Raw genomic sequence first — 72,089 nt, 5'->3', positions numbered from 1 at the left:
TTGCAATCTTCGATCTGCTTCAGTGTAAACACGTGAAAGCCAAATCTCCTATATCTTCGATCTGCTCCTTGTAATAGCAAGGATGCCAAATCATCTTGGATCTACTTCGATGTGAAAACATCCGAATGTTAGATCTGTTATGTCTTCGATCTGCTCTCCGTCGAATATGGAGATGCCAAATCTGTTTCTTCAATTTGTTCTCTGACAATACAGAGATGCCAAATCATCTTCAATCTGCTCCCTGACAATACAGAGATGCCAAATCTGCTATCTTTGATCTGCTCCTTGTAAACGCAAGGATGCCAAATCATCTTAGATCTGCTTTAGCATAAACAGCTGAAGGTCAGATCTGCTATGCTTTAGCCTGTTACCCTATTGCTTAGGGAATTAAGGCACATCAATCTTCATTGTCCCTTGAAGGACATAACCTGTATAATGTGTATGATTTTATGCCTGATGATTAGAATGCTATGAGTCAAATTCTCCTAATTAAACCTGTTATAATGCTTTTTATGAATATGACCCCTATTCCAGACATCACTACTCATTCCTTCGTCGAAGCTCATCCTTATTTCTATCGAAATATCATTCCTACTCAGCATGGGTTTGTACCATTCTTCAAATGCTATGACCCATCGAAAATGTTTGTAAGATGATCCTCTCTTCAGATCGAATCGTTTGATTTGTCTAATCATCATTTTGGACTAAAGAAAGAATTTCCTCGAGTTCTTTCGAACCTTACTTACGTGAATTCTTCGAATAATTGTTCTGTTTTAGTTTCTTGTATTATCTAGAAATTTCTAGAGTAATGAGCAAAACTTCATTTGTGAAAATTATTTAGTTCATCTATCATTATTTTAACGCAACATACTTTAAGAGTAGTGGAAGATAAATTTAATCTTAAGAATAATTAGATTGGAATGAATTTGTCAAAAAATACAAAGGAAATTAATCTGCAAGCCTATTTTTGAGAAGAAAGAGAATCTAAAGATAGCAAACAGGACAAAAGTTAGATGCCCTAGATATCGCTATTTGAGCGTTTATACGCCAGCTCCATGAAGACTTTCTTGAATTCAACATGTGTTTAAAAGATCCAAAGACTTTGTTGATGCCCCGATATACAACGCGCTTCACTCTTCTTTGAATCAGATATAGCAAAATTAATGTGTGCTCTTCAAAATTGGAGCTGCCCTTTTGGGTTTTCAACTCAAAAACCCTTTAGTCACAAGGCGCCTTTTGCGGGTTTTCACCTTTGCCTCTCCATTTTCCCATTTTTTTTTCAAAAACTTAAGGCGTCCTTTGCGGGTTTTCACCCTGGATTCTCCTCTCTTTTAGACAAAGTACTTTTTGACTGAGTCTGAATTCACTGGATTGGGTAAACTCTTCCCATCCATTTCTGTTAAAATCAATGCACCCTTAGAGAAGGCCTTCTTCACGACATACGGCCCTTCCCAATTTGACATCCATTTTCCTCTAAAGTTCTTCTAAATGGGGAGAATCTTTTTCAATACAAGGTCCTCTTCGTGGGATTCTCTTGGACGAACTTTCTTATCATAAGCTCGTATCATTCGCTTCTGATACATCTGACCATGGCGAATAGCTTTTAGCCTCTTTTCTTCGATCAAGTTCAATTGGTCATACCGGGATTGAATCCATTCTGCTTCATCTAGTTTTATCTCTGACAAAATTCAGAGAGAAGGTATTTCTACTTCAATAGGTAACACTGCCTCCATTCCGTATACCAACGAAAAAGAGGTTGCCCCAGTAGAAGTTCTGATGGACGTTCAATAAGCTAAGAGTGCAAATGGTAGTTTCTCATACCAATCTCTATAAGTCTCAGTCATCTTCCCCACTATCCTCTTGATGTTCTTGTTGGCTGCTTCTACTGCCCCATTCATTTTTGGGCGATACGGAGAAAAGTTATGATGCTTAATCTTGAACTGACTGCAAACTTCTACTATTGTTTTGTTGTTCAAGTTCAATGCATTGTCTGATATGATCTTTTTAGGCATCTCGTACCGACAAATGATCTTTTTTTTCAAGAAACGACTTACAGCTGACTTAGTAACATTTGCATAAAAAGCAGCCTCTACCCACTTCGTGAAGTAATCAATGACCACAAAAATAAAACGATGCCCATTTGAAGCTTTTGGTGATATTGGCCCAATAACATCCATGCCCCACATGGAAAAAGGCCATGGAGAAGTCATAACATGTAGAGGTGAAGGTGGTACATGAATCTTGTCTCCATAAACCTGACATTTATGACATTTTTTGGCGTAGTTGATACAATCCCCTTCCATAGTAGACCAATAATATCCAAACCTCATGATTTGTCTAGCCATCGTGAAACCATTAGCGTGCGTCTCACAAACACCCTCGTGAACTTCTTCCAAGATTAACTTAGCCTCCACGGCGTCAACACATCTCAACAGTACTTGGTCCTTTCTTCTTTTGTACAAGATGTCCCAATCCAAAATGTAATCGCAGGTTAATCTCCTTAAAGTACGCTTATCATTTTCAGTTGCCTGTTCTGGATATTTACGATCTCTCACATATCGCAATATATCCTGATACCAAGGATTATCATCCTTTTCTTCTTCCTCAATGTTACAACAGCAAGCTGGAGTCTCAAAGATACTCATCTGAATGGGTCTCATTTTTTCCTCTTTATTCGCTCTAATCATTGAAGCCAAGGTTGCTAGAGCATCTGCCATCTAGTTTTCGTCTCGTGGGATATAATTGAAAGTGATGTCATTGAACTCCTCAAGTAGCCCCAAAACTACCTTTCGATAATTGATCAATTTAGAATCTCTTGTCTCCCATTCACCTTTAAGCTGGTAAATTACCAACGCAGAGTCTCCATATACTTTCAAGATTCTTATTCCTCGCTCTATAGCTGCTCGGAGTCCCATGATGCACGCTTCATACTCAGCCATATTGTTTGTGCAATCAAAGTCCAACTTGCACGTGAATGGATAATAATCACCATTTGGAGATATCAGGACTACCCCAATTCCATTTCCCACTGCATTGGATGCCCCATCAAAGCTCAACTTCCAAGAATAATCCTCTGTAGTTGCTACACACATCAATTCCTCATTTGGGAAATCGAAATTCAACGGCTCATAATCCTCTAGAGCTCTACTAGCCAGAAATTCCGCTATCGCACTTCCTTTTATAGCCTTCTGGCTCACATAGACTATGTCAAACTCTAAAAGTAGAATCTGCCATCTCGCCATTCTCCCATTCAACGCTGTTGATTCCATCATATACTTTAAAGGATCAAGTTTTGAAATAATCCAAGTAGTATGATATAGCATGTACTATCTTAACCTTCGAGTCATCCAGATTAAAGCACAACACAATTTCTCAATTGGCGAATATCTCATCTTACACTCTGTGAATTTCTTGCTGAGGTAGTATATCGCCTTCTCTTTTCTTCCAGACTCGTCATGTTGGCCAAGCACACATCCCATAGAATTACTAAACACTGATAAGTACAAAATTAATGGTCTATCTGGACTAGGCGAAGATAACACTGGAGCATTTAACAAGTATTGCTTAACCTTATCAAAAGCATTCTGGCATTCCTCATTCCAAGTACCTTGGTTGTGTTTTCTAAGGAGGCGAAATATAGGATCACATTTCTCAATTAATTATGAAATAAACTGAGCAATATCATTCAACCTTCCAAGAAAACCCCAAACTTTCTTCTGAGTGCGTGGTGGAGGCAAATCTCGTATGGCTCTAACTTTGTCTGAGTCAACTTCTATTCCCTTTTCGCTAACCACAAAGCCTAGTAATTTCCTCGACCTAGCTCCAAAAGTGCATTTTGCTGGATTAAGTTTTAACTGAAACTTCCGTAATTTCAGGAACAGCTTCCTCAAAACTTCAATATGTTCCTCCTCCGTTCGAGATTTGGCAATCATATCATCAACATACACCTCAATTTCTTTGTGCATCATATCATGGAATAAGTTCACCATAGCCCGTTGGTATGTTGCCCTTGCATTCTTCAATCCAAACGGCATTACTTTGTAACAAAAGGTGTCCCACAATGTTATGAAAGTGGTTTTATCCATGTCTTCTGGATGCATCTTGATCTGGTTGTACCCCGAGAAACCATCCATGAAGGAGAACAACGAATATCCCGCTGTGTTTTCTACCAAAGTGTCTATGTGTGGAAGAGGGAAATTATCTTTTGGGATAGTTTTGTTCAGATCTCTGTAATCAACGCACATTCGTACCTTCCCATCCTTCTTAAGGACTGGCACAATGTTAGTACCCATTCAGAGTACTTCACCTCTTGTAGGAATCCTGCATCGAACTGCTTCTTGACTTCGTCCTTTATCTTCAATATGATATCTGGTCTCATTCTTCGCAACTTCTGTTGGATTGTCCTGTCTTATTGGAAGATGATGCAACACGATATCGGTATTTAACCCTGGCATATCTTGATAGGACCATGCAAAGATATCCTTAAACTCATGTAGCAACTCAGTCAATCCTTGCTTTGTGTCCTCAGCAATATGCGTGCCGATTTTCACCTCTTTTCCTTCCTCTAGGGCTACATTCTCTATTACCTCTTTCTCATGGGTTATAATTTGTTTCTCCTCCTGTTTTACCATCCTTAACAGATCCGAAGACACATCACAATCCTGAACATCTTCAAAATCTTGAGATTCCTCTAAACACACTTCTTGCTCGCGAGAGAAATCAAGATTTGTAATATCAGTGCTCATGTCATTGATATCTAGGGACCTGTGAAGTATAAAGAATATACAAAGAATGAATGAATTTAAGAATGCTTATTTATGTGCTATGAATGAAAGAATAAGAATTGCAAAAGTTTAACGGAATATTGATTGATAAAAATGAAACAATACTCGTTCAAATTGATAAAAGTCATGTTTTATTAAGAAATAATAGATGATCGTAAGCCTATTCCACAAATGTAATCCTATTACTCCTAGGCCCTAGAGTAACAAGAATGTTTTGAAAATTACTCTGAAAAATTCCTAAAGACTACAGGAAGTTCCTCCGCAATCCAATTGTTCAGAGAGCTTCCCGGTTCGTAAGGGAAAATGCCCCCAAGGTTTCCTTGCTCCGATCCTTTGTCGTGTATAGCATTAATCTGATGACTTTCTTCTATAAGTAACCCTCCTGATATAAAAGTTTGGGATAGTGGAGGGAATGTCATCTGCTCTCACTCCACTTCTCTTCCATTAAGGCGCGCCCTTCTTCCCTCTTGGCACTTCTCAACTTCCTTCCTCCTTTGCTTATAGTCTGGCTTGAAGCCCAGACCAAAGCAATCTCTCTTCTCTTTCAGTTCTGGGATTTGAGTCCCTCCTTGCAGGTATTTTCCTAATCATTTTCTTGGTAAAGCTCCCTTTCCCACCATCATTTGTGGAGCCATCCTCGTGGCTTTTGCTATCTTTGGCACCGGTGGCTCACTCCCTTCTGTAATGAAGGTTGCATTCACAAATTCTAAAGAGTGAAAGGAACACGCAATAGACTCTTCGTTCGTCTCGACATAAGGGGCCTTACTAGTGACTGTGGCTATAATGTCCTCCTCCGCATTGATGGTTACTAACCGTCCATCCATCACTAACTTTAATTTTTGGTGCAACGATGAGGGCACCGCTCCCGCTGAATGTATCCATGACCTCCCTAATAAACAATTATAAGAGGGCTTGATATCTATCACCAAGAAGTCTACTTCGTATATACTCGGCCTAATTTCCAAGGGGATGTCAATCCTTCCTATTACCTTCCTTTTTATACCGTCGAAGCCTCTTACCACATTTTGACATGTCTTCATGTGAGAACCGTCAATAGGTAATCTGTTCAATGTAGACAACGGTAGAACATTCAAGGCTGATCCATTATCGACGAGCATGCTTAGGAATGTGTACCCCTTGCATCGAGTGGTGATGTGCAAGGCCTTTGTTGACCCCCTGCCCCCTAGTGGGATTTCATCATCATTAAAGTAGATGAAATTATCCGCACTTATGTTATTCACCAACCGGTCCAGCTTGTTAACAGATATGTCATGGGTGACATATGTTTCATTGAGCACCCTTAGCAATGTATTCCGATGCACCTCAGAGCTCAGAAGTAGAGCCAATACTGATATGCGAGCCGACTGCCTAAGCAACTGCTCGACCACACTATACTCGCTATGCTTAAGGAACTTTAGAAATTCCTTAGCCTCCTCCTCTTTTACTGGCTCCCTAACAGGCACTTCAGCCTCTTTCTCCTTCTCCGCACAACATTCTTTGATTTTGTGGGCTCCTCTTTGACGCCCACTGTATCATACCTCTTCCTACTCCGTGTACGGGAACCCTCAACTTGTACATCTTTAGACGTACTGGCTATATTGTCCTCCTCCGGCACTTTACACTGCAGTCATAACTCTATGGTACCCTATTGCTGTCTTTATAAGGAAAAGGCGTAGGCTTATGGATAATGACCTTAGGTACCGTTTGTGCCCTCACTTCATTATTCCCCAGCGGGGAAATAATAATCCTTGGCCGGCTAGTTCCTTTCTGATCATTCTCTAGCACGCATACTTGTTTTTCACAAGAGCTACCTTCAAAATTTTGTAACTCTTTGTTGTCCATAAAGCCTTGCACCAAGGCCTTGAAATTTTCACAATCTTGAACTTCATGGAACTCACCATAGTTCCTTATTCCTCCTCTCTCATTTTTAGAGGTTAAAATTCCTCTCTTCATCATCTCCTCCCAAATCACTTTCATAGGCATCCTAACCTCAGCAAATCTTCCTTCATTCTCCTCTCACTGGCTTTGCTAATGGCATTCACTCCTTGATTACTGTGATTTGGCAATGGGTTTTCAGTATTAGGGGTATTGTCGAACTTCACTACCCCCATATTAATAAGCCTCTCTACGGCCTTCTTAAAACTGGTACAGTTTTCGATCGAATGCCCCGGTATTCCAGCATGGTATTTGCATCTGGCGTTTGCGTCATACCATTTGGGATGTGGAGGCTACAGTGGTTTCAAGTGAAAAGGAGAAATAGCATGTGCATCGTATAAGCTTTGATAAAGCTCACGACACGTCACGGGGATAGGTGTGAACTGTATCCTTTCAGAATTCTGCCTTGTACCTGATTCCTGCCTTTAAGAACCCTGTTGCTCAACCGCAGCTGTTTTAGGTTGACCAACCATATTGCCTTTGTGTTGAAGATGCTTGTGTTATTTACTTCACTATCCTTTCTCCTTGGAGCCGATCTTTTGGTCGCTTCCCTCTCGATTTTGCCACCTTTTATGTCATTCTCGATCATCTCTCCCGCCATGATTATATCCGCGAAGCTTTTAGTGGTGCTCCCAATCATGTGAGTGATGAATGGAGCCTTTAGAGTGTTGATGAATAACATGGTAGTCTCCTTTTCCAACAACGGTGGTTGAACTTGTATTGCCACCTCTCTCCATCTCTGTGCATATTGCCTAAAATTTTTATTAGGCTTTTTCTCCATGTTTTGTAGCGTAATCCTATCCGGAGTCATGTCAGTCACATGATTGTACTGTTGCATGAAGGCCTGTGCAAGATCCCTCTATGAACTTATTCTGGCCCGGCTCAGTTGATTATACCACTTGGCTGCTGCTCCAATTAAACTATCTTGGAAACAGTGGATCAATAGTTGATCATTATTCACGTACCCAGTCATCCTCCTACAGAACATCTTAATGTGAGCTTCTGGGCAAGTAGTCCCATTGTACTTCTCAAATTCTGGCATCTTGAATTTGTGAGGAAGCACCAAGTCTGGGACCAAGCTTAGATCTTTGGCATCAACTTTATGATACCCATCAGCATTCTCTAAAGCCTTGAATTTTTCCTCCAACCATTTGCAGGTTCTTCTAACTGTCTTGCAGCCTCAGTTCTAAAATCCTCTTTTTCAACCATGTCTAAGTCAGAAATGACAGGATTTGCGGGATTGTCGCCCAAATTAAATCCTGAACGAGTTGGGAAATTTATAGGGATCCCAGTATCGACCAACCCTTGTTGAGGCCTTATAGTAACAGACGACCTCCTAGGAAGTGCCTCGGTTGGTGTAGGCACATGGGGTGAGGTGAAACCTGGAGGATGATCCTCACCATCCTCGCTAGTAATTGTCATGGGAACCTTTCCCTTATCAGTGGCCCCCAGTAGTTGAGCCATCTCAGCCATCATGTTCCTTTGAGCCTCCAACATTTGCTCCCTCATGTCATTTTGCATTTTTGCCAATTGCTCTTGCAATTGGTCCTGCATGTCTTTCTGTAGCTACTCAAATCTTTGGTCCATATTCTTTGACTTAGCGTGTGTACCGTAAGGATATGTTGCTTCCAGATTTTCTTTCTCTTACTCTCTTTCTCCCTAATAATTTTAACTAATTAGGGTCTTTCTATAAACTTGAATGCATATGATGTAATGAGATGCAAATGCATCAATGCAAAAAATGTCGATTCTGGTTCAGTTTCATTTTAGAAAATGTTTTTTGAGGAACAATAATCTTTTCATAAAACGGATTACAAATACGCTTTCGCCCATAGGCCTAGAGTCTTAACCCTATCTAATAACAATGCTAACTCTCGTCCTCTGTCTGACGATGACTCATACATTATACTCATCATTCTAGCTCAGATCATGAAATCTCGCAAGTGTTCAAAGAACCTCTCGAATCTGAACTAAGGCTTCTCCCATGAGATAATGTGACAGCCCTAATGTGACCCTAGTCGGAAAGTGGTTTCGGGACCACAAAACCGAGTCATAAAAATAATTAACCGTCATATTTGATGCTTATTATATGTATATATGCATGTGTGAAAATTTCATGTTTGAATTTTGTTAATTGTAAGTGAATTTTATTAAATAGGACTTATGTGAGAAAATTTAGAAATATGTTAGGCAAATGTTGAAGTGACTTATTAATACATGTTAGAAAATGCTTGTACTTGCATGTCAAATTAGCCAAATTTGACATAGTGGCCGCCATGTTATAGATTAAAGAATATTATAACTATTTTATGCTAATAATTTTATGTTACAAAATGAAATAATGAATAAGGTTAATAAAATACTAGTTAGTGGGAGGAGAAACCAAAGTTAGCCTATGTTTTCTCCTCCATTGCCAGAACTAGAGAAAGAGGAGGAAGAAAAGTCTTTAGGGAAGAAAATTCGCTAAGGTGGATAGCTAAAGTAAGGTAAGTTCAATGTCATTCTTGGAAAAACTTATGCACCATTTGGATGATTAGTTTAAATTCTACCTATTTTATGGTTTGAAGATAGGTTTTGTATGAGTTAAGTTTCGGTTAAGGTGGATTGTTTTGATGTCATTAGCATTCTAAGTGTGAAGCTTTGTAATGATACATGTGATGGTGGATTGATAAATTGGGTTTTATAAGGAAATTATGCCATAGCCGAATGTGTCTTGAAGAAGATGTCATATGTGCTTATTATAAGTATATGTGTATTCGACTAATGAGTTTGAATTGAAGTTTCGATAGGTTGTGGGTTGAGTGGCCGAGTGAACTATAGACTTTGCAAGGATGGAATTTACTTATAAGTTGTGTGTGTATGGCTTTATTTGTTAATGACATTTAACAATATTATATTCTTAGAATTGATGTAGTATAAGTTACCAATGTTCTTGCCGAATGTGTGTTTGATAATAGAGGAGTTTGTTATTGAATGTTTAAATAAATTGGATAATTAAAAATGGTAAGTCAATTGAAGAAGCCATACTTTGTGTGCTTAAATTTCTTAGTGAACATTCGGCTATGTCCTTAGTGAATGGATGAATTGATAAAAATTGTTTATAGAGAATGCTTTGCTATGCTTATGTTAATAATATGAGAAATGAATTAATATGGTCTTAGTGTACCGGTTAGGAGCTAAGAAGTTGAACTAAAGATAGAAGATTTTGAGTAAATGTTTCATAGACATTTTCTTTTGGCATTTAGTTCCTATGAATTCAAGCTTATTAAGTGGCCACCTATTCGGCTCTTAATGATTTTTATGTCATGAATAATGAGTTGATGAAAAGGTTTAATATGACTAAACTTGTTTAACATAGCTCAAGAGCATAGAAGGGCAACATCGGATAGAGGAAAAGCTAAAGTCACGGAATAGCCAAACCGAGACTTGTTCAGAAGGATATAAAGTAAGTTTTGAGTAATCGCCTTTAGTATAAGATTTACGATGCCTTGATATGTATATGCTAGATGAACATTATCTTTTAGTCCTATTTGATCTACTATGTGTGGTAAATAATTTAATTATATGACATTTAGTTGAATGGTTAATTCGGGTTAAATTGGATTGATGAAAGGTAGATGTGATTTGTTTGTATGATCTTCAAAACGAAATGAAAATGATGGTGTATATTTTGCCCTTATATACGAATGGAGCAATTGAATTACCAATGTGATAGGCTATGTGAAAGGTGTTACCATGTGAATATATATATGCGAGAATTATATCCGGACTTCAGGTCCGTAGGCTATAAGCGAGAATTATATCCGGACTTCATGTCCGCAAGCTATATGCGAGAATTATATCCGGACTTTATGTCCGCAGGCTATATGCGAGAATTATATCCAGACTTTAGGTCCGCAGGCTATGTGCTAGACATATATCTGAAATTAAAGTCTTGAAGGCTTTATGCTAGTGACTAGATTTGGGTTCTAACCTAGCAGGCTTAATGTCGATAATTCGAGTAAGGTTATGAATTGAATGTACTATACAGTATGAAAAACAGTACGCATTTCGGTTACATTAAGCGAACCCACTTTTAGATTGAAGTTTCATATATAAGGAATGGAATGTGCATATGTATGTATAGATATACGTATGGATGAATATCGCATCTATGAATATGAAAATAACTACTTCGGACGATGTCTTTATTTATATGAAGGTATACTATTAAATTATTTCTATAATTCATGTTTATGATCGAGGTTCAGGTTATGATCTCTTTGTATGTTAGTGTATATATATATACGTAATTTCGGGCAAAAAGGTATACAGCTGATTCGAGTTTAATATTTTGAATGTTGACTTATATGTCAAATTTTACCTATTTAAAATTACTTAAGACTTACTAAGCATCATTTTGCTTACTCCGTTACCTTGTTTCCTTGTGTTATAGATTTTGTTCGTCAGCTATCGGACTCGGACGTGTCAAAGTCGAAGTCATCCACACTATCTAAGCCACTTTTTGGTACCCTTCAGTTGAACTTGATAATGGCATGTATAGGGCTGACCCTTGTTGTTGAATTAAGTATCTTTTGGTAATGTATATTCGTATAGCCATGCGAAAATGGCTTGTATATTTTGAGTATAACATTATGATCATTTTGTATATATGGTCTTATGATATGGTTATTAAGTGATGTGGAAATGTTTGGTAATGATTAGCCATTGGAATGGCCAATCATGGTCCTATTGGTGCTACGTATGTCATGACTAATCGTGATTATACTTGGAAATAATGTATGTCAAATTACTAGTTGATTCATGGAAAACTATGAAATAGGTAAAATTTACCTTAAAATAGATGCTGGCAGCAGCAGTGATGTGAATTTGAAAAATCACTAAAAATATTAGAAATGGAATTAAATAATTAATAAATTATGTAATCGAATCTTGATGAGTTTATTTTCATATGAAAGAAACAAAACGACCATATGAGCCGTATTTTAAGAGATGTTTAAGTTTTCGTGAAACAGGGCCAGAGCGATTTCTGGATCCCCTGTTCTGACTTTGGAAATTCACCATAAATTAATCAGAGATAATTAGAAGTCATGCTTTATATGTACAGATTCCTTTTTGAGTCTAGTTTCATTAGAAATAAACGAAATAAGAATTGAAGCCCTGTACAGGGAGATATCTAAGTCGTAATGCATGAAGGTCAGAGTAGTTGAACCCTGAAACAGGGGAGACTTTAGCTAATAAACTGTACTAATTGGCCCAACCAAAAATTCTAGAAAAAAATTATTAAATATATGTATGAGTCTAGTTTCAGGAAAAATTTACAGAATTGGATTTTTAGTTTCAGAACTCAAGATATGATTTTTAGAGTGACTGTGATGCAGTTAGCCAGCTCGTCTGGAATTTTTAAAAATGAATTGTATGAACTGTTTAAGTAAGGAATTAAGTCCGTTAGCACCTCGCGTTCGACTCCGGCAACGGTCTCAGGTACGGGGTGTTACAGATAATCCCTATCTCCAACTTGATCCTAAAGATGGCGAAGTTCTCCCTTCCACTGTTCTTCTCTTGCCTCGAGCTGCTCAATCTGTAGCTCACAATCTTGTAGTACTGCTTCCAACCCTCCAATATTGCGCTTCATTTCCTCGATTTTATTCAAGCTTGCCTTTAACTCAATCGCAGAGTTATGACCCCGGTGAAGAGATCGTCCAAGTTCAGCCACCTTAGTTTTTAATCCTTGATTTTCCTTCTCTAGGGCCTGATTACGCGACTGCATCTCTTGAAACTTCTTCTCCCAATACTCGACCTTGGCTCTTTCTTCTTGAATCTCTTGCTGCCACTGCTCTGAAGATCTCCCTAATCTAACCCTTTTCAACGTTACTTGGGCCTTCTTGTAGTGCATTTTTAAATCATCTCGATCTTCCTCAATCTTTCTCTTTTCCTTTTTCACCTTCTCTACCTCCATCTTTTGAACATCGACATCGAGACTTAAACACATTTTCTCCTCTTCGAGCTTCTCAATCTTCTTTTCAAGCTCTGAATTCTTTATCTCGAACTCTTGCTCCATAACCTCCAACTCTGATGGAATCACTCGTAAGCTCTCCTCTAATGATGGAACCATTCCCAAAATCATCCTAGGGACATTATCGTTGACTCTCCTACTAAACCATCCTTTATACTCAAGGGTTGACGTCGAGCCTTCGGTCAAGATCTTCATACAGAAAGGCTTCTTCCAAGCCTTAGAAATCTCTCGTATCCTCTTCTTATAGTGATCTCCTTTATAAGAGAAATCACTCTAAGCCAAACCCTGTGTAGCTGGTATAAACTGCCTCACCCGATATTGCCTTAGAGCAAGCAATGGTGCATATCCAACTACTCCCCAAATTCCTGGCAGAGGAACCCAATCAAAACTGCCACAGCGGTAAAGGACTTCACTAGGAACCAACCAAGGAGCTTTCCACATAACATCTTGCTCTCGAAGATTCTGAAGAATGTCTATCCACCTCTCCTCTGAAATGTCATCTCTCCTAGGCATGTCTACTGCTTCATTTAAGGGAGAATAACCCTCAAAGAATATTCGACAAGGAACCTTATCAAGCTTCCAGAAGTGGCTATGGAACCAGACTAGTAGCAATTGCATACATCCAATAAATCTACCCTCGCCGGCCCTCCGACATGCACTCAAAGATCTAAATGTCTCAACTAGGATTACTGGTACCGGTGTATTCTTCTTACTGACACGATCGAACAAATCCGCAACTGCCTCATCTATGTGCCCCAACGCCTTTGGGAAAATCACCATGCTGTAAATACTCAAAGCTAGGACATCGACCCTTTTCTTTACGTCTGGATGTGTCGATATCAAATCCCTCAAAATGGCCCATGGAACTCACTTACATTACCCTTTTGCTGCACACGAGCTACAGCCCACTGCTCACTCATCCCAGTAATCATCACCAACTTCTTTACAAAAGTTGGAAGATTAGCAGGCCTAACATAAGCCTTGTGACCACAATCCTCTGCAACGCAAAGAAAGTCGATACTCCTCCAGAGTAGGTACAAGATCAACATCACCAAATGTAAAGCAACTATAAGTAGGGTTCCAGAACTGTACCATAGCTCGAAACAAGTGCCTATCCACTTTGACGTTTAGCAAATAGGGAAGGTCTCTATAATTCTGATAGAAAAGCTGCTTAGCCTCGTCATCCCATTGGGCCCAAATGTCTCTTAACTCTTGAAACTCATTCTGCGTCGAATTAATACGGATGAAGTCCCATAACTCTGATGTATGCCCCTCAATGACACTATCTCCTTTCTCTAATTGGGTTTTGTCTGACCAGGCACAGATAGAGGCATTGTCCTCCACTTTATCAAGATATTCGTTCCCCATTACAAAACTTTCTAACTCAGAAATCGAACTGTGAATCGATATCTTTGAATGTTGAATGACATGCAATGATAGAAAAATAAAATAGGTCGGTATCATATATATAAGAAATGATAAACAAGTATTTATAAGGGTAGCTACTAAAGACTATCACTATTTTCCCTAGGGTAAGCACTTAAAGTTCATTATATGAAGTTCGGTTCTAAAGAAAAAGGTACCCAAACCAGTAGATTCCTCGATCCTCACCCATTATAGGCTCATATGAACCGAGTTCGGTTTAGGGGGATTCATTTCCCTATGACCATGCGGAGAGAAAATCTCACGAAGTCTATAGGTACAGATGTTTCCCGAAAGCAATCCACTAACTCATGCGGAGGTGAAAACCTCATGAAAGCTTAGTTTCTTACTCCCACTTAAAGGTGTGACCAACGGCCATGCAAATGCAATGTGTGCAAATAATATAACAAACATATGCAGCAAACACATGTAAAAAGGATCAAATTTTAAATTTTACAAACTTCCAACATTAAGACAAAAACAATCAATTTTTTGGCTCGACTCTCTTATTTCCCCAGCGGAGTCGCCAAGCTGTTGAAACCTCTTTTAAAAATGGGGAGGGTATTTTGAAAACGGGAGTCACCACTAACCTTTTAAGGTGTGATTGGGTCACTTTATAAAGCATTTTGGTCTATGAAATTACGAGAAAATAGGTTCAGGAATCAGTTACGTACAAAGAAGGATTAGCACCCTCGTAACACCCAAAATTGGTACCAAATTGAATAGTTTTGTCTTAATGTCAAAAGTTTGAAAGAATTTAGAAATAAGATCTCCTTAAAACCGTAATAGTTTGAGTTAAAAAAGAATCAAGATTCTTCGGCTTCGAAAGAATGTAAACATCATATCCAGCATGATTGGGCATGATATTTTAAACTTTCGTAACTAAAATCATCTTGTGATTTTCAAAACTTATTTAGAAGGATATTTTAAGTATTTAGACAAACGGGAAATCGCAACCCAGCATGTTAGGGCACTACCTCCAGAATTCCTAAATACCAAAAACATTGCCTTATTTAAAAATCTTTTTGGATTGAATGGAATATAAAAAATCTTTAAAGTGATAATGCATTTAACGTGTTACAAAGGATCAATATTAACCTACATGATACCTATTTTAACATTCGATGCAAATATAATAAAGATGATGAGTAATAGCATAAATTACACAATATACGCCATCATTTTATGCATATGTGATCATAGATAATATAAAATATACATGCATTATCGTATATATTAAATATAACATAGAGCATAATGAATACAACAATATAAATTGCAATATATATGATAATATTTTATGCAAATGTAACTTAAATTTACATAAATAATTAATTTCATTCGAATATGTAAAAATGAAAACAAATAATATATAAAATTTAACCTACTAAACAATATCAAAATAAAAGAAAACCAAAAATAAATAAACAAATAATAATATATAAAATATAAATCAAATGAAATAAAAATAAAGATATTTAGAAATATTTAGAATAATATAAAATAATAAAGGAGAACCCTTTTTAAAAAAATGGTACATGTACAAATCATATTATAAAGTTTAAAAACTTAATATACTAAGAAATAATGTACAATGTACAATGTAAGACCCAATTTGTGCCCGGACTTACAAAAAAACTAAAAAAAACAAATCAAAATATAAAAATAATAATAATAAATAATAATAATAATAATAATAATAATAATAATCGAATGTCCAGTTCTTACATAGCCCAGCAACCAAAATAACGGGCTCAAATTATTAAACTTAACCCAACTAGCCTAAATAACCCAAAATACCCCAAGCCCAAAATACCTATGGAATTTTCGGCAGAAAACCTAGAAGCTTCAGCCACCGATTCTTCCACTCGTGCCATGCTCCACGAACGACTCCTCCACGCCATACACACCTGCAATAGAAAATAACCACAAGCAATGGACAGCAAATGACAAGTGATGAAATTTGTATTTTTTATTTATTTATTTTCGCTTTTACTATAAAACCAAGGAAAATGATGTAAATAGGGATCTAGGGTTTTTCCTTTTATTTTATTTTTATTTTATAACATAGAGCATAATGAATACAACAATATAAATTGCAATATATATCATAATATTTTATGCAAATGTAACTTAAATTTACATAAATAATTAATTTCATTCAATATGTAAAACGAAAACAAATAATATATAAAATTTAACCTACTAAACAATATCAAAATAAAAGAAAACCAAAATAAATAAACAAATTATAATATATAAAATCTAAATCAAATGAAATAAAAATAAAGATATTTAGAAATATTTAGAATAATATAAAATAATAAAGGAGAATCCTTTTTTTAAAAATGGTACATATACAAATCATATTATAAAGTTTAAAAACTTAATATACTAAGAAATAATGTACTAAATAATGATATTACATATATTTATATAATAATAAAAATTTAAAACGTATATAATTTATAATAAAATAGTAGTAATGTAAGGAATAATTTATGGTAAGATATATGATATATAATAAAATTTATAAACCAAATACATGTATAATGATATAAACTATATGATAGATAAAATATAAAAATAATAAAAATAATATAATAAGTAAAAATAAATAATATATAGTAAAAATATATAACATATAATAAAATATAAATATAATAGAATAAATAATATATATATTAAAAATATATAACATATAATAAAATTTATAAAAATGTTTATAATATTATAGGTAATATATATTAATTTTCATAAAATAAATGTTTATAAAAATAAATAATGCATATATTATTTTAAAATAAATTAAATATGTAAAACAAAAACTAAAATCGAATTTAATTTAAAAATCTAGGGTTAATTACAAATAAATGAAAAATTTCGGGCTTAATTGAAAGGCGTGTTAAATTCGAAGGGACTCCTTGGGCAATTAGCCCTAATCCCCAAAACGGCACCGTTTAAAAAAATCTTACTATAACAACTGGGATTAAATTGAAACTAATATAAAAGGTTGGGGCAAAATCACAATATAAAAAAAATTTAAAAATAAACGAAATTAAATAAATAAAAAAAGGAAGGGCTTAAATAGCAATTTGCCCATTTATCAAAAACACGCGGATCCTTCCCGAGTCTCGGGTCAACACGCAGATCCTCAAGTTTAAAACTGTGCTGTTGTGAAGTTTATCATTTTAAACCAAACGACATCATTTTCGTAAGGCTTTATAAGCCTAAGTTTCAGTTTTAAAATCATTTTAACCCCGGGACAAAAAAAAACTAAAAATCCTCTGAAAGAGGATTGGGGAGGGTGACTCTCGGAGCTTCGTCGGGCTTCCATTCCTGGGCACCCATGTACTCACACGCCCACGCGCCGCCAATGACTCCGCCACATATGGCGGTCGTAAGCCGAAGAGTCTTAGTTTTCCAGTGAGATTTCAACGGTAAATCTCCTTTTAGTTTATTTTGATAATACTTGCATGTATTTAAAGAAAGGAAAAAAAATAAAAGGTAAAGGTATATCACCTCTGTTCCTTCGATAAGATGCTGATTTTTTATTGTATATGTGTATGTATAAAACGTGTTCTTTTCGAAAAAAATATGAAAAAATATACCCATTACAAATCTGAAGGAAGGCTTTATAGCCTTTAGACTATGCATGTTTAGGTACCAAAAATCCAGCGGAGTTCATGTTGTTGATGCGAATCTTGCCTGGTGACCACAGGACGGCCTCTGCTGCGAAGATTTCGGCACCGATGGAGGCGCAAAGGTCAACGGTGAGGCCTGAGATCACGGCGTACTGATGTGAGGCAAACGGCGGTGACGTTCGGAGTGCCCAAAGGCTGTGGTCAATGCTTTGATGGGACCTCATGACCATCGATCAGACCAACATTGATGAGGGCCAGCTGGGGTGACGTTAGGGGACAGGGCTATTAATGGCCTTTGCTTTGGGAGTTAGAACGGTTCTGACGTGGCGAAGCTTCTGGACCTGCTCTTCCGGCGCTGAGGTTCCAAGGAAACCCTAGGGTTTCCTACTGGTGTTTTAAGTCATTGGGCCTTTTGGGCCTGAGTGACTTGGGTCTGTAGTAGATCGGTTTAGGTAGTGGGTCTTGGGTGTAAATGGGTATTGGGCTTTTGGGCTAACCGGGTTTTGGACTGGAAACAGACAGTTTAAAAAACCTTATTTAATGGACTGGTTTTTAGTTCAGCAAACTTTGTTTATTGATTTTATGGGCCCAGGCAGAAATGGGTTACTACACACGAGCAAGGACAAGGGCAAGCAGGTGGTATAGGCTCATCATGAATTGTGAACCACAGGTGAGTGCCTTTGTTTATCGCATTTAAACACGAGTTCGCATGACTTGGAAAGTCAGGTAAGGCATGTGAACCCTCCTATTTAACATGCGAACCCTGTTAAATTGTAAAGCTTAATTATTAGTTTTGTACATTAAGGACCAAATTGAATAAATTGAAAAACTATCAGGAATTACTGGTAGGCATAGAAAATAGAGGGTCTCTAATGAGATTTGGTGAAATTAGATTTTAATCTGAGGCTTTAAATTGAAAGTTATGCTTATCCCGATTTTAGGGACTAAATTGAATAATTTTAAAAAATTTTAAAAATTGGTATTTGATTCTTTTTTTATTGAGATTTGATAATATGATCTATTTTATTATTATTCATAGGTAACGACAACATTGAATCATCGAGAGGGAGAGGAAAAACAAATGTGATCGATGAGTAGCCGAAAATTTTGGTTTGTACATTTATAATTTAAAGTCATATAAATTGCTTGTATTTTCATATTACATGCATACAAGAGTAAAGAGGTAAGTATATACTAATGGTAAAAGCTATTGGGTCGGTCTTGAATGTGAATTCTCATAATAGAGGACTAAATTGAATAAAATATAAAATAGTATGAACCACTTAACATATGAATTTTGCTATGGAATTGAGTGAGAATATGTATTGATTGATATGAAATACATACATTATTTTAATGAATTGATTTACTATAGTGTATATGATTGAAATTTTGATGTGTACTAAATTGTAAATGGAATTGAAATTTGATACCCTATTAATTATTCATGCTGAGTAGGATATAGTTGGCATGCCATATGAACGAATTGTGAATGGGTTTATACGCTTATGCTCCAAGATGCACCTCTTGTACCAAGATGCACTTCATGTGCCATATATGCACTTGGTGCATTAAGATGCACTTTGTGTGCTAAGATGTGCTTTGTGCACCAGTGTGTACTTTATGTGCTACTTTACCCTACTTTAGGTTATCTAGTGATGCACTTCAGTGCCAGTTTGGTGTGTTGGAAGGATGATCCGAGTATCCATTCGAGTCCAAGTCAAGTTAATAAGGATTTTAAAATGTAACTTGGTGAATGATGCGAATGTGAATAAATCGATAGCATTGAATGAATCATAGTTAATTGTGAAAGAAATGTTGAAATCACATTGTTGAGTATACAAATCAAATGAACCAGCCCTGGGAGCCTAAACGGGTATGAATGAAGATTCTAGAATTTAGTGAATAATGTGATATTAAGAAGTGAATTATGTGTTATTAGATGTAAGTTATTTGTGGAAAATATTTATATTGAATGCTTAATGTTGTAATTGGATTGGATTGAATAAAGATTTGGTTTTATGCATACTTACGTATAAGTTAAAGTACGGTAACCAAATTGAAAGTTAGTATAGTGTTATATGTATATAAATATACATGTATGGAATTGAAATGTTTTACTACTTATGTTTTAAGCTATGATTTATAAATGTACCACTAAGCCTATAGCTCAGGGTACGGTTTGTTTTCTCCGCGTATAGGTTCAAATGATTCTCGAATCCTCAGGAATTGAAGCAAACATCCAGATGATTGTTTCTAACTCAACAAAGTTTGTAATGTACCACTTTCGATTGTAAATGGCAAGTACCTAGGGTTTAAGTCAGTTTTGTATAAAAAAAATGGTCAAACTTGGAACTTAGTTGCTTAATGTCATTTCAAAGTATTGTTTTGGTATGTTCTACCTTATATACTATTGTAAAAGTGTTGTTTGGTTGTGATTGGGATTATACAAGTTAACACAAGTCTTTTGAACTTGTTTCAAAATGGTCATTTTTTAAAATAGTGAGCCATGTTGCGACGTGGAATCTCTGATGTCGCAACGAGGAACAAAGCAAAATTCTAAGTGGTGACATCGTTGCTCGAGGTCAAGACGAGCACTGAACAGAGGGTTGCGTCACGGAGAAGAACCCCTAACGTCACGACGTCAACCCAAAACTTCAAAATTTTTACAATTTGTTTTATTTCGATCTTAGGCTAGTGAAAGAGCTTTCGTGAGCTTGTATAAGACCAGAAATTAATTGTGTATTATTTTAGTTACATTTATAAGTTAAATGATAATAATTAAAAGCAGTCTGATCATAGTTGCTTCGACAACTGTAAGCTGAAAAATATATAGGATTTTTCCTATATAATTTGTCACCTTTTTACTTAAATTTGTTGTTAAAACCAAGTATATATAAAAATATGAAATTGGGACATAGAAATTATTAAAATGTGATTTTATGTTTTATTATATAGTTTTCATGCGTAAAATGGCTTCTTTTATATTAATTTGAGCATATTATGTTTTCAAGCTAAAAAGTGGGTCATGCATGATTAAATTAAATAATAAAATATAGAGTTATATTAAATAATTTATTTTAATATATTTCATTCATAAATTGGGTTTTAATTAATTAAGTAAATCGATTAATTAAAGTGGCTAAATTATATTCTTTGGTCCTCTAAATTATCTACTATTGCCGGACAGGTCTGAGAGCTTTATGTTGATTACAAAACCATCCAAATAGAGGACCAAGTCAACCAAAAATTTGGCTGCATATGGATGTTCATAAATAAAATTTTGGTTTAATTACACAAGGTCCTTGAAGAGTTGAAGAAATCAGAGATTTACCCGGAGATTTGCAATTGACCGAGTCTTGATCTAGATGATGTTGTGGCACTTAAATCAAGCAAAAAATCAGCCACACTCCCACATATCATGGCTAGCCACTCTTGGATGAATTTTCAAATGATGGACACTCCTATTTTTATCAAACTAGCTCCCTTGCCTCACCTATAAATAAGACCCCATTTCTCACTTGTCCATCATCCCTCACTCATTCATCATTCTCTCCTCTGTTAACTCTCTTAGCTTTCTTTCCCCCTCACACCTATCATCATCTTTCCATAAGGATTTTTAGCAAATTAGCCTCTTAAAGAACCCTTAGTCTGCCACCTTGGAGAGCCATCAGCAAATAAGCGAAGCGAAGGAACGAAGGAACCCTCGTCAGTTAGAGTCTTGGGAGACAACCACGTGATTGAAATGCACCTGAATTAGCTAAGTGATTCTAACCAGACGACGGCTAATGGACGCATAATTGAAATGTGCATGCTCAATTTAGATCCAAACCCGGTTAAATTTTAGGTTGCATAACAACCCTAACCAGGCTCTGTTATCTGCATAGTTTTTAGATTTGTGTGATTAAATTGTTTCAAACCTAACACATCCCTGTTACCTCACACGAATACTAAGAAACCCTTAGTAAATAAGGATCAGTAAAATGCGTATTTACTAAGTAAAGGATTCCGAAATGACCTAATATGGTTTCCAAACTCATGAAAGATAGAGCTGCCATGGAATGTTTTTTCGAATATTGATAAGTATGTTGCTAATAATTTGAGTTTAATTAAAGTAATTGTCCTAGCTTATTTATGTTATAATTGTTGTTTATTATGTTAATTCTGCTAAAATCTATTTCATTCATATAGTTTGCATACTTAGGATAAATTGCATTAGGGATCATTGCATTTAGTTTCATATACTTAATTTTTCATCACTTCTCAATTATATTGTTTTTATTTATCAAATTGTTAATATAATTTTACAAATTAAGTGACTTAGCACAAATACAATCCCTGTGGAGATGAAAACTCGATACTTACTTATTACTTGATAATGACTGTGTACACTTGCACAAACTCGAGCGTTATACGTTTTTGGCGCTGTTGCCGAGGATTGTCAACTGTTGCCATAGTTATTCTTCGTGAAATTATTTATTTTCAATTTGGTTATTTCTAACAATACTAACTTATTCTTTTTAATTTTTTTGATTTTCTTCTCAGGTGTTTATAAGCATAGATCGGATTATCGATTTACTCCCAGTAGACCTTGAAATTGAGCGAACTTTCAGACAAAGAAGATGTGAACGAACAGCTCAAAGACAAGTTGAGATGGACCTTGGGAATCAGAATCAAAACCAAAGTAATGAAACTGATCATGTACAAAATCCCATCCTCATTGCCGGTGATAGGGATTGATGCATCAAACAATATGCTGTGCCGTTTTTCAATGAGTTAAATCCAGGAATTAGAAAGCCAGATATTGAGGCAACCCAATTCAAATTGAAACTAGTGATGTTTCGAATGCTACAAACAGTGGGTCAATTTAGTGGTATGCCCATAGGAAAACCACATCTCCACCTTCGATTATTTATAAAGGTGAGTGATTCATTCAAGATAGTCGATTTGACTAAAGACGTACTGAGGTTGAAGTTGTTTCCGCAGTCGCTGCGAGATCAAGCACGAGCATGGCTCAATTCATTGCCACCAAGTTCCATATCTACATGGCAAGAATTAGCAGAGAGATTTTTGGTTAAGTATTTCCTATCTAGCAAGAATGCTAAGTTAAGGAATGAGATCACAACTTTCCAACAATTAGATGACGAGTCTTTGTATGAGGCTTGGGAGTGATTCAAAGAGTTACTTCACAAGTGTCCTCATCATGGGATTCCTCATTGTATCCAGTTGGAGACATTCTATAATGGTCTCAATGCACATACAAGATTGATGGCAGATGCTTCTGCAAATGGTGCAATTTTGTCTAACTCTTATAATGAGGCTTATAAGATCATCGAGAAGATCGCGAGCAACAACTATCAATGGCTAACAAATCAAACAGCTTCAGGAAGACGTATAGCTGGAGTTCATGAAGTTGATGCTCTCACTTCGTTATCAGCATAGGTATCGTCTATTTCCTCTATTACCGCTAATAGTGTTAATAATTTTGCAGCTTAGCCACTAAGTCCGTTTGAAGTAGTTTCCTGTGTGTACTATGGGAAAGGTCATTTTTTTGAGAATTGTCCATCAAATCCCGAGTCTGTGTACTATGTGGGGAACCAATATCAAAATAGGAGTGGATAAGGACCCTAGTCCAACTTCTACAATCCTTCATGGCGTAACCATCCTAACTTTTCTTGGAGTAACCAAGGAAATGGACCGAACCACAACTTCTTGCAGCATAAACCCAACCAATCTCAAGGATTTAATCAGCAAGCTCTAAAACCACCTCAAGCTGAGGCATCAAATAGTTTCGAGAACTTGTTGAAAGCGTACATGGTAAAGAATGACTCTTTGATCTAAAGCCAAGCAGTCATACTAAAAAATTTGGAAAACCAAATGGGTCTGTTAGCTACAGAGCTTCGTAATAGATTGCAAGGAACCTTGCCAAGTGATACTGAGAATCCAAAAAATTTAGGTAAAGAACATATCAAGGTAGTGGCATTGTGAAGTGGTAAAATTTTGGAACCCCTATTAATTGATGTTGAAGATAAGCCCATTGAGGAGAATTAACCAGTTGTTGAAATTCTTACACCAAAGGAATCAGAATCTGCCAAGACTGGCAAGGTAAATCTTAACTTAGTGAATTCAGATACTTTAACATCTTCTTTGGATGCAGATTTACCTACTTAGAAGAGTTGGCCGATTCAACCAAAAGTTTCACACCTCTATATCCGCAAAGATTGTAGCAACACAAGCAGAAACAGGAGGTGCAATTCAAGAAGTTTTTGGATGTTATGAAGCAATTACACATCAATATTTCATTGGTGGAGGCTTTAGAACAAATGCCAAATTATGTGAAGTTTTTGAAGGATGTACTATCCAAGAAGAAATGACTGAGTGAGTATGAGACTGTTGCCTTGACAAAAGAGTGCAGTGTGTTCCTGCAGAACAAGCTGACACCGAAGTTGAAGGATCCAGGAAGCCTTATGATACCTTGTAACATTGGTGAATCTTACTGTGGTAAAGCTTTGTGTGACTTAGGAGTAAGTATCAACTTGCTGCCTAAGTCTATTTTCAAGATGCTAGGGATAGGAGAAGTAAGACCTACAACTGTGAAGCTCCAGCTAGTGGATCGATCTTTAGCATACCCTGAAGGAAAGATCGAGGATGTTTTGGTAAGAGTCGATAAATTTATTTTTCCTACTGATTTCATTATTCTAGATTTTGAAGCAAATAAGGAAGTGTCAATTATCCTTGGGAGACCTTTCCTAGCCACGAGAACAACGTTAATTGATGTGCGAAAGGTGAAATCACTATGCGAGTTCAAGATGATCAGGTAACTTTTAACATTCTTAAAGCGATGAAATTTCCTGATTCGACAGAAGAGTGTTCAGTTATGGAAAAGATAGAAACCTTGATTTCTATGGAAAGTAATTTTGAGGAAGATCTATTGGAGAAAGCCCTACAGTTTGACCCTTTGGAGGATGAAGAAAGTGAAGAAAACATGGTTCTGGTGGAAGCCAATCTAAGAAATTTTATTCAATCCACATGGTTTGAACCATTGGAGTTGGAAATCAGAGAACTTGTACAACCCAAATTGTCAATCGAAGAACCACCTACACTCGAACTAAAGGTACTTCTTTCCCATTTGAAATATGTTTATTTAGGTGACTGTTCTACTTTGCCTATGATTATTTCAGTAAAACTGATGAAAGATCAAGAGGAGCAACTAATTGTTGTTCTAAAGAAATTTAAGAAGGCAACTGGTTGGACCATAGTTGATATTCGAGGTATAAGCCCTTCATTTGGCATGCACAAAATTATTCAAGAGGAAGGTGAAAAAGCTCGAATTGATGGGAAAAGGAGGCTCAATCTTATTATGAAGGAAGTTGTGAGAAAGGAAGTGATCAAATGGCTAGATGCAGGAATCATATATCCTATTCCAGATAGTTTGTGGGTAAGTCCGGTGCAATATGTGCCGAAGAAAGTGGAATTACGATTGTTGAGAATAAGCTTAACGAATTGATCCCAACAAAAACTATTACTGGTTGGAGAATTTGTGTTGACTACAGAAAGCTAAATAAAGTCAGTCAGAATGACCATTTTTCGTTACCTTTTATGGATCAGATGTTAGACTGACTGGCAGGTAATGAATTCTATTATTTTTTAGATAGTTATTCGGGATATAACCAAAAATTTATAGCTCCAGAAGACCAACATAAAACAACCTTTACTTGTCCGTACAGTACGTTTTCTTTTAGGCGAATGCCTTTTGATTTATGCAATACACCTATAACCTTTCAACGATGGATGATGGCAATATTCATTGATATGGTTGAAAATTTTGTTGGGGTTTTCATGGATGATTTTTCTGTTTTTGGTAACACTTATGATATTTGTTTAAGTAATTTGGCTAAGGTACTGAAGAGATGCGAAGAAATGAATCTTGTCCTTAACTGTGAGAAATGCCATTTTATGGTTAAGTAAGGGATTGTCTTAGGGCATAGAATTTCAAACAAAGGAGTTGAAGTCGACAAAGTAAAGGTGGACATAATTGAAAGATTACCGACCCCAATGAATGTAAAAGGAGTCAGAAGTTTCTTAGGCCATGCCGGTTTTTACCGCAGGTTTATCAAAGATTTTTCAAAAATTTCTAAATCGTTGTGTTTGTTGTTAGAGAAAGATGCAGTGTTTGGTTTTAACAAAGCATGTTTAGAAGCTTTTGAAGAGCTAAAAAGGGGTTAATCTCAGCCCCAATAATCATTACACTTGATTGGAGCACAACTTTTGAGTCGATGTGCGATACAAGTGATTATGCTGTTGGAGCTACGATGAGTCAAAGAAAAAATAAAGTGTTCCACCCCATTTACTATGCAAGTAGAACCTTGACATTAGCCCAACTCAACTACACAATAACTGAAAAATAACTATTTGCCATAGTTTTTTCTTTTGAAAAATTCCGCTCATATATTACAGGTACCAAAGTTACAGCATTTACTGACCATGTGGCTATTAAATACTTGCTCACGAAGAAAGATATGTAATCGAGGCTAATTCGTTGGATACTTTTACTCCAAGAATTTGATCTTGAGATCCAAGATAGAAAATGCGTTGAAAATCAATTAGCTGATCATCTGTCAAGGTTGAAGCAAGATGAGGTAACTCGACCACATGTTCCTATCAACAAGAATTTCCCAGATGAGCACTTATTTGAGGTGAGTCAAATTCATGAAACACCTTGGTTTGCTAATTTTTCCAATTATCTTGCATGTGGAATAATTCATCAAGAAATGACATACTAACAAAGGAAGAAATTCCTTCATGATAGTCAGAATTATTTCTGGGAGGACCCGTTCTTGTTTAAACAGTGTGCAGATAATATAATTCGAAAGTGTGCATCCGAAAGTGAGACTGCTGAGATCTTATATCATTGCCATTCATCTCCAAGTGAGGGACACTTTGGTGGTGCACATACTGCAGCAAAGATTTTGCAAGCAGGTTTCTTTTGGCCTACACTATTTAAAGATTCTTATGTTTATGTGAAGAACTGCGATAATTGTCAAAGAACCAAAAATATATCACAGAGGAATGAAATGCCCTTAACAAATATTTTGGAGATTGAATTATTCGATGTATGGGGCATTGACTTCTTAGGACCTTTTCCTTCTTTGTATGGGAACAAATACATCTTAGTTGTTGTGGATTATGTGTCCAAATGGGTTGAAGCTTAAGCATACCTTACAAATGATGCTAAGGTAGTCATACGATTCCTATATAAGCATGTGTTTACACGATTTGTGACACCAATAACTATTATTAGTGATGAAGGTTCTCACTTTGTGAACAAATGGCTTAAGTGGTTGCTTGACAAATATGATGTGAAGCATAAGATTGCTACTGCCTATCACCCTCAGTCTAATGGGCGAGTTGAAAGAGTGAACCGTGAAATCAAAGGTATCCTTAAAAAGGTAGTACGCCCTAGCAGAAAAGATTGGTCTTGAACACTCGATGATGCATTATGGGCCTATCGAATAGCATTTAAGACACCATTAGGAATGACTCCTTATCGGTTGGTTTTTGGGAAGGCATGTCATTTGCCATTAGAGTTGGAGAATAGAGCTCACTAGGCTTTGAAGAAGTTGAATTTTGATCTTAAGCAAGCCGATAAGAGAAGGATGTTACAAATGGATGAGTTGGAAGAGTTGAGGTTGTTTTCCTATGAGAATGCCAAAATGTGTAAAGAAAGATAAAAAAGATGGCATGATAGTTATATACAACCTCGCGAGTTTAAAAATAGGCTAGAAGGTTTTGTTGTTTAATTCAAGGCTGAAGTTATTTCCTAGGAAGCTGAAATCCTGATGGAAAGGACCTTATACCATCTATCGAGTTTATCCTTATGGAGCTATTGAATTATACAACAATTACGGAGGTACGTTTAAAGTTAATGGCCAATGTCTCAAGCATTATTGTGATGGTGACGTTAAGCGAGTTGAATCCTCGTTCAAATTAACAGACCAGTGATTTTTTATGAACTCATTTTGTAAATAAATAAATAATCAAAATTTGTTTTCTTAATTTAGTACATTTAATTAATTCTGTCTAAGGAGATTGGAACTTAAGCGAGACCGCTGTGACCCCTCCAACCTTTCTTGGGAATTAATTTAATGTAATTTGTTAAGAAGAAATTTTCTAATTAAGATTTAAAATATTTTTTTTCTTTCTAGTTTAATTTATTTTGTTTAATTTAAAATGTTTATATTAATAAAGGGGGTCAAATTTGGCCCAAGTACTAATCAGTTTCTCTTTGTTGAATAAGTTTGTAAATATAGTCTGAATTTGAGGCCCAAGACAGCAGATAGGAGGGAAAAATCCCCACCTATTGCCGCCACTTCCATTGCTTCCCGCCCAAGTAACCTTAACTAAATTTTTGCTGCATGTTGCCCTGTTTTTCTCTATATAAACCCTTCTTTGTTCTACTAATTTTTATATCCCTTAAAGCAATTTGCTTAACCCTAAAATCCCTGAACTTCTTTTTTTCACTGCTAGCCTCAAATCCTGAAAGAAACCCCAGTCTATTTCTTGTCTTTTACTGAAACCACCTAGTGTCGCCGCAAGAGAATCGTCAGAGCATTAACATCACCGCCGCACACCATTATTGATGCCGCACGTTGCCTTCACTACCGTAACCTCTTCGACGTCACAAGGTTTGCCAAAGCAAATCCTACCCATTTACCAATTTCACTTCTTCCCCTGTAAGCAGAACTTTGCCGAATTTTTAGGAAAATACCATGTCTTGCAAAAGAACTAGATCGTCGAAGACTACTTCTAAAAACCCGATTATGATCAATGAAGAAGTAAAAGAGAGATTTGATTCAATTTTCAAGCATCAACCTATGATGCCAGAAAAAGGTTTTAATTTGAAGAGTAATGATTTGATGGTTGTCCCTGTGCCAATTAGAAAGACAATCAATGCTCTCAAGTGGGAACGATTTTGTGATGCTCGTTCACTTCCCGATGATGAACTAGTCCAAGAGTTCTATGCAAGTTTGACCACACAAGATGCTACTGAGGTCATCGTTTAGAAGAAAAAGGTACTTCTTACTTCTAAGTCCATCAATGATTTGTTTAACTTACCTGATGTTGAAGAAGATGAGTACTACCCTATGATGAACAACATAAATTGGGATTTTCTTCAACAAGTACTTGATGTTGTGACAAATCCGGGATCCCAATGGATTATAAGAAAGTATGGAAGCCATTCTTGCTGAAAGGAATACCTAAAACTAGTAGCAAAGGTATGGTTTTATTTTTTTCGCTACAATTTTATGCCTATCTCACATAGTTTCACCATCTCGATGGATCGAGTGCTCTTGTTATATACAATCTTGATAGAAAAGTCCAGTTATGTTGGGAAAATTATTCTCAAGGAGATTTTTGACTGTGCTAAAAAGAAGACAGGAAGTGTTTATTTCCCATCATTAATCACTTCACTTTGCTTAAGGGCCCGTGTTAAAACACAAGCGAATTTGAAGGGGAAATTTTTCCTAGGGTGCATTACAAGTCACGATCTTGAAAGGTTAGTAGAGAAGGTGCATGAGCTGAATCAAGGTGAGCAAGAAGAACCAACTGAGCCAAAAACTAAGGAGTCAACAAATGAAACTGAAACTGAATCAGTTACAGACACTGAAGAAAAAGAATCTGATAAGGAACCAAACAATCCTAAACTAGTTGAAGGATCTGAAAACCCTGAACTAAGGGTTGAGCCAGAAGAAGAACCAGTCAAGCTAAGTGTTGAACCTGAATATACAACACCCATGCCAACTTCTACAAGTACTTCAAGGAAATCGAAGTTGTCAATTTTGATGGATATGTACAAGTTCATGCACAATCAACAACAAACTTACTGGAAATATGCCAAAATTAGAGATGACTCAATTCAAAATTCTTTTAAGAATATCTCTAATACTTTTGTTCCTGAATTCCTAGATGCTATCTTTGAGACATGGATGGGAGATATTAACGATGCAAGTGGAGATGGAGCTGAAAAAGACAAGGGGAATGAGTTAGAAAAATAAAAAGAGGGATTCTTGTCTTTTTATTTATTTATTTTAGGTCTTTAGGAATTTGTTTCTTTTAGTAAAAAAGATTTAATTTCTGCAAAATAAAACATAGCAAGCATGAATAAATGCTTCTTTAAAAAGAAAAAGACTAAGTGATATGGTAGTGGGAATGAACATGTATAGGATTGGATTATCAGGAAAGACTTGGTATTTAAGTAGTCTTGATGACTCACCTTTCTTTCTTTTTAACCCTACCTGGTATTCAGTTTTCATTCATTACTTTGTTCTTGCAATGAGGACATTGCTTCTTTTTAAAGGGGGTAAGGCAAATAATTGCTCAAAATCTTTAAAATTTTCAAGTATGTTTCAAATCATTTTTTTCATGAGTATGTTTTAATAAATGAATGTTTAGAGAAATTCTTTGTTAATGAGATAGCTTGTATGCAAGCTGAATGATGATTTAATCTGAGTGATTGTATGTTATCATGAAGAATGGAATGATTGCATGATCTTAGTCTTAGGTAATGTTTGCCATGAAAACTTAGTTTCTTTTAAGATTAGACATGCATGATTGTTTATATCTTTAGAATTGACTTAGTAACTTTCTTGAGGCGAAATCCTAGGAGACATAAAAATCTAAGATGATATAGGCACCATTTTTTTTGGATCGTTTAAGCCTTTTCAAGCCCACCTCATGATATTAGACTGTTAAAACTATAATTTTTAGCTTAAAGGGCCTGTTTATTGCAATGAACCTACATTACAAGCCATATCTCGATCTTTTTAAGTTATCCTAATTTTGTGCACCCGTCTTAACTAAAGTTGTCTTGGTAAATGGCATTTGAGAAAATTTTTAGAGGATGTACGTGCTCATACTTATAAATAAATAAATAAATAAAAGAGCGAAGAAAAGTTTCCTCAGTTTCCACAAAGAAAAATGTATGAGCATGAGTTCAAAATAAGTTTGGGGGTATTCCAAAGGATCACTTAAAGAAAAAGGTGGAATTTCAAGAAATCCAAGACAAAGTTAAAGATTAAGATTTTGAAATCGAAATGTCCCATCTCTTAAAACCTTACCTCTAACCGAGCCCCATTACAACCTTATAAAAGACCTATGGATTTGATGATTATGTCGCCTACATTAGTGGAGAGAAAGTACTAAGCTCAACATATGAAGATCATAAATAAGCCTTATGATTTTTTTGCTTGATTGAGGAGAAATTATGTTGAATGAAGAATGTTATCTAGGGTTGTGACATATATACATACTATGATTCATGTTGGCAAATCTTGAAACTTAGTATAAAATTTTCAAAATGTTTTCATATGATTTACTTGTTAATAAAGAAGATCTATGAGCATGGATTTATTAATACATGATTATGGGGCAAGGATTGATGCTGCTTACACTTTTAGCAATTTTGCTTTAGCAAGACCTTGTGCTATGCATGAACATTACTCGGGACGAGCAATGATTTAAGTTTGGGGGTGTGTAAACTAAAAAATATATAGGATTTTTCCTATATAATCTGTCACCTTTTACTTAAATTTGTTGTTAAAACCAAGTAATTGTTTAATAAGTTAATGAAATATATGAAAATATGAAATTGGGACATAGAAATTATTAAAATGTGATTTTATGCTTTATTATATTGTTTTCATGCAAAAATGTGGTTTCTTTATTATATTTTCAAGCTATAAAGTGGGCCATGCATGATTAAATTAAAAATAAAATATAAAGTTATATTAAATAATTTATTTTAATATATTTCATTCATAAATTGGGTTTTAATTAATTAAGTAAATTGATTAATTAAAGTGATTAAATTATATTCTTTGGTCCTCTAAATTATCTACTATTGTTGGACAGGTCTAAAAGCTTTATGTTGATTACAAAACCATCCAAATGGAGGACCAAGTCAACCCAAACTTCAGCTGCATATGGGTGTTCATAAATCAAATTTTGGTTTAATTACACAAGGTCCTTGAAGAGTTGAAGAAATCGGAGATTTACACGAAGATTTGCAATTCACCGAGTCTTGATCCTAATGATGTTGTGGCACTTAAATCAAGCAAAAATCAGCCACACTCCTACAAATCATGGCTGGCCACTCTTGGATGAAGTTTCAAATGATGGACACTCCTATTTTTAGCAAACTAGCTCCCTTGCCTCACCTATAAATAAGACCCCATTTCTCACTTATCCATCATCCCTCACTCATTCATCATTCTCTCCTCTCTTAACAATCTTAGCTTTCTTTCCTCCTCACGCCTATCATCATCTTTGCATAAGTATTTTTAGCAAATTAGCCTCTTAAAAAACCCTTGGTCGGCCACCTTGGAGAGCCATCAGCAAAGGAGTGAAGCGAAGGAACGAAGGAGCCCTCGTCAATCAGGGTCTTAGGAGACAACCACTTTGATTTGGGTTTAATCTTTCTTTTCTTTAACTTAATTAAAGAATGTTTGCTAAGTGTTTACTGTTCTTGTTTACAACAATGATAGTGTAACACCCCAAACTCGGCCCAGACATTATGGCCGAATCTGGCGCATCACATTGAAGTGTTTTAGCGAAAACCTTATTTTCATTGAAAACCCTTCCTTGAAAAAAAATATGACTTAATAAACTTATTAAAATCTCTTTTCAATCACAAAAACCTGTTTATAACATATATTTTATGAAAACCTATGAAAACCTGTCATTTCAAAATTTAGTTGCTAAAACGTAGAAAACATACTATGATTTGGGAAGTCTATGTTCAATTTCTCATAATTACAATGCAAAAAAATAATAATCTAGATAATAACAAAATGGAAGCCTTATTACATTCCGGTCTGAAAAGTACTTAATAAAATAGAAACTTTTAAAAACAAGCCAAAGTTGTCTTGCTAGCTGGCCAACCAGAGTCCCTCCAAACATCGAACCTTCTACTGAGCATCACTTGAAAATAAAATAAAAGAGGGGGTGAGTTTTCACAAACTCAGTGTGTACAACCCTCGACGAGTAACAAGCATTCAATAATCACCATACATCAAACATGCAATGCAATGCAGTGCAATCCTATCCCAATAATCCATCCGCTACACACCAACTCTGTCCCCCGATACACATCATGTAGTGATATAAATATCGACCCACCCAACCGATACACATCCATGGTAGCCCGATTGCGGAACTACCTTCATTTATACATTGGGCTTAAAAGCCGTCGGTAGATCCACGATTGTCAAGCAACCTTGCGATCCTCATATACTTCCTCCATTCCATATTTCCCAACCCATATGCAACCTAAGCAGAATATCATATGTATGCAGCAGATATGCATGTCATATCCCTAAAACTTACATTCAACACATAGGGGTATTTTGGGCATCTTCGCCCATAGGGGCATTTCGGTAATTTTCCCATTATTACGGTTTTCACTTTTCCTTGGTCGGTTAACAAATCCCGTGAGCTAATATGAACGAATACTATACACCAGGTAGGATTCCAGAGAAGAGGAGGTGAGTCATTAAGACCACTTAAGTACTAAGCTCTCCCTAGATCCAATCCTAGACATGCATATACCCGTTGCCACACCTTAACCCTATGACTTGTCCATGGTGGCATTAAATTAATTAAGTTTTATGTAGTCATCATATACTAAACCCAAATCCCCTTACAAAGGCCAGACAAATTCACATACCTGTATATGACCCACTAGACCCAATTATATTCACATGGCCCATTAGGCCCAAATCACATTTATATGGCCCTTTAGGCCAAATCACATTTATGTGGCCCATTCGGCCCAAATCACATTATATTCATGCTCATATACGAATTTCTATCACATAGCATCAATGATCAATTTTTGTCCTATTATGGGCCCAACAACCCATCGGGCCCATTAAGCCTATTCTGACCCGGTTAGCTAGCCCAAGTCCATGGAGTCGCCCATGGGCCATAGATAACCTATCAGTTTTCTCCTCACGAGTGTTCACGCACTCGCAAGACTACCGTAGCCAAACTTTTGACTTTTCGGCATTTCGGCTTTTGTCGTTCTACTTGTGTGTGCAGTGTATGTACACACCTGGTAATAAAGCGTGCTGCAATTTCCTTAGCCTGAAACCTACAATCGATATCACCTTTCAATTAATCGCATGCTTAATACATATTTTACCCAAAAATCGAAACCTCACCTTAACCTTACCTTGAACACCAATCCCTAATAGCTTTTTCTTGATCACGTACTCCCTAGATCTGCATTAATCTTACTCATTAAAACCAAATACTAGGTGACTAGCATCCAACATAATTCACCCTCTTATCTCACTTAAGACCATTTGGCCAACCTTAGCCAATAAGAGAGGAATACTTACCAAAACCGCAAAACACCTAAGGAGCAATTCGGCAAAGAGCTAAAATCCAAGATCCGATACTAATTCCCTACCAAGTTGATTAAAAAGAGTGAGGGAGGGGAGTAATCGGTATTAACAATACTAGCCGAAAAAGAGATAAGGTACTTACCCCAAAAGAGTAATCGGCTGAAGGGAGATTCGACTTTTCGGTTTTCAAACTAATATGGTGAATAAGGTTTATTTGGCACAAATTAAAGAAGAAGGGTAGAAGAAGGAATCAGCTAACCCAAAGGGTAAATCAAAAAAGATCTGAGGAGAGAAAGAATGGCAAAAGAATCAGCTAGCAAAGATGGAAAAGCCAATCGGCACTAAAAAAAATGAAGAATTTGGCATTAGCCTAGGATCCCAAACTCAGCACATATTTATAGCCTCTAGCCAAATTGTCTGACCTTTAATTCCCAATTCAGCTCCATCACTTCCCCCTTCTCATCTCCTCGTTTTTCTCCCTGATAACTTCCCAATCTATTTCCTAAATTTTCTTTTCTGAACACTCCCCTTAGAGTCCATCTTCACGCCACTTCCAACCTTCTAGAGGGCCAAAATTAAACTCCTAAAAATACTAAGCTAGGATTCGAACCTCGGATCTCCTTGCTAGCCACTAACGCCACCTCCCTACACCCTAAGTGGCGTCAGTTAGCCCCTCCTCCACAAGTCTTTTTGATGCCATTTTCCGCCCTATCTTTATTTAAAAACCCATCTACTCCCAACCCTGATTCTTTTAATAATTTAATAAAAATTCCTTCACCACAAAACTCAAACCCAGAACTTCTCCAACACACCTAGACACTTCAAATTCCTTAAACCCTTAAAGCCAACATGTCACTTGTCATTTTCTTACTCACTTAAAAATTTTATGAAACCCAAAGCCCAAAGCCCAATTCATCAAGGCCCAAAATTTGGGGCATTACAGATAGCTTAATTTTATTTAAGTTAGGATGATTGCTTTGATTAAATAATAATTATTTGATTCATGCTTATAATGTTTGTGCCTCAATCGATCATGTTTTCAATTAAAATCAAGTCTGTATTTCATTCATACGTGATTGAAATACACCTAAATTAGCTGAGCGATCCTAACCAGACGACGAGTAATGGAGGCATAATTGAAATGTGCATGCTCAGTTTAGATCCTAACCCGATTAAATTGCAACTTACATAACAACCCTAACCGGCTCTGTTATCTGCATAGTTTTTAGATTTGTGTGATTAAACTGTTTCAGACCGAACATGTCCCTGTTACCTCGTACTAATACTAAGAAACCCTTAGTAAATAAGGATCAGTAAAATACATATTTACTAAATAAAGGATTTCGAAAGAACCTAATGTGGTTTCCAAACTCATGAAAGATCGAGTTGCCATGGAATATTTTTTTGAATATTGATAAGCATGTTGATAATAATTTGAGTTTAATTAAAGTAATTGTCCTAGCTTATTTATGTTATAATTGTTGCTTATTGTGTTAATTCTGCTAAAATCTATTTCATTCATATAGTTTGCATACTTAGCATAAACTGCATTAGAGATCATTGCATTAGTTTCTTATACTTAATTTTTCATCACTTCTCAATTATATTGTTTTTATTTATCAAATTGTTAATATAATTTTACAAATTAATTGACTTAGCACAAATACAATCCCTGTGGAGACGATAACTCGATACTTACTTATTACTTGATAATGACTGTGTACACTTGCACAAACTGGAGAGTTACAATAACAAATGTGACACCTTGTAGCTCGGGTCCGACAATCAGGTTGGGTATCTGGGCGTTACAGTCTAAAATCGAATTCATCTTTAATTTCATAAATATTATTATTAAATATTTACAAGCTCGGTTTACGAAAATGGGATCCTAAACTCACCTTTCTCGACACCACTAGAAACTGGGCCATTACACTTCCTAGACTTTTAACCCAATACTTTATAATTCAATCCAACTCGATATTTTTTTTATTTCCTAAATAGCATCTTTAATTTTTTTTAATTAAATAATTTTCTCAACCCAATTCTAATTTTGTTAAAATCATAATGACTTTACAGTAAAAGAATCTATGAGAAAATATATTTAGTATTTCTATATTCAACGGATTCACTATGACTAAATAATTTATTTCCCTTTTCGAACTTAATTTAATTCAAAAACCATAACTTCATTTCCAGGTCATTTTCATTTTGGAGAAAACCCCATTCATTTCCAAATGTTTCTCATTTCTCCAACTTTATCATTTATGTTCATTTAATTCAACATACGATTAGAACTCAAATGATTTATAATTAAGTTTCAGCTTTTCAGCTATTAATTATAAACTCATTTAGTCACAAAGTCATTCCACCATAGTATTGTGACTAAGCTTTCCCCAATAGCGTGCCATTACAAATGTAACTCGATCAGTGTTCATCCAATGACCTTGTCATAAGTGTGTTACACTTATAAGATATACTTAATCTCTTTGGGATAAATCTGCTCTCCCTATATTATCCTATTTTATGTCATGGTAACCATTAAATCTTCATGAAAAATCAATTACTATCAAATAGCAATCAAGTCATTCATCACAAAGACGAATGACCCGTGGTCATGTTCACTTTTCATCAACCATGTAATGGCAATAAGAGGATATCATTTACTCATATCTCAGGCTATAAAATCCACTATTGTAATTGATGCTACATACTACAGAATTCGTAGACACAATGCACCAGCTTTCGATTCTTTATCTATTTGAACTTAAGTTTTTACTTACAACAAAGTATACAAGTCATACTATTGGTGTAACACCCTAAACCCGGCCTAGAAGTTTAGACCAAATCCCGGGGTTATATTGATCACCAAAGTGATCGTAGGAAAATTTTATAAAACATATTGTCTCAACTCCCACTACCGCATTTTAAGTCTGATAAACCGAAAATAATTTAGCGTTGGCTTCCAAACAAAAGAATTACAGTTAAACCTAATATATAAATGAGATAAAATGTATGAGCGGTAATTTCCAAACAAAACTTGTACCGCAGTTAAAATCCTACAGATCAAAATGGTAAACCAAACAAAAGCTGAAAAGCTAAGCGATAATTTATTTTCAACAAAGACTGTCTGAAACCTCCGCATACCGATTCCAGCTACCGAAACCAAGCGTACCTGTAAGGGAAACCACTAAGGGGGTGAGCTACACGAGCTTAGTGTGAGTTTAAAACAAGACTTAAAATAAAATTACCAAACTCAATTCCCGAGTGCAACAGACTTACAAACACTCATAGAGCCAGAAAGCATACTTGGAACCAAACGTTCCAAGAGAACATAACAACTCAAGCACACCACGTCACACCCAGTCAGACAAGATACAGTCAGATAATTTTGCAACCAGAAACACTCAAACAGATGCGTATGAAATGTAGTCAAGTAATAAAACCCACTCGTCTAGCCAACACACCTCTCCGTCCCCTGATCATACTGCATAAGAGTTGATTCAGCTCATCCAACTGAAACACACCACATAGGACCTCGAAAGGCCCATCCAACCCTACACACCATGTATGTGGACTAAGCCACTCAGATATCAATACATAGCAGAGCTGACATATATGCAAAACAATGCAATGGGGTAATCCACTATACAGTCATGATGTAGTTTAAACTGCCAGTTCAGATAATGGTACGCAGTAAAGTTGATGTACGTGTGGTACAGTACGATAAACTGCTATATAAATAAGCTTGCAATTAAACTGCCAGATCAGAACAGCATCAGTCTTCCTTCTCTTCACAACCAATCTCAAAATACTTTATGCAAGTACATGGATGTATTCAATCCTACAGAAACAATGAACACGTCAATTGACAATTAGACAGTAGCAGATATGCACATACACCCAACAAATCAAATTCAGAATCAAACATCTCACACAACACTCACAGATATCACATAAGCCGAAGCCCAATCAGAATTTTTAGCCACCCTATCTAAAGATCAGCCAAGGCCGAAACACATAGACATATTCTCAGATCAAAAACACACACAGAACCAAAATAAGTGACTTAGAGCTACACGGCCGTGTGCTCCAACTGTGTGGAAAAACCTAGGCCGTGTGGGAGTCAAAACTCCCGTGTGGAGGGAGGCACACGGCCGTGTGGCTGAGGTACACACCCATGTGAAACAGGGACACGGCCCTGTGAATAGACCGTGCAACTCACTATCCAAAATAAATGCTAAAATAGAGTACAGGGCAGACACGATTGTATGAAAGTCTCACGCACTCGTGTGCCCACTAGACATAGTTGTGTCCAAAACACACACCCATGTGGGATCCCTAAATTCCCAAATTAGCCACACGACCGTGTGGCACCAAATCACTAAATCCCTAACTCCCAATCACACACGCCCGTGTACCCAAGGGACACGGGCGTGTAAAAATAGTCAAAAATCCCCAAATGTACCACAAGGCCATGTGGCCAGGCCGCATGGCGCCCAAATCAGCCTAGAAGTCCTAATTCCCAAAAGCACGCGGCCGTGTGAAATGGCACATGCTAGTGTGGCCATCCGTGTGGTCACAAAACCACTCTAAAATAACCTCGAAAAACGTGCTCTCTTCCACAAAGCACTATCCAGCCCTCGATAGTTCAAAATTACACCAAATTATAAAAATTATAAACATAAGATAGTGATACCACATCATAAATAATTGATTTGCCAACACATGCATAAAATGCTGACTTTCACAAAGTTGATTCGAGAATTTGCAAATAAATAAGGAAGGATGCAGAACCCATACCTGATTCGCAATCAGAGATGCCCTAACACTGACTTGACGACGGAGGAGCGAAACTCTCCAATATCCACTAGTAAGAATCGTTTTCAAAGGAAAATAAAGAAAAAGCAAAAAGAATAGAAGCAAAAGAAAAAAACAGAAGCAAAGGAAAAAAATAACCGTTTTATAAATTAACTTAAAAAAAACCCGCTACTCAAAACAAAATGCAATAAAATGTTTCTCCAAAATACACACACAAGACTCGGACCTAGAAACCAGAGGTTGACTAACACTCACTCAACCACCAGGCCAGCAGGCCCATTCTGTCACTTAAACACGCAACTAAACACAATAGCACAACCTACTCATTGACCATAACCAAAACCCTTAAAACTTCTAGACCAAAATTCAGGGTGTTATAGTTGGGAAATGTGTCCATATTGTAGTAAACGTGTAATTGTTTTCTATGTATTTGAACTATGAATGAAAAAATTTCACATTTCATATTATGTCTTTTGCATTTTTGTCTTTCATATTTTACAAGTATAGCGAAATTGTGACAAACAAATATTAGTTAATTAATTGTCTAAGTTTAAATTAATGATAAGTGGCACTGTAAAAACGTTTACATTGCGAGAAAGATAGCATACTTTAATAGATAATCTAAATGAGTTTGTAATCCTATAAAAGAATCAAAGTAAGCATTTGATTCAAATAGTGAAAATAATTATTATGTCGTCTACAATTCCAATTAAGAAGATTACTAGTCTTGGCTATCGAAGCAATTGACTCCACGGGTAGAGACATAGATGTATTTATTGACAGAATGATACATTGCACTGGACTCAAAATAAATTAATTCTGAATTCATTTTTGAATTAATTCACTTGCGACATTCATGGTGTGATTTACCTAAATCTTGAGTTAGTCAATAACCATGTGTATGTAACTCATGTGCTTTGATATAAGTGGAGGCTTATGGTCTAAAAATGATTGGGTCAATAGCCAGTATATTGGGTACATAACTTGTGTATGCCACTACTTTACTAGTAATAGTGGAATTCATAGCTCAATTAAAAATTTAACTATATTCTCTCATTATCATTGTGTGGATTGATAAATATAGAACGTGGTCACATGTTATTTGTTCTAAAACGAACAATTTATCACAGTCATTTATTGACAGTGATCATATTAATCATTAAGAAGACACAATGGTGACAATAAGATAAAATAAGATTGTATTGAGTGAACGGATTGAACTCAAAGGAATTAAGGATATTATATGAGGGTAACACACACATGACGAGGTCATTGGGCAAAGTAATTGGATGAATTGCTTTGTAAAGAGTATATAGTAAGGAGTTTTCAATCATGGTACTTCTTATGGATTGACTTCATGATTAAGTAATTGTGAATTATCTAACGATGCTTCTGAACATAATTGCAATTACTAGAGCCTAAATGTATGTAACAGCCCGTTTTTAGGTCAAATCGAAACAGTGGTTTTGGGACCACAAATCCGAAGTCAAAATATTTATTTTATTATTTTAATAAGGTCTATAGCATGATAGACTAATTATGTGAAAGTTTCGTTAAGAAATTTTACTGTTTAGATGCTTAATTCGGTAAAAAAGATTAAATCGTGTAACGCATAAGAGTTGAGTTCTATTGTTTAAAAGTATTAAATAGCTATGGTTTATTAATATGGAATTCCTTAACATGTAATTAGTCCATTTATAATGTAAGTGGACATTCTTGGACATTGTTTAAATGATGTTTAAGTAATAAGGTTATTTAGGTAATTTAGAAATTAAAGGTTAATAAAATAAAAAACAAATTAAAGTCTTATTCTCATCTACATGCACCGAAAATTTGAGGAAGAAGAAGCTAAACATAGGGTTTTACATTTGATATTGATAAATTCTTCAATTAGGTACGGTTTTTGCTCGATTTTTTAATGATTTTTATGTTTTTGAGATCGTTGCTTCGTATTCTAGCTAGCTCGTACCTTAATTTTTGAATTTGTTCATGATTTTGTAAAGTGTCATTGTTGAATACTTGAGTTCTTTGATGTTTAATGATAGATTATGGAAGTTTGATGATAGTTTTATATGTTTTGTAAAGTGATTTTTGACAAAAATGTCAAATAGGGATTTAATTGAGAAAATGTAAAATTATGTGGTTAAAAGTATGAAATAATGAAAATATGGGCTGCTAGGAGTCTCTATGAAATTCAATTATCATGGGTTATGGCCTAATTATACAATTTTTCATTTTTATGTGTTAAGTACTAAATATAGTCAAAAGTCTAGGGGTAAAATTGTAAATTAGCCAAAATGAATATTTTAGGCTAAATTGAATTGAATGAAAGTTTGAATGAGTTAATTTGATATTATATAGATCAAGATAAGCAAATACCGGAACTAGATCAAGGAAAACGAAAAGTGGACGAATAGCCGATAGTTTTATCCGAGGATACGAGGTAAGTTCGTATAATTAGAATTGAACTTCTATATATTCGAAAATATTTGAAATGAATATTTGTGATTGAGTAATTGATATATTTGAAATACAAATGCCTTATTGATATGTTATACTTGTTACCGAGCCCCGTTTAAACTGTATGAATTTATAGGATACGAGTGACATGTCACTAGGGTTACCAATTTGGTTGAGCTCCTGCATTTGTTGCAGACTCACCACAGCTCATATGAACTTATCGATATATCAGCTCGTAAGAGCTTACTGTTTTTAGCTCATTGGAGCTTACTGATTTAGCTCGTATGAGCTTACTGTTCAGCTTGATAGAGTTTACTGTTTTAGCTCAATAAAGCTTACTATTCATCAGCTCAGTAGGAGCTTACCGATCATGGCACGAAAAAGCATCAATGATAATGAATTGATGGATTATTGATGTTATTCACCTGAGTACCCTTTGAATTTCTAATAGGTTCAACGGGCACAAATACTGTTTATACGGATGAGTTACGGTTTATAAATGCTACTAATGTTATATATATATGATTTATGAATTTGGATTGATGCAAAGTATTGTATTAATGGATGATTTCATGTATTTTTAAATGACTAACATGTAATGAATACTTGTGATTAGGTATTTGTTAATTGAATTGGTTGCACTTTATGTATTGCTTTGATTATGTATAAATGGTAAGTTTAATTCTAAATTATATGGGCTTACTAAGCTATAAAGCTTACTCTGTTTCTTTTTCTATGTTTTATAGAGGTTCGTTAGCTCGTTTGTTTCGAACAAGTCAGAGTTGCACATCACACTATCCAATTTCAGATTGGTACTTTTGATCTTGTGGATATATGTAAATATGACATGTATAGGGTAGTTAAAAGATGATAGTTATGTTAATTGATATCATGACTTTGGTATGTTTTTGTGTATAAGTTAATTCATGTGATTTGGCTTATTTTGGTATTATGTTTTGGTTGAATTAAGTGTTGAATTATGGTATGTTTTGGCAAGGTAATGATGGAATGAAATTATGCAAGTGAAGTTTTGATATGTAGTTGTTAAATGAATGGATTATGCATGTTGTTAAATAGGTATTTGAGTATGTAATTGTTAGGTTTTGATATGGAAAATAATGTGTATTGAAATGGTTATCTTGGCTGCCTGTTGAGTTGTAAAAATGTGTTCATTTATTCTTGTAAATGATTGTGTTTATAGGGTGGCAAAATGGCTTTACGAATGGCCTATTTTTGTCTACACGGGCAGAGACACGGGCGTGTGTCTCAGCCGTGTGCGACACGCGGTCATGTTGTACGGCTGTGTGTCCTCTAGGGTACCCTTTTGAATTAAGTCAGTATACCCTACAAGTTTGGCATGGCATAGACATACGGGCGTGTCTACTGGCCGTGTGTGACACAGGGGCTGGCACATAGGGCGTATGGTCGACCGTGTGACCCAAGTCAGTAACCTCTCTAGTTTTCCCACAGCCATAGCACACGGGCGTGTCCTCAGTCATGTGACACAAGTCAGTATGTATGCCTTGTTTCCACACGGTCTAAGACATGGGCGTGTCTATTGGCTGTGTGCCTGTTCACACAGGCGTGTGACACTTAAAGTGTTAAAATTTTTCTAAGTTTCCAAAATTTTAATATGTTATCGATTTAGTCCCGAGTGCATGATTAAAGCTTTGTATGCTCGATTTAAATACATATTGAATGTGAATGAATGATATTTACTGAAATGATATGACATTTGATTAATGATTGTTCTGAATTGAGTTACAAGTCCAGTAATGCCTCTTAACCTATTCCGGCAACGGTTATGGGTTAGGGGTGTTACAATGTATATGTCTGATTGGTCCCTCCGCTAGCTCAACAAAAACTCGATCAAACTGCATTTGAATTAGAAGAAAATTCTATGACTTTAGAAATAATTTAATTGAGTCGATTTATTCGATGTGGAATTAAATTAGGCGGTCGTAAGAATTGTTCAACTAGAGAATTTGATTAAAGAAATTTCTTGAAAATTTAATTTGAAAAATCTAAGTGATTTTTGGGAAAATTAATTTTGATCAAGTAAAATTTAATTAATCAAATTAATTAAAATTAATATGGTACTTTTAGAAATTAATTTCAAGTCAAACAAATGGCCCAATGGGCAATTGACCTTGAAAATTTGACCTGAGATCAGAAATTAGGCTAAGAGCCCAAAACCGATACCAAAACCCAAAAATTGGTCAAATAGGACCGATCAGGCCGTCACTAGAATCGGACCGAACCAGTAAAAATCGAACCAGCTTGGTGTGCCAGCGACTACGACGGTGACATTTCGATGACCAATAAATGGTCGGAAACGGTGGGTCTTCAGTGGTTAAGTTGCGGAAGAATTACACTCCTACTGGGACTCTATTAAAGAATTTGATTTCATATTAATTAATTAAAAAAATAATATTATTTTAATAGATTTAATATTAAATTTATTTTAATACTTATCTTAATAATATTTTATTAATTTAATATTAAAGTGGTTATTTTAATATTAAATTTAATTTAATGTTTATCTTGTAGATAAATATTATATTTGTTTAATAAGATTTAATCATAGTTGAACTCTCTAAACTCTTCCTATATAAAGAGAGCCTTGGGTCACTATTTATACGCACTTGAATTTAAGAAAAAGTTGTAGAGAGAAAATTCTCTAAAGAAATTATTTCAAAAAAAATTTAGAGATATTCTTCTTATTTATAACCTGGCCCAAAAGTTTAGAGAAATTGCAAAATTACTCCACTGGCAATTTTTGTGAAAAAATTTCTAATTTGAAGCGAACCCACACTCGGCAAATGTGAGCTTGAGGATAGCAGAGAAGATTTCATCTTATACAAATCGAAAAAGTACAATTTTAATTAAGCGTTTAGTACTTTAGATATCACAACCAAGTTCTTGTTTTGAAAAAAAAATTTAAAACTTTTGTTTTTCCCTAAATTTATTTTCCGTTGCGTTTTCTAAACCTGATTTTCCGACACACACATACATACTCCGCCATCCACTCAAGATTAAGGTATGCCACACTTTAAACTTCACAAGTTAAAAATTCATAAACGGATTCAAGATCTATTCTTCTTGAGTCCAGTCCGGTGTACTGTCAGTCCAGTCAGTCATTTCTATATCTCTATCTTCTGGAAGTCATCTGCTTCGATGCCCAAGACAAGGCATCTCCCTAATTAGGCTTAATAGATGTCATATTAATCTTTCAATCAACTTGCTTATTTTTTATTAGACTAAGGACATATTTAGGTTTGTATACTAATATAAGTTGTCTTTTTGTATTACGATCAGACCATATAATACCTTTTAATATTAGTTTAAACATTAGACAACTAGTAAGCCAATATTTTCTTTTGTTTTGATTTGCATGCAAAAAACACATAAGGACATTATACGTCATCCATGAATTGTTTCATTAACCAATCTATTCGAAAAAAATTACAAGTTTACAAACATATATACTACACTCAAAGCACCAAATCCAACACAACCCCCTTCAAATGACTCTAATTTTTTTCTCCAAGAAAGAAAACTTGGAAAAAAAAATTTGAAGATTATCCCCACAATCTAAAAAGCTTGTTAAAATTCTTCTAAAAGAAAACTCGAGAAATTTCTGAAAAGAAAAACTCAAAGAGAATTTTATTAACTCAAAAGAAAAAAGTTGCTAAATGAATTGATGAATTTTGTACGATGAAGAGGCCTTTATATAGGCTAGCAAAGTACACCTAAATAAAACTCTCAAGTTCACTGAAACTCTAATTAATCTAAACAAGAAGCAGTTTTAAACTAAACTTTCTTATTGACATAAACTCCTAAAAAAATCCAAAATCCGAAATAAGTAAATAATAAAATAATAACTTAATAAATACAATATTGGGCTCATATATAATAAAAATTAAGCCTAAAAATTAAACCCAATATGATTTAAACTTGAATTAAAAGCCCGGAAGTCATAATTCCGTAATAATTTCGTCCAAAAATTTTGCTTATATAGTCTTCACTAAAACAGTTATAACTTGAGTTCTTGAACTTGAAATCAAGTGATTTAAAGTGCATTGTGAAGCTAAGAGGCAGGTCTTCAATTAATATGAGACATATTGGCCCAGAAATGCCTAGGTCCCTTCTAAAGATGCACCACAAGTCAAGTGATTATAACATGGCTAGGTGTGTGGGCTTGATTGGGTCCTTGAAGTGTAACACCTAAGCTTGTTAACATCTTCCACATGGACTTGTCATCATGGATTGAGATTTAAGTCCACGAACAAAATCCTCGCTTCGTATTGAACTCCAGAATCCGTTGGCTTAGATCTTCAAATTTTCTTCTCAAAATTTATTTATGATAAAGTCTTGAACAAATAAGTTGAATTTTGACTTCAACTGCTTGAATTTGGATCTTGTGATTGGGCTTTGAGGGAAACTAAGCCCATCATTATTATTTTCACATCTTACTCACTAAAAATCCAATTAATGGATTAATGACTATCACTTGTGTCAAGATTGAAATTTCAAAAAATAAAAAAATATAGACTTAAAATGATCCAATTGTAGAATAAATACTAAAATCTATAATTGTACTATAGTACAGGAGTAATAATTGAATATAACCAAACCATTTTAATTGTTAATATTTGGGTCGAGACAAGAATCGACAAACTCAAAAAGGATAAGGACTAAATTGACTAATTTGAAAAATACAAAAACTGAATTGATCGAACTAAAATACAACAAAATTCACAACTTTCATATAGTACTAAGATGAGCAACAGAATTTAACCTAAAGTAATTAAAAAAGGCACTTGGCATCGCATCCTAAACTTACTTATAGAGGTTTTTTACTTGAATGGGGTGAATTAAATAATTGTCCTAAGTATAATATTTTTATTAATAATTAATAATGATATGTATTATTATTAATAATTAATATTACTTATTGTTAGTAGGTTGTATCCAACTTAGTTCAATTATATAGTTGAAATAAATAGAGACTATATATAAAAGAATATAAAATTATATTTTTTAATTTCATTTTATAATATAATAAAAAATAAAAGATATTTTATTATTTGAAATTTTTATTTAATGATAAAAAATCTCTTAGTAAATTTTTAAAAAATTAATTAAAACCTTAAAAAGACATATACTATTAAAACTTTAATGAAAAACAATCAATTAAGTTTTTTTATTAATAAAAATTATCAGTTGATTGATTTGACTGTTAAGTATGCTGATGTGGAAAATGATGTTAGTGTGGCATGTTAACATGGAACTGAGATGTTCTATACTTTGAAAAACAAAAATGAATGGTACTAGTATATTGCATGCTTCATAACTTCATTTGTAAGTGGAATCGAGATGATTTATACTTCGAAAAAATATACGGTAATAATACAGATTCAGATTCAAATGATGAAAAATATGATCAAAGACCAACAAATGATGATAAATAGTATATGTTAACTTTTAAAGGGAATAGTCCAACAAATATAAATGCTAGAGCAATTAGATAAAATTTTATATAATTTTCATTTTTCTTATTATTTTTATTAATAATCGTATTATTAACTATTTTCTTAGACTAATATATTACATATGATGATTTGATTTTAACTTTTATTACTTGTTTATAAATTTTTATCATACAAGAATGTTTTATAATAATTAATATTTTAAAAAATAAATTATGTAACTATGTAACATGATATAAAAATTACAATATAATTACACTCTATTAGTCAAACAAATTTAAAAATTATTATTTTTATTTCATAATTATATTTTTATTCAAATAGTTTGTACTATCGATGCAAATGCCAAAGAGACAATGGGTAACAAAATTCTTAATAGTATTAGGCCACATAACAATGTTGATCACACTGAAAATGCAAAGGACATGTTTTAAAATCTATATTAATTTATTAAAATTTAAATATTATTTAATATGTTTGTGACAGCAAACCAAAAGTAGTAGTTTAACCAAAGTAGTTTTAAGTATTTCATAGTTTTAAGTATTATATGAAATGATGAAATTCACAATGATGTAGACATACAGTAACTACCATAACCATAACCTTAAGAGTATCTTAACCAAATCACACATCATAGGTTCATAATTACATTGCTAATCCACATATTAAAACAAGAAACAAAAACTCACAAAAATGGCAAAACCCGAAACCTCAACACTCAATTCCTCCATAGTTCTCACAAAATACACATAAAAATAGTACAAACCCAAAGCATCCTCTAAAAAGAAAAACAAAAAAGAAAACCTCATCTCCTGCAGCGGGTAATCCTGGAGCATCCTCTAGAGTAAGGGTGGACTGGTCCATGTGCCTTGAAACAGTTGTTGGTATAATAAGACCTTCCTGATCTTGGGGGACATGGGATTCTATTAGCAGAAAGCGCCGCGTACGAAATGTAATACCTCATTCTCGTCCAAAACAAAGATCTACGACTATGCCCAGTTTCCTCTTCACCATCTACCTCTTCTTCACCTTCATTGTCGTTTAAGTCACTGTAAAGTGACACAGAAAGCGGCCATTCCAAAGCATCTCTCATCAGCTTCAAGCTTGTCTCTTCAACTTGGGCATCCACTTTCGAGCTCCACAACACAATGTAAGATATGAAAAGGAGCAAAAGGAGCTTGCTGAGAAGTGAAGAAGAAGCCATTCTCAGTAGCAAGTTGCTTGCAAGGAGAGTTTTGGATGCAGAAGGGAATAATTGAAGTGGTTTTGGTTTGGGGGTTTGGTTTAAGGGGACAAATGGGGTCACAATGAGCACAGAGATGATTGATTTACAGCTGTGCTTTCAATCGATGCCCTCCATTAACGCGTGCTTCGGTTCTTGAACCAATCAAATGGAATTGATCATGTTCTGTGTGGTAGAGTTCCATGGTTTTAGATTGGCTTTTGCCGTTGATTTTGTGATGTTTGTGGGTACATTATTGATTCAATCAAGGTCGTTGATGTATTATGTTTATGATAGGGGGACATGGTGCACATGCGATGGAGGTGATGATGGAGATGGACGCGGCTGGCCGCTAGCCTGACGTGGTCGAACTACATTGGGCCCCTTGATTTTCTTTACAATTTTTTCTCAAAATGTAATTTTGTTGCAATTAAGACGGCTAAATTAGCCCCTTTTTTTTAATTGAGCTTAAAAGCTTTTTTTTTTTTTTAATTAGCTAGGTTATTTTTATAAGATAGAGATAGAAAGTATGTTTAGTTGGTCGCATTTTTTCTCAATGGTCAAATCTAATGGCTCTTTAAACATTGGTCGTGTAATGATAAAAAATTTAAAAGGGGGCAACAATCATTTTCTTTACCTATAAATACGCCCCAAATTTATTTATTTTTCACTCAGATCATATTCTCTCAATTCTTTTTAATTTCTTAACTCTCTCAATTTTCTCAAGTTTTTTTTCTAAATTTTTCAGTATTCTCATTTAAAAATCTTATTTTTTTTAATTATTGTGTATTTTATTCGTTCGGATTAAATTTTCACGAATGGCAACCTTTCTAATTCGTTTCAACGACAATCACATTTCTGCCGCTTAAGCAATAATGGTAAGATAAAAATTTAATTTTCGTTATTTTCGATTAAGTTAAATTTAAATTATTTTTTTAATTAAAATATTTTTTATCATTATAAATAAGCGGATGATCGTGTTTTGGAGGCGTTCATACATAATTTGACAAAGCCTCCGATCACCGAAATTTTTGGTTACTTGTAAGAGGCAAGATTCTTGCATACGTCTCGTATGCTTAGGGGCTACAAACTCGATCCTAGACTCATCAGCACATTGGTGGAAAGATAGAGGCCCGGGACACACATTTTTGCATTTTTCATATGGCGAGTGTACAATCACACTAGAGGACGTGGCATTACAACTCGGTCTACTGATGGATGGGTCGGTCGTCACTGGAGCAACGATAGTTCCCGATAAAGAGGATCTCTGGACTGCATTATTGGGGAAGGTCCTGAACAAGTTTGATGGTGGCCGGATATCGATGAATTAGTTGGCGAAAAATTTTGATAAGTTTCCTCTGCACGCGACTGAGGTCGTCAAAGAACAATACGCCCAAGCATTCATCCTTTAATTAATCAAGGGCATTTTAATGCCCGAAAAATCTTGAAATTTGGTACACATAAGGTGGCTACTACACCTAGTAAACTTCAAAGAATGCGGACAACTGAGTTGGGGATTAGCCGTGTTGGGCACATTATACCGAGAGTTGTGTCGGGCCATAAAACCAGATAAGATGTAAATCAGTGGTTGCTTGCTCCTACTACAGTCGTGGGCCTGGTGGCGGTTATCATTTCTACGTCCCCGAGTGAACGACCCACACATGTTTCCATTGATGAAAAGGGAAAAATCACTTATTAATAAATGCATAGTTTGTACAGTAAATGTTTTTATTTATTATATGTTTAAACTAAAATATTATTTTTACAGGTGAAACTATGAGCCAAGTTACGTGGGACTACCCAAGGGACTGGAAGATATTAGGCTGCTCTTAGATCAACACTCGGAAGCCGAGGTTAATTACTTATTCTTTCGAAACTATATTAATTACGCAATGATTTGTAAAAATAAAATTTTGTACATAATGAAATTTACAATTGTGCATTTTAGTTTGAAAGGATACCATACACAGACACAGATATCATATTTTGCATCCCATCAGGAGTGTTGGGCAATCAGGGGATGTGGAACACAAAGGCGCCGTTAACAATGTACACGACAATGGAAATGCATGAATCGGACTGGGTGATGCGGTAGTTCGAGTATCGGCAACAAATTCTGCCGACACCGCAAGACTTAAAGGAGCTACATAAGGTGGACATGCAGGGGAAGAATGATGAGGATTGGCGAAAGCTTCACAAGGATTATATCGAGGCTTGGGATCATAAGGTAGAATTCTTACCCATTCGTAAACTTTTTTCTCAGCGAACATGGCGGCCTGTTTGGAATACTTGTCATGGTTCAGAGTTGTTGGCAAGCCATATTTAATATCGGTAGAATAATTTCAGAAATCCTAGGAGGGGAATCTTGGGATTCGCCTTCACCGTTGGTAGAATAATGTCAGAAATCATGTCAGAGTCTAGCCTGGGATGATCCTGACTTGTACTTGTCGCAACACAAGTTTGTGGACAGAAAAACTTCTTTATCGTCCACAGCCCAGTCTTCTTTCGTAAATATGTCATGATTTTTCGCTTGCACCTCTTGTCGCGAATTACGCATTTTCCACTCCACCTGGGCGTACTATCTCTAACCTTTTTCTTCAAAATTACGTGTCCGTCCAAATTTTCAACTATTTTTAAACACATTTTGAATATATTCCTAGAAGATGGCAGTCTTGCAGCACGTTGTCGACTACGAGAAGTTTCTACTTTACAATCCAACCCTTCCCTTATGCCTATAAAAGGGGTCTTCTACTCCATGCTTTATTGTCTCTCAAACATCATCTCCCACAACCTTTCCATCCCTCCTCTATAGAACACTTTTCCGTGTTAAAAAATTCTGTTGCTAAAATTTTTTAATTGATGTTCGAGGTATTATTGAGTCATGGGTGATGCGATATCGCTTCGAGCCGCGCACATTTCATTTATCTTACCGAGATAGGACCATTATCTTCGAAGCATATCCTTTCGGGCTAACATCACTTGCCATTATTAAACAACCCATTAATAATTACAACTGTTGTCACGCTGACCAGAGTTTGACCTCTACTTTCGTTGAACATTTGCTCTCCCCCTGAGAGTCTTCTTGTGTCCACCTCGGTGTCAGCCTTCGGATAATAATAAAATGCTAAAGATACAGATTGCATGGAATTAGAGAAAAAAATTACGTTGTTTACACCAAAAATCCCTCCGCTTTTCCCTATGATTATGGCATCAATCTTATGTATGGTATATATAAGGCATCATTTGCGGGGCATCCAAAAAGCTTGAACTCATGACCGCGTAACTATTGTCAACTAGCCCCTGGTTATACTCGAACCTGTGACTACATCACGGTCATCAACTGGGACCTCCACTTAGACTTCGACCCTTGATTTTATCAAGCAAAATCACCCTGAAACCAGATTTCCTCAAAATGAGTTTTTGAGGTGATGGTTGATTTGCGACGGAATGTGCAAGTGTACACAATCATTATCAAGTAAGAAGTAAGTAAAAGAGTTATCGTCTCCATAGAGACTATATTTAAATTGATAGTTTTAAAATTAAGAATTAGTTAAAAAACACAATATTTTGAAGTGATGAATCAAATTAATTTAATTAACTAAATGCAAATGAATTAACCTAAATGCAATGAAATAATTTTAGCAGCAATTTCACAAGTTTTAACAATAATAACATGTATAAGCTAGAACAATTACAATACTTGAATCAATTCATTTATCATCATGTTTAACAATGTTCCAAAAAAATTCCATAGCAACTCGATCTTTCATTAACTTGGAATCTCATATAAGTTTTTTCGAAGTCTTATACTTAAAAAAAACATGTATATTTCTATGTCCATAATTTACCAAGGATTCCTTAGAATTTATGTGAAGTAACAAGGATGGATTAGGTTTGAAACAATTTATTCACATAAACCTAAAGTTATGTAAGGTAATAGTGCTCTCTCGAGTTATTACAAACCTTTGATTTAATCGAATTAGGATCTAAATTAAGATGCACCTTCAAATTATTGCGTCCATTAATCGCCATATGGTTAGGATTGATCAACTAATTCTAATGCATCAAAACATATTTTTATGCATGAATAACATGAATGATTTTAATTGGAAGCATGAACGACTGAGGCACAGAACATCGTAAGCATGAATCAAAATGAATTTTATCAAACTATTGCAATCATTCTAGCTAAAACAAAATTAAGTCACCGTCATTAATGGAAAAATATTAAAAAATTTACAAACATATTTTAATAACTAAGAATAAAAATAAAGAATAAGGAAGAAGGAACTCTCAATGATTTTAGTGATTCTCTAAAGACTGATTGTGGTGATTTCTTCCAATTCTCATGATTTCTCCTTCGCAAACTGCTCCTCAATGTAGCCGGCCAAGAGAGTTTTCCTAAAGGAAATTCTAGCTAAAGGGAAGTGGGGAAATGGATGGCTTATGCTTGGAAGGGAGAAAGATGAGAGAAAGATAAATAGAAAGGTGAATTGAAAGATGAATGAAATGAGAGACGGAGGTGCTATTTATACTAGATGAATGACTTGGGAGTTTAGTAAAACTAGCATGGAGATCCCTTGGATTTCTCCTTTGCTTAGCCGGCCATAAGTTGTGAGTGAGGGTTGAGTGGTTGCTTGATTTTATGCATGAGTCATGCAAAGGGTTGGACGATTTTCAAAGGTTTATTTAGAGGTTGATTTCTAATTTTTTTCACACATGCAAGGACCTTCAATTAAAATATTTCAAACCAAATTTGGGCTGATTTTCATGCCTTGGCCGAATTGGGTTTTTCTCCCCTTTGTTGGACAGTTTTGACAACCCAACTAGTTAGCAAACTAGCCCTTCTCAGCAACAACTTTCAATTGGGTCAAAGCAATATTTCTGAGCCCAATTTATCTTCTTTATCATCCAAAGTATTGGATAATCAACTCACTTATATGTTTCTTCAATTGCTCCCAACATTGAGTAATTTTAATGTTCTATATTGCAACAATTTAACAAAGAAATTATCATATAGCATAGTTCAATGAAACTATGTAAAATTACAAACTTCACTTAAATTATACCCAATGTCTCAATATGAACCAAAATTACATAATTAGCTATCCAAATGCTCAAATTTTGCATGAATTCTAATTAAAAAGGTATTATAAAAGTCTATATAATTTAGACTTATCAACGGTCCTATCCCACCACGACATATAAAATGTATGTGTTATGAGGTGCATTATCACATCCCCGACTCCTCAAAACTACCTTTGAAATTTCCTAGTTTTTGTCGAAAATCCTAAACCCAAAAACCCTGAACCTAAAAATATTAAAAACCTTAACTTGGGAGAGAGAAAGGAAAAACATCCAGCTGGGAGCGCTTCCCGTTTCTCTCTCCAAAAATGGCCTATTTTCCTAAATTTAAAAGAAAATATGACTTATAAGCCTAACTAAAGAAAAACCCAACATATGTGGCTAATTTAGCCAATTAAGAGAGGTTTTTATTTCAATATTGCATCTTTTTTTTTTCAAGATGTGGTTGTTTTGAGATTAATATTTGAAATGAGTTGCAAATCAAAATTCTTCATGCGTCATTAATGTTAATTTTTAATTAAATTATTTATAAATCAAGAAATTACTTTTTTATAATTTTTATAAAATTATATTATGTTTAATTATTTAAATTAATATGAGTTAAATAATAAATAAGAAAGTTTATTCCTTGTAAACCATTCATATGATAATGTTGTATTCTAAGACAACTTTATTTTTCTTAAATTGGTACCAAACCATTCAACATAACTTTAGAAGTCTAGAAGTCTGGAAATTTGCAACTAGTCTAGAGAGAAGGTTTTAAAGATTAGAAATTTTCTTCAAAATCTCAAAAAAAAATTTGAAAACATAAAAAGTTTGAAGATTAGAAACTTAAAAAAAAAAAAAAAAAAGAAAGCCGAATTCGTTATAAAGAAAGCTACTTTTGGATCTTGTCTGATCTAGAGAAATAAGGTTAAAATCATTCTCCAAGATCAAGTCCAAAAAAGCTCTTAAAGTGGAATCATTCATTCAAGATCAAGTCCCATAAACCCTTAAATCAAAGCTCTTCACGTTTCGGTTGCATCGACACAAAGGAGATAAAATTTATTTTTAAAGTTAAGTCTCGACAATCTTTAAAGTAGACTCAGCCATCCAAGATCAAGTCTCAAAAACCTTTTGATCCAAACTCTCTCAAAACTAGTGTTCAAGATAAAGTCTCGACAACCTTGAAGTGAACTTCATTTATTCAAGATTAAATGCTTGTTTGTTTCACTTTTTTTATTTTACGAAAAATATTTTCATCATTTTTCCTTATTTGGCTTAGTAAAATGAGTAGGGGTGTAGCCAGGGGGGTTGGCATGGGCCTGGCCCCCCTAAAATGGAAAATTGCATTTTAGGACTTTGAAATTTTTTAAAAATTTTAAATTAGTAAAAGTAAAATTGCACTTTGGCCCCCCCTAAAATTATAAAAATTCAATTTAATCCTTTACAAATTATAAAAATATAAACTATAAAAAATTAAAATTTCATCCGGCCCTCCCTAAAAAAATTTTCTGCCTTCTCCCCTGAAAATGAGCTAAGTTAATATAAAGGTAAATCGAGAAAACTTGTTTTATGTAAAATGACTTGTCCTTTTATTTTTTGGAAGATATTTTACTATCCTTGATAAGGACGCACACGAAACAAAATCGTAAATTTGTTCAGGTTGCGGATTTGGCCTAAGGCTCTAGACGAATGAAGTAGAACTTGGAGTTTGATTCAATTTGAAACACAAACAAATCTAAGTCAGATTTAAGAATTAAAAGAGAAACAATTAAAACAAGTAATAAAATATAGAAAAAGAACATAACACAATATCAAATCAATAAAACAAGATAGATGGAAAAGATTGAAAGTGGCATGTAAAAGTCTTAAGGAGTCTTGGAAGCCAAATAAATTCACAATCCCCTTTAAATGACTCTAATTTTCTCTCAAAGAAAGAAAACTTAGTAAGAAAAAACTTGAAGATGATCTCCACAATCTGATAAGATTGTTAAAACTCTTCTAAAAGAAAACTCAAGAGAAATCATTGAGGAGAAAACTCAAAGTAAATTTTTTTAGTTGAAAGTGAATAATGAATGAATTCATCAATTGTGTATAATGAAGAGACATTTATATAGGCTAGCTAAGTACATATATTATTTAAACTAAACTTTCTTGTTGACATAAAACTCCTAAAAAATCCAAAATTCGGAATAAATAAATAATAAAATTTAATAAATATAATATTGAGCTCATATATATAAATAAGTCTAAAAATTGAACCCAATATTATTTAAACTCAAATTAAAAGCCTGAAACTTGTAATTTTCGTATTAATCCCATCTAGAAATTCTGCTCGCATAGTCTTCACTAAAACAATCATAACTTGAGTTCCCGAACTCGAAATCGAGTAGTTCAAAGTGCATTGCAAATCTAAGAGACAGATCTTCGATTAATATGAGACATATTGAGCCAAAAATGCCTATATCCCTTCCAAAAATGCCTAGATTCCTTTTAAAAATGCACCACAAGCTAACTGATTATAACATGGCTAGACATTACGTGACATACTATTTGGCGACATCACGATGTGGAGAAAATCTCGTAACGATGTTGGCTTTGTACTTTTCAAACTTTGTAATTTGGCCCTTGTTTGATCCCAGGTTAACTTTAGAGCTCACGTAAGTTCGTATTAAGCTCAGGAAAGGTTTAAATTTGTTCTGAATGACTTATAAAATTATAGATAATGATTTTCGACTTGAATTATCTGTTAAAGGTTTGTAACTGTTCTGTTTGTAGTGTAGCACTCTGTAACTTAGTCTTGGTGATCGAGATGGGTTAGGGGTGTTACACCTTTAATCAATAATACTAAGTTAATAACACTCTTCATCACAAGTTTAATCAAAATTCAATCATATTTAGTAACAAGAATTTAATTGTTAAATATTTAATTATTCAAATATCATGTAAAATATATCTAAATAAGAAAAAAAACTAATGTAAAGAAATCTTAAAATAATAATAAAATTTCTTTGTAAAGAAATATAAGAACGATTTTACCTAAAGTAAAAAATAGTGAAAAAAAAAACATAACAAATATGGTGTATATAAATTTCTTGTCATTTAAGATTGAAAAATCTGGTAAAAAGCTTTAGAATTACCAAAGAACTTGAGTTGAAGTCTTGTTATAAGTAAATTTAACTTTCTTTTCGGAGAGGATTAATTTTATAATTTTATTGACAAAAAATATTGAAACTCTTTGTCTAACCGAATGGTTGAGGAAGAGAGGTTGTACATGACTTTGATTCCCTTCAACAATATCTGCTTTTATTTCTTTTTACATCAAAATGACCAAATCCAAATCAGATGAGTATGGTTATGGAATTGTAAAAGTGCAATGAGATAACATTTTATGAAGTAAATAATAAATAGAATAAAGAAGAAAACAAATAAAAGAACGATCTTTTTCAAAGTCTATATTTATAAATATAACACTACAGCAAAACAGGTTTTTAGCGGCGTTTTTTTAGGCCTATAGCGGCGCTTATAAGCGCCACTAAAACAATTTGCGGCGTTTTTATAAATACCGCAAAAATCGCCGCTATAGATAACGCCGCTAAAACGCAGAAATCGCCGCTATAGATAATGCCGCTAAAGGTCATGACTTTTAGCGGCGCTTTCCCAAAAACGCCTCTAAAAGTCATGACCTTTAGCTGCGCTTTCCCAAAAAATGCCGCTAAAGATCATGACCTTTAGCGGCGCTTTCCCCAAAAACGCCGCTAAAGATCATGACCTTTAGCAACGTTATCCCCAAAAACGCCGCTAAAGACATGACCTTTAGCGACGTTTTCCCAAAAAACACCGCTAAAGACATGATCTTTAGCGACGCTTTCCCCAAAAACGCCACTAAAGACCATATATATTTCAACTTCCTTTTTAATCATTTCATATTCATTCTTACCTTAAATGATCATACAAAATTTAAATAACCTAACAATGGACACATTTTAAATTGTTTTTGAGTTCAAAAACATTAACAAGAGGACTTTTCATTTAATTAAAATGTTCATAATCAATCTTTGAAAACCCAATCTAAAGACTACAATACACTTTCTTCTAAAAAGTAAAATTTTTGAAACTTCTACCGAATAAACAACATGATGTTCACTATAAGAAACTTTAACTACAAGCAAACTACAATTACTTGTCAGTTTAATTCCAGCAGAGCTTCTTGATTGACTTACTCCAGACCTGCACAAGTACTTTTCAGTTGAAGCTGCTGCACCCATGACCATACCTAAAATTGCAAAAACATAGAATCAATGAACTCATATAGAGTATAACAAATCATCTGTGAGCTTTGAAGTTCTTACAATGCTACACAAAGAACTTACATAATTTATACATATTTATTTCTCTCTTTTTTTTCCTGGCTTTAGATTTTTCAAAATAATCAATAAAATTATAATAAATTCCACTTTTAGCATAAATTCAAGGGCTTATGCAACCAAAAAATCTTAAAATTTACCCTTAAATAAATCCATAGATCCCTATATTACTCCTATTAAATCCTTAACCTTTAATTTACATTCAAGTAAGTTTTAACTCTGGAAGAAAAACACACCTGGAACTCTGCATTACGATCTTCAACCAACAATGGAAGCTGAGAAAGGCAAATTTCAACAGCCATGTCCTATGAATCCTTGGAATGTGCAAAAGAAAATTTTAAAATAAACAACTGAGAAACAAGTTGTAAAGTAAGTCAATATCCCTTGCAGTACCACATATGGTGCTGATGGGTGACCAAAGAATCATACGACTTACATTTATAATCATTGGAATTAAGACAGTAGAAATAATTGCACAAAGTACTACAATCTAAGCAATAATTTGACAGATACAGTTTTTAGTTACTTTTAAACCAAATAAGGAAAAAATGAACATTAAAGCCAATACAAATCACATTTGTAACTGAAAGACTCACTGAAGACTTATATGTAAGAAGAGCAAGAAAAAAAGGGAAAAAGAACAAAACCAAACCAAAACCAACATCCAAGCATTCCATTTTATACTGGTGAAAGATTTTTCAAAAGAAACAGAAAAACCTGAACTTGAACTCACCTAACAATTTTTGTCCTCTATTACAATTCCAGATGCCAAGAACAAGGCAAGAACTCATGTCAGAATCAAACTAGTAATGGATAAACTCGGGACTCATCAAGATAAAAAATAAAAAAGAACCTACCTCGTGCTATTACATCCTCTTTCCTTCTCAATTCCTGCAAAATATAAAGTTAACATTCAGTTACTACAAGGACAAATTAATCTAAAAGCAAAATGAATAGCAAAACCACCTTACATACAACACAATTACATATTGCATCCGAACATATAAGAATCAAGTCATTGCATAATTTTAGCATTTTCATAATAGAAAGACTACAGAACATAAAGATATTTTACAAGCATTCAGACAGAAAAACTAAACTAAAATATGAATAGGAAATTCAGATTCAAAAACTATGGTTTTGATTTTTTTGTGCCAAGATAGTAATATTTAAATTACTTCAAAAATCTGTATAATTTGTAATTGCAATGCGAAAGGAACAACTTATCATAATTGATATCGAATACCGCAAAAATAAATCGGAAGCACCACACTTATTATTCAAGGGCCAGCCTTACTCGAGTGTAAACAGCCAACAACAAATTACCCCTTCACGTTTGCCTCTTTTGCTTTAAGTTCCTTCTCTCTTGCTTTTAGATCCTAGATTTGATAAGACAAAAACATCAAAAGAAGTCTATGATTTTAATCATATATATTTTAATCATTTTGTGACCAAAGAATGGATGTTGGATAGAAAATATGATTGAAAACTTATTTTGTACAAGTGCAGCACTAGGATTCCAACTTTTTCCTCCTTGGCAACCAATAAAGCAAGGCCAGTACAACGGTTGTATACCTCAAACTTTGGCCAGTACAAAATATCATATGATGAGTACAACATGAAACAAGTGCCGACATATCTAAAGCTGGTAGCTCCACTAAATCTTGGCTAATCTCAAACCGAAAGACTTAATCTATAACTTTTTTTTAATAAGTGAAACAAAAATATTGATGAGACTTGAATTTCGACATTAAATTTGTAACATTTTATTTATGTTTATATCTAGGAATTTCAAGCTCCTAAAGAGTGATGATTTCATGTAAAATGGTGAATTCTATAACAATCTAAGGCTCATCCTCAATAAGGTTTCAACAGGATGACAAATGATCCTTCTAAAACTTTAGAATATCTCTAGAAAGCCATGTGCAAGATCAGTCCTGAGCTTATTAGATGTTCTTTGTCAAATGGTTGTATAAATACTAATAACAATAAAAGAAAAAGGTAAGAAAACAGGACACTAGGCCACTAGGCCACATTCATATGGGCATTTGGAAATAAATCAAAGTCAGGATAACTATATAGAAAATCCCTAACTACTAGATACACAGAAATGAGAAAACTTCATTCAGAAGCCAATATTAACCAAATATTAAATTTGTACTACAAGAAATGAACCCAAATTAATCTGCAATTAGAATATCTTATCTTGTACTCTTTTAAAGCAAGAAATATTACTATCAAAATCATATCCCTTTAAACTTTAATTACCGTCAATAGAAGTTTTAAAATTTCAACGCTTTATCTTAACACTGACCAACACAACCACAAATAACCGTTAGTTTCACATATCTATCTTTCTAAGCAAACGTAATTAGGAAATGGACTTAGTCCAATGATGAGAAAGCAAGGTAAAAGGAGGAGCTTAATCGAAAACCATCTAGCCAGACAAATAATTGCAAAATTATTTCATGCTATCAATAAAATAAAATAATGCATAGAAAAATGTAAAAGCAAAGAATCAGTTGAAGAAGCAAGTAAAAAATAGCTTAAGAGTCAGGACTAACCTCACAAAGCTCGAGACTGCACGAGGCTGCTTCCATTATTATAAAATTTAGTTCCCCTGCTCCTTTAAAGATAAGAACAGTAAATAAAGATCTGGAAATGATAACTTTTGTAATATAAAATGAAATGCAGGGGGGCGAAATCACCTTTTCCTCTTTGCTTTGGTTCCACACCTGCAGAGATAATATATATATTTTTAAAAAAAAAACCCAACAAGAATACAATTACATGAGAATACAAAAATGAACCTGAAATGAAAGAAAGAATAAGAGGCACCAACGAAAAATAATATATATATTTTACTTTGTTCTTTACTATTTTTATAACAAACATTATTCATATTAGTAAAAATCAAATCAACCCTTACATAAAAAACTGAAGGGGATTCAAACAGTTAAATCATATATCATAGTGTATTTGATTTTCCAATAACCCAAATGGGAAAAAAAGTAAAAAAAAAAAAAGAGTCCAAAATTTATTGTTCATCTTCAATTGCTGAAGCCAAACCAGTAAGATCCTATCCCCAAATTCGAAGATAAATTTTTTTCAAGGATTTATATTAGAAATGAAACGATTGATTATGATGATGAAAAAAAAAACCTATTGAACAGTAAATAAGGGGGAAAAAATGAAGAAAACCCAAAGAGCTTATACTTACCAACATGGGATTTTCCATCAAGTCCAACATTTTCTCAGGAAAATGAAACGAAGAGGTGGAATTAAGACTTTATAGAGTGTCAACGATTGCGTATCAATTGGGTAACTCTTCAAATCAAACACGAATAAAATATTTTCTTAGAAACCAAACAAATCTCGTGATTTATACACAAAAGAAGACTGATGTTTTTTAAAATCAAAATCTTGTATTTTGGTATAAAAGTTAAAGCTTTAACTGATATATGTTGCAGAGAGATAGAGATTTAAAATAAAAAAACACATAAAAATCAATGAAGGAAGGAAATTTGAAACGGGTTAAGATGAAGGGAAAAAAAATGATTTTAGGGGGAAAAATTAGGGGTTTAATGGGGGAAAATTTTGGGGATAAAACGTGTGATTTTTTAAGGAAAATATTTTTTGAGGCGTTTTCATATAAAAACGCCACTATTATTTACTTTTTGCTGCGTTTTTGATAAAAACGCCCAAAAAATTATTTTATTTTGAACAAAACGACGCCGTTTTGTTCTGCTAAAAATCTTTTATTTTCTTTGCTAAAAATTATTAGTTACATGATTTTATAAAACATTTATAATTACTATTTTTATAAATTAGATTTTTATAAAAAAATCAAGTACTCTCAAAATAAATATCATATATTTTAATAAGAAAACAAATATCAAATGGCTATAATTAATTATTAAGTTAGAATTATCCAATGTAAGCAATCCATCTCTCACATATCAAATTTCTATTAAAGATTGAGATGTTAATCATTATTTTATATTATTATTTTCCAATCTAATCTCTATTTTATTAGAGATATTTCTTTCAAACTAAAATATAACTATTTTGCTAGATGTTCGATGTGGAATGATTTTAGTTTTGTATTTCATTTTATTTGTTATAATTTGGTCCTATCCAAAATAGATAGTTACCTATCCGATCGATCTCATTACTTTATTTTATTTATTTATCAATTTTTTAAATCTAATATTTAAATATATCAAATGGTTTAGATTAAATATTTTTAAATATAGAAGCATTAATTGATTATATAAAATTTCATCATTTAACAAATCTCAAGTAAACCTTAAATCCTAAACCATTTAATATATATAAAGTTTATCTATTATCTTTTAAGTAATTTAAACTATAATCATAATTTTAATATATTAAAATTAATTTTATCTCTTTTACAATTATATAAGAAATAATTTAATATATAAATTAAAAACACATTAATCTAAACCTTAAATCGCTAACCCTTATCCCTTAAACCCTAAATCATAGAACATAACTCATAAAACCCTAAAGCCCTAACCCCTAAACCTTAAACCCAAGCCTTTAAACCATAAACCATAATCTCTAACCCCATAATCCATAAACCTTAAAATAGTAACTCTCTTAAATGTTAAACCCTAAACCATATACAATAAACCCTAACTATAATGATAATTAATTTTTCATTTTAACAAATATTTTCTATGTTTTACTTTCAAATTTTTCTACGTGTCGTTATTTTTCTGAAGAATTTAAATATTCAATTAAAAATAAATTGTATTTTAATTAATATAAATAAACCAGTTAAATAATAAATAGACAAATAAAATATTTGATTTAATCATACACATTTTAAAAATAAATACATCAATATATTTTTATATTGGATAAATATAAATATTTATGTATGCAATATATAAATATAAAATGATGTTATATCAATAATTGTGTTAATAATTTACAAGAACCGGATCAAATTAAAGTTCATGTATACAATTGCACACTAAACCATTGTTAGAAAAAGAAAAATTTACCAGGGATTTTGGATTTCGAATTGGGGAAAAATGGGTGATTATTTTAAGGATTCGGATTAGGGAAAAGGGGGAAATTATCTCTTACATAACTATAAACCATAATCCCTAAACCTTAAACCCTTAATTATAGTCTCCAAACCCTAAATCATAAAACATAAACCATCAACCTTAAAAGAATAAAGAAACACTCTATAAAACAAGTTGGAACTAAAACAACACTTAGTTAAAAACAAAAACAAAAAAAACAAAAAAAGAGTTGCAACTTTTTAATAAGAAGATTGATTTACGAATAAAGGAAATTTCACTGTTTTAAAAAGAAAACGAGTTACAATTAAAAAACGTGGAGACACAAATGAGTGCAGAGGATTTTCGTTCAGATAAATAAATATATATTTTAATTAATCAGTATAGATAAATATTAAAATAGTATAAACAAAAACTATTAATAAAATTTAAAGGTAAACTTATCATTTAAAACGTTTTCCACAAAATATCCCTCAATCCATTAAACAATATAACACCTTATTAATATATAAAAATATTTTTTATCAAAATCAAGATATCTATTATCGATAACAATAATTAATTATAGGGTTTAGGATTTAATTATTGAATATGATTCACTTGAGATTAACATACTATATACCCATGGCCATTAAACTTAAACCATAAAACCCTAAACCATAGACCTTAAATCTTAAATATTAAACCCTAAATCCAAAAATAAATTTAATCAATATTAAGTATTGCTTCCATAATTTATTATGAACATAAGCTTTTACATTAATATCTATGTATATACACATCAACATCCATATGATGTTTTTTGGGGTTTAGGGTTTTAAAGGTTATAGTTTAGTGTTTAGGGGTTATATATTAGTGTTTATTATTTTTTGGGGGTTTAGGGTTTTAGGGGTTATATGACTTTTAGAGGCGTTTTACCGAAAGTGCCGCTAATGCTCTGGTTTTTAGCGGTGTTTTACTGGAAGCGCCGCTAATGCTCTGTTTTTTAGCGGCAAACGCCGCTATTGCTCTGTTTTTAGCGGCGTTTTACCAAAAACGCCGGTGTTTTATAATTTTTGTGGCATTTTTTGATAAAACGCCGCTAAAAACGCCACTAAAGCCCTATTTTTCTGTAGTGTAAGAAATATAAATAATATAAACTTTACTCCCAATGAAAATTAGAATTCTAATGAATATCAAGCTTAATAATAAAATTGCATTTGAATTCAAGTTTTGAGTAAATGTTTAAAATTATTTTAAATATAAATTATGTTTTAGATTAAAGATTTCAATTTTTTTTGAAAACTAAAATAATGATAGTTAATTTCAATAGTTTTATAAAGATAAAAATAAATTCTTTTCAATTTATAATTAGATGCCACTGTTTAATAAAGTTTAAAATAATATTTGAAAATAAAACTCCTTACCATTTTTTCTAAAAATTATTATTTATTACCTATTGAAAAGTTGTCAAAAATTTAATTTTTAAATCAATATTATTTTAATGTTAAAAAATGTTAAATAAGTCTTGTAAAATTAAATTTAAAAACAATTTGAAACGCATAAATTTAATATAAATTATTATCTAATAAATTTATAAAGAATTGAGATAAATACTAAATACGTCTTTAATTGAAATAGTAAAATTGAGAGGAAGAGTTCATGAAAAAAAAATCCTTTGAACATCCTCACAATATAATATTTACCCCTTTGTAAAAATAAAAGTTTTTAATAAATTCCTAACTGAGTTGGAATCAGTTGAAGGTGATCCTAATTACTTGAAGGCCACCTATATATGTAAATATCTATAATTTTACTTAAAATTTAGGCAATATATGGCTATAAAAATAATTTAATAAAAACGCACACCTAACTATAGAAGTTGCTGTTATAAGTAAAAATTTTATATAGGTTAAAATAACACATAAAAAATTAGTTCTACTAGAAACTTGACTCTTATAGCAGATTATGTTATAGAGATGACTAATTGTATATATATACTATTTATAAAGCACTTCACTGCTCAATAAAATAATTTCATAATTGAGTAGGTGACCTAATTAAAGATGACACCAACACAAAAAAGTGCTTTATAAATAGTATATATATAGAGTTAGCCCTCTTTATAACAATTATATGCTATAATAACATTTTACTATAACAATCAAGTTTTTAGTAAAACTAATTTTTATATTTTATTTTAAGTTATGATGTAACAAATTTTCACTTATAATAGCAACATCTTTAGTTATGATGTGCATTCTTTATTAAATTAGTTTTTATAACCGTATATTGCCTAAAATTTTAAGTAAAATTATAGATATTTATATATGTAAGGCTATTAATTATAATTTATTAAATAAAAATAATCTTAATTAAAATATTATTTTAATAAAATAATTAAATTTCACATGAAAATGATCTATTAATCATATTTTATTAAATGGAAATAATCTTTAATGAGTGATATTAAAGATATAAACTATTAAGTTCCTTAATTAAATATTCTACTATAAATTTGGAATATTATAAATATATAAATTAATTACTTGAATTTAATAACTAATGATAAATTAATTAATTTAATTTGATAATTCATATTAATTAATTGAACTTGTTAATTGATGAACTTCTTAATTAACTAAGTGAAATAATATAAAAGGAAGATGCATAAAAGTAATAATGCATACTACTATTATACAACTTTTAACTTTATTTATTTAATTTTCACATTTTTTCATATAATTTTCATTTTTTTATTTTAAAAATTGATGATGTGAAGTTTATGATAAATTTACGACCATTATTATTTTTATAATAGCTTTCTATAACAAATAAAATTGTGGTATATAAATAAAATTATTGTAGAGTTTATGACGAATTCGAGTGATGTGCGTTAGGCTGTGCCTGTTAGCCTTAAATTTCAGTAAATACCAATTATTTATAGGCTTTAGTTGTTAAAAAAGAGCTGCAATCCAATTTCCTCAAGGTTGGGGCCATTTTAATTTAAAAAAGAAGGTTGGGCTTTTTATGGAGTTAGCTTAGTTGACTTTACCCGAAGTGCGAGCAAGACGCTCATGGTTGCCTTGCCCATAACCAACCAAATTTAGCCCAAGTCGGCTACAAAGGAAAGCAAATGGGGGCCTCTCAGTGATAACGACTAACGATTCAAAGCAGCAGGAGCGAGCGAGGGAAGGGAGGGAAAGATAGAGATCTTCTTCTGCAAACTTTGGGGTTTTGGTTGGATTGGTCAGGTCAGGTCAGGTCAGTGAGCGCTAACAAAGAAAGATGAAAACCAAAAACTCTTTTATTTATTTATTTATTATAATTATTCTCGTTTAATACTACAATGAAGAGCTTTCTTTGTCCTTGAATTAAAATTTTATTTTTTCGAAAAAAAAAAGATGGCCAATTTGATTTCCTTTTTGGTGATGATTGTCTGTGAGAAAGAGCGTGTGCTTATTATTTGCAGGAAGAGAAAGAGAAAGAGGAAGAGACAGTGTGTGCTAGAGATTTATTAAGAGAGGATCTTTGTGAGATCTTTTGTTTTGAGTGTATTAGGGATTTCAACGATTTTCGTTTCTCAGCTCGAGTGCTTCGATTTTCTCTATGGACCGGAAGCTTGTGGTTAGTCTTCCCTTCTTAATTTTATGAAAGGTTAGGTTTTTGTTAATGAGATTTTTTTTTTATTTTCTTGAATTTGATTAATTTCCTTTTCTTAGGTTTTGGGAATCCCGTGGGAAGTGGATACTGAAGGTTTGAGGGAATATATGAGTAATTATGGTGATTTGGAGGATTGCATTGTCATGAAGGTGCCCCCCCCCCTCTTTTTCTCATTTTTTTATATTTATTGCTTTATATCTAGAGAAATCTGCAATTTCCTTCACTTAACTAGCATGGTTGGTATTTCTCTCTGATTTTATATATTCTATCTTTGTTATGTTGAAGATTTGTAGAAAAAACTGTAATTACTTGTTTTTTCTTATGCTGTTCATTGATATTAATGTTCTTTTTCTATTATATAGGAGCGATCCACAGGCCGATCTCGTGGCTTTGGTTATGTAACATTTGCATCGGCTAATGATGCTAAGGTAATCATCGGCTCTCTCTCTCACACACTTTTTTTCTTTCTCTCCCCTAACTTTAAACCGTGTGATAAAGAAAAATAATGCTTTGTTTTTCATTTTCTACAGTGTGTGCTATCAGGAGAGCATATTCTTGGGGAGAGATTTCTGGAAGTTAAAATAGCTACTCCAAAGGTTTAACATAAACTTTAGTAGATACCTTTTTATTTGAAAACTTTTATGGATTACTTATTTCTTTATCCATAGCTTCATTTTTTTCACGGTGTTGACAGGAGGAGATGAAATCACCAGTGAAGAAAGTAACCAGGATATTTGTGGCCAGAATTCCACTATCAGTGGATGAATCAACCTTTCAGAGGTAATTAAGTGCAACATATGAATCATGGTATTGCTTTTCTTTTTCACTATTTGCTCTTCATTCTTCGAACATGGTTTATCAACTCTACCCAACAAACCATGGCTTTGTCTTCTTGAGCTGTCTAATTGCACCCGAAGGGTAAAGAACAAATGATAAGTTAATTTGTCTGTTATGCGAAGATTAACATAACAACAATATATTCTTCTTTGCAGACATTTTGAGGAGTATGGTGAGATAACTGATTTATATATGCCAAAGGTACTACTCCCTTTTTTTCATATGTCTATGTTCTGCTTATGGTTGCATGTAATAGCATTCTTGGTAGAGTTCTCTTAGATTATTGTTAAGTATGAATTTCACAGGATCAAGTCTCAAAAGCGCACCGTGGATTTGGCTTTATCACTTTTGCTAGCGCAGGTCAGTTTATCCTGTTCCTGGCATAGCACCTTTCAGTTAAGTTTCTACATCAAATGTTTGCATGCTTGCATTTGACCTTTGGGTTATTTTTTTTGGTGTCTACTAGATAAAAGTGCTATGAGCTATATTCTTATCAGTTTTTCTAATTGAAAATCTAAGTTGTGCAGTTAAAAATAATCTATTACTTTTCAAACTTAGTTATGTATACTGGCTCTTTTCCTCCTCTCCTGTAGTCTGACAGTTAGAAGATGGGTAATACTCATTCATTTGTACAGGTTCTGTGGAGAATCTGATGGCTGATACACATGAACTAGGAGGTGCTACTGTAGTAGTTGATCGAGCAACACCCAAGGCAAGTTAAATCACAGCCAGTGCTGTTTTGTTTTAACAAATTACCTGTTTTAGGATAAAGCACAAATTTGTTTTCATATCCTATTCCCCTGGGAGTTTCACAAATATACTCAATATATGTGGCGATAATACCACTGTTTTGATATTATATTGACAGGAAGATGATTTCAAGCCTATAAATAGAATGTCACAGGGGGGATATGGTGCATATAATGCTTACATTTCTGCTGCAACTAGATATGCTGCAGTTGGTGCTCCTACCTTGTATGACCATCCTGGCCCAGTGTATGGAAGTAGGTTCCTTACCTAGCAGAGACTTCGATTTATGGAATTACAGTTTATTCATCTTGTCCTTCTCTTCCTTTATGTTGAACTAGGAGGGGAGTCTAGTCGAGGGATGGGCAAAAAGATATTTGTTGGCAGGCTCCCTCAGGAGGCTAATGTTGATGATCTACGCCACTATTTTGGTAGATTTGGTCGTATACTAGACGTTTATGTTCCTAAGGTAAAAGTGATAAAATACCAAGTAGCAATGAGAGATGAATTGAGCCATCTTATGGTTTGTATTCTCTTGTAATGTAGGACCCCAAGAGATCTGGCCACAGAGGTTTTGGTTTTGTAACATTTGCTGAAGATGGAGTTGCAGACAGAGTATCTCATAGGTCTCATGAGATTTGTGGACAACAGGTACCAGGAAACAAGCTTTTATGTTCTTTCCTCACACTTGATTGCCACCTTAGATCTGAGGCCTGGTCATGATGTTGTTACTTTTTATTCATATTTATGAGTATTTATGCATGATAGCATGTCAAACAGGCTAAGTTCTTTGATAATATGTTCAAGTATAACCTGCGGTAATAGCCATTTTTCTGGTTATGGGAATTAACTCTAGTTCTTAGATTATGCTCTGAATTTTTTAGGACTCAGTTATTATTTACCATCATGAATTAATTGGAAAACCTTAATTTGTTATCTTAATTGATGTGATAACTGCATTATGAACTAAGGTTATCATGGACTCTGCATGCTTTTTTGATGCCAAAAAATGAAAAAGAAAGACTATGACCATGTAAAATCTAGAAAGCATAGCAGTTTCACTTGAAAAGGTTTTGAAATTATCTTGCAACAATTACAAAGATAAAATAAATGGTTAAATCAAGTTAATTAGTCTTATCTGGTTCGCAATTTTTCTGAGGATTGAAGATAAAGTGTACGTTTACGGGCAAGCCTGCTTGTCTACAGTTAGTTTTGTTCTTCAATTATCTGCGAATTCTATGAAATGCAATAAAAATGTCATAACTTACGTTAATTTAAACTCTAATAATTTTTTACACATGAACTTGCTGTTCAGGTTGCAATAGATTCAGCAACACCTGTTGATGATGTTGGCCCTAGTTTCATGATGAATCCTGTTGGACCATTTAGAGGTTTTGGTGGTCCAATGCGCTCCTATGGTAGGATGTACGGAGGCCTGCATTTTGATGATGTGAGTATGCATAAGTGTTACGGAAACATAGTTCCTTCTCTTTTATTTCTTTTTTTGTTTCTTTTTATTTTTGGGCTTTTTTTTTTGGGGAGTTCCTTAAGTCCTTACAATGCATTGTGCAATTTTTATTTAGAAGTGGAGTTATGCAATGGGGGGTGCAAGGCCGTCGAGAGCAGATTGGCGGTACCGGCCATACTAAAGTAGCCATGGAATTGGCGTGAAGATCTTCTTGGGATGTCAATTATTGAACAATCTAGATCATTACCCTGATATTATTATCAGTATCTTGTATTCTGATTATAAATCATGTCGCATCAGCCATACATTTCATTGTGTAGAGAAACATTCAAGCTGAAGTATCTAATTAATGAATTTTAACATTGTGGTACCTATCTTTACCAAACACTTCCATCTGAAACTTACCGTCAATGGAATGCAAGTTACAAATATTTTGTATGGAATTGTTGGTATACCCTGTCATACATTAAGCTGGTATTTTTATGTCTCATCACTAACTTATCAGACAGTAAAGCAAATATATAAGCTAACCTATTCTAGTTAGTTGACATTGCAAAGCATAAAAGATGACATTTCCTTTAAAAAAGAACCAAAAAAAATCACATACACTAAGAACAAGAAGTTGAAAGCTGCAGTCTCCTGGACCATCGAATCTAGAAATCTTAAGATAATTTACATGGAAGAGTAGGGAAGCTGAGAAACCGGCAGGGAAAAAAACCCAGAAACAAATACTCCCTTGGAAGCTTAATACTTGATGGAAAAGATTTGAGGATATGGACATAAGATTTGCAAGAAACTAGAAACCATGGCAGGTGAAGCAACTGCTGAGAAAACTCATGCGGATATGGAAGAATGTAAACTTCGGTGAAGTCTTCGGAATCTGTTCATCTTCTTTGCCTGATATGGAACTCCTCATTTCTTGAGCTTTCACCTGAGCCGTTCTCAGCTTCCTCAAGATCTTATCCATTGAAGCTGATCTCTTCTTTTCTAATTTCATCTGATATTAAAATTCAGGAAAAAAAAGAGATTTTAAGACGGTTTAAACAGTTGGATAGAGATAAAAAGTGACAAAAATAGAAATCCTGTGTGCATGTGAACCTCTAGTTTACGTATGGCTGCCTCAGCTTTTGCCCTCTGCAGATTCTCCCAAGCACTGATCTTTGCTTCCTCTCTTTGCAACCTGTAAAAAATCCAAGTTAAGATCTTCTTCAGAAAAAAAAAAGATCCTCTATATTTCTGGTACTTTGATTTCACTCAACTACTCCCCAAGTTTCTTTTGGATATTGATATTAATGCTCCCCTGAAATCATGCAGTTCCACCTAGGAACTCAATGTTGGAAATTTCCTGGGAACATTAAACACCAAGCATTGAATGACCCAACTAACCCTCAAATTAATCCAACTATGGTTTCCAGGGATGTTGGGAAGTGTAGTGGCCCCTACTATTTAATGTTACACGTCCTAGGAAATTATTGGGACTCAAATATTATACGAAAGTAGTGATCTTGGTCCCCGTTTGAACTAGTGAAAATTACATTTTAAACTTCATTAAGCAAAGCCCAAAATGAGTTCATCGGATTTCAATTGATTGTGTTTATTATGGATTTCTCTTGTTTTAACTGGATGATGCAGGCAGAACTTGAGGAAGAAAGCAATAAAAACATACTTTGAAATGCTTGTAGCTGCCTCTGAGATATCCAGAGATAAAGCAGAAGTTGGAGCGCTGTTTCGGTAGAAGCCTTCAAAATCCCGCTCGCCTTTCTTGATTCTTCTCGACCCATGCCTTTTTGACCGGTTAGTAACAGTGGCTCGTTTGTCTATCTGCACTTCCCTGACGTCCAGTTTAGAAGGATGATCATTGTTGTCCACAGCAGGAAGAGGAAGGATAGGGGGAGGTGAGTGGCCGAATGAAGACCTCGCTCTAGTAGATGAGTGGCTGCTACTGTTGTCCGGGCTCATTTGTGTAGCCATATCCCTCCGCGAAGCTACACGACAGAGCATCATTTCGGCATCCTTGATTTCATCAAGTTTTTCATCTGCGACAATTTGATATCCAACATCAGAAGTTTGAAACCAACATGAACAGATATAGCCTTCTTATTGCAGTCGCAGCAGCTCCAAGCCACAAACAAAAATGCAATATCAATTTGAAGCTAACGTTTTACAGGATCTATTAAAATTTAATCGTATTTCATTATCTACTAGCCTCCTAGTCTCTATGTTCCGCAAACTATGATACTTAAAAAGAGACATGAAGAGTGGGTGGAACAAAGTTTACCTACCGGATGCATCCTTAAGAAGTTCATCATTTACAATTAATCAGTAATGATTAGATATTTAAAAGAAGTGGGATTGACTTTTAGAGTATCTTCTTTGCAATTTGGAAAAATTGGGTTTTGTGGGGGTTAGATTATCCTACTTCATGTAGTTGAACTTCCATAATCAGATCAGCCTAAGATGAAATTGCAAGCAAATGAAGCTCAAAACAAAGGAAGAACAGTAATACCTTGAGAGCTTGGCAATGAAGACTCACTGACCAAATCTGACGACCATCCAGGTATAATAGCGGATCGTGCTACATTACTATCACTCTGCACCATACAAGATTGATCGCCGTCAACATCTCCAGCAGCTGCGGCGGCTCTACAACCAAGATAATGAACGGAAACCCCATCAGCCATCAAAACCCCAGTTGAAAATGGAGA

General features: G+C 34.0%; 3 protein-coding genes, 2 long non-coding RNA genes and 1 other non-coding gene across 9 annotated transcripts in view; 1 reads left to right on the top strand and 5 right to left on the bottom strand.

Moving 5' to 3' along the window:
- Positions 1–22,904: 22,904 nt before the first annotated feature.
- On the bottom strand, positions 22,905–23,011 carry LOC128285904 (small nucleolar RNA R71). The gene has a single exon (XR_008276451.1). It is a non-coding gene; the product is annotated as a small nucleolar RNA R71 (small nucleolar RNA).
- Positions 23,012–47,592: 24,581 nt separating this feature from the next.
- LOC108478275 (protein RALF-like 34) lies at positions 47,593–48,398 on the bottom strand. Its single transcript, XM_017780714.2, has one exon. The coding sequence runs from the start codon at positions 48,179–48,181 to the stop codon at positions 47,783–47,785; it is 399 nt and encodes a 132-aa protein (XP_017636203.1). The 5' UTR covers positions 48,182–48,398; the 3' UTR covers positions 47,593–47,782.
- Positions 48,399–57,355: 8,957 nt separating this feature from the next.
- Positions 57,356–57,959, bottom strand: LOC128285287 (uncharacterized). The gene is made up of 2 exons (XR_008275759.1): positions 57,870–57,959; positions 57,356–57,542 (listed from the first exon to the last, which is right to left on the bottom strand). It is a non-coding gene; the product is annotated as an uncharacterized LOC128285287 (long non-coding RNA).
- A 970-nt stretch (positions 57,960–58,929) lies between these two features.
- On the bottom strand, positions 58,930–60,980 carry LOC108479042 (uncharacterized). Its single transcript, XR_008275807.1, has 4 exons — positions 60,854–60,980; positions 60,342–60,368; positions 60,198–60,259; positions 58,930–59,012 (listed from the first exon to the last, which is right to left on the bottom strand). It is a non-coding gene; the product is annotated as an uncharacterized LOC108479042 (long non-coding RNA).
- A 4,580-nt stretch (positions 60,981–65,560) lies between these two features.
- On the top strand, positions 65,561–69,769 carry LOC108479529 (heterogeneous nuclear ribonucleoprotein 1). Of its 4 annotated transcripts, none has more exons than XM_053022654.1 (14): positions 65,561–65,933; positions 66,142–66,326; positions 66,392–66,481; positions 66,695–66,760; positions 66,863–66,928; positions 67,027–67,112; positions 67,325–67,370; positions 67,475–67,529; positions 67,805–67,881; positions 68,038–68,173; positions 68,258–68,385; positions 68,463–68,567; positions 69,232–69,366; positions 69,500–69,769. In XM_053022654.1, the coding sequence occupies exons 3-14, from the start codon at positions 66,440–66,442 to the stop codon at positions 69,563–69,565; spliced, it is 1,008 nt and encodes a 335-aa protein (XP_052878614.1). In that variant the 5' UTR covers positions 65,561–65,933; positions 66,142–66,326; positions 66,392–66,439; the 3' UTR covers positions 69,566–69,769. The 4 variants fall into 4 exon arrangements, with proteins under 4 accessions (XP_052878614.1, XP_017637684.1, XP_017637682.1 ...); XM_017782195.2 differs by having other exon boundaries at positions 65,564–65,933; positions 66,142–66,296; positions 69,503–69,769; XM_017782193.2 differs by having other exon boundaries at positions 65,568–65,933; positions 66,142–66,296.
- A 187-nt stretch (positions 69,770–69,956) lies between these two features.
- The window catches only part of LOC108479528 (uncharacterized), a 3,155-nt gene continuing 1,022 nt past the window's right edge, over positions 69,957–72,089 (bottom strand). Inside the window, exons 1-4 of the mRNA XM_017782192.2 lie at positions 71,891–72,089; positions 71,051–71,420; positions 70,483–70,564; positions 69,957–70,381 (exon numbers count right to left, since the gene is read on the bottom strand). The exon at positions 71,891–72,089 is cut by the window's right edge and continues 1,022 nt beyond it. Coding sequence (XP_017637681.1) covers positions 70,181–70,381; positions 70,483–70,564; positions 71,051–71,420; positions 71,891–72,089 — 852 coding nt within the window. The 3' untranslated portion in view covers positions 69,957–70,180. The remainder of the gene's footprint in view (positions 70,382–70,482; positions 70,565–71,050; positions 71,421–71,890) is intronic.

Source organism: Gossypium arboreum, chromosome 12, assembly GCF_025698485.1.
Source record: "Gossypium arboreum isolate Shixiya-1 chromosome 12, ASM2569848v2, whole genome shotgun sequence".
Lineage (NCBI taxonomy): Eukaryota > Viridiplantae > Streptophyta > Magnoliopsida > Malvales > Malvaceae > Gossypium > Gossypium arboreum.
The sequence above is the reverse complement of the archived record's forward strand: the minus strand, read 5'-3'. Positions and strand labels throughout refer to the sequence as shown.

Excerpts from the sequence above, each read along its gene's own strand:
- LOC108479529 (XM_017782193.2), top strand. Across the intron at positions 67,371-67,474 it reads CTGATTTATATATGCCAAAG|GATCAAGTCTCAAAAGCGCA; the intron begins GTACTACTCCCT and ends TGAATTTCACAG. Across the intron at positions 69,367-69,499 it reads GAGGCCTGCATTTTGATGAT|AAGTGGAGTTATGCAATGGG; the intron begins GTGAGTATGCAT and ends ATTTTTATTTAG.
- LOC108478275 (XM_017780714.2), bottom strand. The coding sequence starts at position 48,181 with ATGGCTTCTTCTTCACTTCTCAGCAAGCTCCTTTTGCTCCTTTTCATA.